The 72,089-nt window shown below is 42.8% G+C and overlaps 1 protein-coding gene across 4 annotated transcripts; it reads right to left on the bottom strand.

The window, feature by feature from the left end:
• Positions 1-13,630: 13,630 nt before the first annotated feature.
• On the bottom strand, positions 13,631-69,109 carry GPR1 (G protein-coupled receptor 1). Of its 4 annotated transcripts, none has more exons than XM_030210458.1 (2): positions 68,877-69,109; positions 13,631-15,470 (listed from the first exon to the last, which is right to left on the bottom strand). In XM_030210458.1, the coding sequence occupies exon 2, from the start codon at positions 15,444-15,446 to the stop codon at positions 14,370-14,372; it is 1,077 nt and encodes a 358-aa protein (XP_030066318.1). In that variant the 5' UTR covers positions 15,447-15,470; positions 68,877-69,109; the 3' UTR covers positions 13,631-14,369. The 4 variants fall into 4 exon arrangements, 3 of the variants coding, with proteins under 3 accessions (XP_030066318.1, XP_030066317.1, XP_030066319.1); XM_030210457.1 differs by lacking the exon at positions 68,877-69,109 and adding an exon at positions 53,168-53,409; XM_030210459.1 differs by lacking the exon at positions 68,877-69,109 and adding an exon at positions 30,121-30,196.
• Between the last annotated feature and the right edge of the window lie 2,980 nt (positions 69,110-72,089).

The raw sequence follows: 72,089 nt of genomic DNA, 5'->3' as shown, positions 1-72,089 counted from the left end.
CAAGCCCAACCTCTTCTCCCACAACAGTCCTCCGTCCTCGCCTTCCTTCCACCCAGAATTTAAAACTCATCTTACCTCGCTTGGTCCCGGCAGCAGTGAAAGGCGAGCAGGCTTGGCTTCAGCTTCCCTTCTCTCTCAGCTCTGGTCCCGCCCTTATTTCCTGTTTCTGCGAGGTAAGATGAGTTTTAAATTCTGGGTGGCAGGAAGGCGAGGACGGAGGACTGTTGTGGGAGAAGAGGTCGGGCTGGTTTTGGGACTGGCACTCGGAGAAGAGGGGGGGCCTGGAATATTGGGGGTGCTCAAGCACCCACAGCACCCACGGAGTCAACGCCTATGGCCCAGAGGACAGATGTTTCCTGCGATTCTGCATGTTGGGCAAGCATTTTCAGTTGAGTCCTGCCCAGACGTTTTCCAAGGTCATGGTGTAAGCAAAGGTAGAAACCTAAGCAAAGGAAGAACACAGACAGAAAACATAGAGTAACAAGAATTAGAAAATAAGGGGACTAATTTAAAGAAAGTTGCATGTGAAGTTAGAAAGGTGCATGAATATCATCTCATCTGTGAATAAGCAAGTCCTGCTACAGTATGTGAAGCCAGTGTTAGTCCTTGTGTGTTTGTGATTGGCAAGTTAATTACTTCTTCCATTAAAGGCTTGTGAGAAGAGCCAAGCGTTCACCTGCATCCTGAAGTAGAGATAGTCTTGCATTAAGCAAAGTCTTCCAGAGTGTGGGAGCTACTCTGGAGAAGGCGCACTGGCAGGTGTCACATCATGTGATGTCCTTTGGAGAGGGTGTGGTTAGGAATGTTCCTTAGGAGGACTTCAGAGACCTTGGCGGTGTGTAGAGGGAGATCCTGTTCTTCAAGTACTCTGACCCATTTCTTTAAACCAGCCATGAGGATCAGTCAAGATTTTAAATTTAGCTCTGTATCTCGTACTAGTAGCCAGTTAAGTTTTTCTAAAAAAGGTGTGATGTGGACATATCACTTGCAGCTTTCTATCTTGCTGCAGCATTCTGTATCAATTGTATAAACCCTTTGTAGTCAGACCAGTATAGAATGCATTGCTGTAATCCAGTGTTGATATTATTATGGTGTGAACTAATGTGACAAGATTTGCCTTCTCAATTGTGTGCAATTTTGGTCACCGCATCTCAGGTCTAAGTGGACTACAGATTTTAAAAATAAATAAATAAAAAGATGTAGTAGAATTAGAAAAGGTACAGAGAAGGGCAACAAAAATGATTAAAGAGGATGGGCGAATTCCCTATGAGGAAAGGCTAAAAAATCTAGGGCTCTTCAGCTTAGAGAAGAGATGACTGAGGGGGGATATGATAGAGGTCTATAAAATACTTAGTGGAGTGGAATGAGTAGACATGAATTGCTTGTTTACTTTTTCCAAAAATACAAGGACTCAGGAGCACACAATGAAACCACTAAGTAGTAAATTTAAATCAAATTGGAGAAAATATTTCTTCACTCAACATGTAATTAAACTCTGGAATAATGTGATAAAGCCAGTTAGCTTAGTAGGGTTTTAAAAAAGGTTTAGATAAATTCCTAAAAGAAAAGCCCATAAGCAATTATTAAAATGAACTTGGGAAAATCCACTGTTTATTTCTGAGTTAAGCAACATAAAATCTGTCTCACTCTTTTGGGATCTTGCCAGGTACTTGTGACCTGTATTTGCCATAATTGGAAACAGGGTACCTGGTCAATATAGCCCTGACAAAAAAGCCCCGACAAAAGGGCCCAAACATAAAATAGAGCAAACACAAAATAATCCCCCCCCCCCAAAAAAAAAAAAAAACGGAGAAAAAAGCCCCTGACAAAATAGCCTCCGGCAAATCAACCCCTGACAAAAGGGCCTGCCTAAAATTTGGCCCCTGAAAAATGAGCCCCTCGACAAAAGGGCCCGCCCTTGAGTATTCTACCTGCTCCTGTTGCAGCAACTGTGTGTCTTTCTGAGTCTCTTTGTCACCCCAGTTTCAGTACTTACTGTCTGAAATGTCTCCCTCTTCCTCCTGCCTGCCCTGCATGATCCGGTATCTCTCTCGCCCTTCCCTCCTTGGTGATCCTTCAACATTTCTATGGGCCGCCAGCAGTATCAACAAGGAAAACAAGCTGCTTCATCTGCCGCCCCCCCCCCCCCCCCCCCCCCCCCCGTTGAGTTCCCTCTGTTGTGTCCTGCCTCTGATGCAAATTCCTATGTTCACATAGGCAGGACACAACAGAGAGAAAGCTCCTGGGGCCAGCCGGAGCAGCTTGTTGATGCTGCCAGTGAACCACAGGGACGTTAGAGGATTTCTGGGGGGGGGGGGGGGGGGCATGGGAGAAGGGCAGGAGAGATACCAGATCATGGAGGGTAGGCATGAGGAAGAGGGAGACACATTGGACTATGTTGGGAGGTCAGAATAGAGGGGGAGAATAGATGCTGGACTCTCAGAGGGAGGGAGACAGTTTTTACTATACTTATTTTTCTGATGAGCTATGGGCTATTTTGATACAGGAGCTATTTTGTCCAGGGATTCCAGGCTATTATGTCAGGGTGCCCTTTGTCGTGCACCCAGATTACAGAAACTACTTGAGATTCCTGTGGTACAGCTCATAGAAAAGAAAATAAGTTGATACCTTTTTTATTGGACTAACAATACATTTTTTGATTAGCTTTTGAAGATAACCCTTCTTCTTCAGCTCAGTGATAAGGAAATATTGACTAATATCAGAATATATAAGTGAAACACAAAAGCATTCCAATGACAGTCTCACAGGAAGAGAGTGGGGTGAGTTAGGTGAGATACAGGGAGAACTGGATGGCTGATAAGAGGGTGACAAAACAGTAAAATTATATGGTTTATGATGGTACAGAAAACCCAGATCTTTAAGTCCTGTCTAGTGGGTGTCAAAATATTTCATCATTTTGACTTCAAAGGTCTTACATTCCTGGATTGTCTTATAGTTTTCTTTTAGTATTCGCACCATAAAATCATTCATGCAGTGTTCTGGTTTAGTACTACTTTGCCAATCTCTAATCAGAGCAGCTCACAGTACTTTGTATAGTACTGCGACCTGCTGGACCACCAGGATACAGGTAGGCCTGGGTGGAGGCCTACCTAGCTGGCTGGGGGGCAGGGGAGTTCTTACTGCGGGCTGGGGGAGGGGGGAAGGGAAAGAGGGCATTGTCGGGGTGGGAGGGGGCTCGGGAACACTTTATTAAAAAAAAAAAAGTTATGTGGGTGCCGGCCCCGATATTCAGTTCCAGCACCCACGTAGCTAAGTGGCCTTATTTAAGGCAGCTTCTGAACTGTCCTAAATTAAGCAGCTTAGCTATGTGGGGTTGGCACTGAATATCAGGCTGGCATCTGAATAACCTCAGGCTCATCCCCAGTGCCACCTCCAGTGTCACCCCTGACTTGCCCACTTTTTAGTTGGGCCGTCTGTGGGGATACTCTACTGTACTCTCTAGTTAAGTGCTGCTGAATATCCCCACTTAGACGGAAGAAAAGATTTAAGTGGGCAAGAGAGGTTCCTGCTCACTTCAATCACTTTGAATGTCAGCTCCATAGTTTATAGACTACTAGCACTTACGTGTATCATTGGCACCAATAATTGACATTTGCATGCATAAGTGCTAGACACTATGCTCTAAAGTATACACCAATTCACATAGCCTGTACCTGCAAGGGGAGAGGGGTGTGTAGAAGAATAAGAAAAGCACTTTATATTCTAATTCTAAAGAGACATGTGATGGAATTTTAGAACACTTGGAAATGGTCTTTATGAGGTTACCAGAAGAGAAGAATCTGTGTACTCCTAGCCCTAACACACTTCGAAAGAAATGAATCAGCAGCAGGGAATATAACATGGATTCTAATTGTTATTTCTGGAATGTTACTGACTTCTCCAGTTAAAGGCCTGGTGTAAAGAATCATGCCAAGCCATATTAATACCTCACCCATAACAGTGTCTCTTTAGAATTAGGCTGAAGAATGCTTTTTAATTCACGGAGACACACACCTAACAACAGAAGTTTGTTATACTGCTTGGGACTAATTCTATTTTTTCTGCAAATAGGACAGCCCTTACTTCTTGGAAACCTAAATTGTTTAAAATATAAAGATGAAAAGCTTTAAAAAGCTGCTGGTTCATGTTTATTTCCTGAAAACCAAAAGGGGCAACATTTTATCTTTCCTTGGTTCATATTTTAACACAGTTCCTACAGCAAAATTCTGAAATGTACTGCTCCATTATGTCATAGGAACACTCCCAAAGTTTGCAGACTAAAATGGCTTAATGTCCCTGCAATGACCTAGCTCTAGAGCAGGAATCAGGCTGGGTTCCTGGGGAGTTGAGGATGGGGTATGGGATGTAATAGGGTTTGGGTGGGTGTAGGTTGGTGGGGGGGTTTCTTTTGTGTGATATACTGTGGGTTTTTTTGCAAAACAAATGGTTTGGTCAATGTACGATGTTGTGTTAGGCATGTCAAATTTTGCATTCCATTTTGTGCTGCTCATTGTGTTACTCTTTTGTGCTCTGATCAATAAACAAGAGTTTTAATAAATACAGAGAGGGGAAAATATACACACACAAACTACAAAACAGAAATTAGTATGATCTGATAAGCCTTTGTATTGAACCAAGGTTTAAAATGTCATGTGGATCCTTATCTATTTCCTTCCTCTTTTCCTGCCCCTGACAATCAGGAACACATATCTTCCATGGGCAGACTGCTGACACAGAGTTAAAACCACAATAGGGTCAGTGGTAACATATTGAAAAGTACACAAACTTTATGCAGAATCACAGAATGATAGGGTGGAAGGGACTTCAGGAGGTCATCAATCCATCTCCCACCTTTAGGGAGAATCCATTTCAAATGAATCTCAAATAAGATATCATAGAACTCAGAAAGGTACAGTGAAGGTTGACTGAAATGATAAAGGGGATGGAACAGTTTCCCTGGGAACAAAGATCTTGCTAATGAGTGCTATCAGAGACACTTAGAGATTCTATTAAAATAATATACTTTTACTTAGCTATGACATCACTAATTGCCATCTAGCCGCCCAGTCTCCCAGTCTCGTAAGGTCCTTCTGTAATTTTTCACAATCCTGTCGCGAGTTAACAACTTTGAATAACTTTGTGTTATCAGCAAATTTAATTACCTCGCTAGTTACTCCCATCTCTAAATCATTTATAAATATATTAAAAAGCAGCGGTCCTAGCACAGACCCCTGAGGAACCCCACTAACTACCCTTCTCCATTGTGAATACTGCCCATTTAACCCCACTCTCTGATTCCTATCCTTCAACCAGTTTTTAATCCACAACAGGACTTTTCCTCCTATCCCATGACCCTCCAATTTCCTCTGTAGCCTTTCATGAGTTACCTTGTCAAACGCCTTTTGAAAATCCAGATACACAATATCAACCGGCTCCCCTTTGTCCATGTTTGTTTACTCCTTCAAAGAATTGAAGTAAATTGGTCAGACAAGATTTCCCCACACAAAAGCCGTGCTGACTCGGTCTCAGTAATCCATGTCCTCGGTTGTGCTCTGTAATTTTGTTTTTAATAATAGCCTCTACCATTTTCCCCGGCACCGACGTCAGACTCACCGGTCTATAATTTCCTGGATCTCCCCTGGAACCTTTTTTAAAAATGGGCGTTACATTGGCCACCCTCCAATCTTCCGATACCACGCTCGATTTTAAGGATAAATTGCATATCACTAGCAGTAGCTCCGCAAGCTCATTTTTCAGTTCTATCAGTACTCTAGGATGAATACCATTCGGCCCAGGAGATTTGCTACTCTTCAGTTTGCTGAACTGCCCCATTACGTCCTCCAGGTTTACCGTGAAGTCAGTAAGTTTCTCCGACTCGTCCGCTTGAAATATCATTTCCGACACCGGTATCCCACCCAAATCTTCCTTGGTGAAGACCGAAGCAAAGAATTCATTCAATCTCTCCGCTACGTCTTTGTCTTCCTTGATTGCCCCTTTTACCCCTCGGTCATCCAGCGGCCCAACTGATTCTTTTGCCGGCTTCCTGCTTTTAATATACTGAATTTTTACTATGTTTTTTTGCCTCTAATGCTATCTTTTTTTCGTAATCCCTCTTGGCCTTCTTTATCTGCGCCTTGCATTTGCTTTGACACTCCTTATGCTGCTTCTTGTTATTTTCAGACGGTTCCTTCTTCCATTTTCTGAAGGCTTTTCTTTTAGCCCTAATAGCTTCCTTCACCTCACTTTTCACCAGGCCAGCTGTCTTTTGGAGTTCTGTCTTTCTTTTCTAATTAGTGGAATATGTTTGGCCTGGGCCTCCAGGATGGTATTTTTGAACAGCGTCCATGCCTGTTGTACAGATTTTACCCTCTCAGTTGTCCCCCTAAGGTTTTTTCCCACCGTTCTTCTCATTTTATCATAGTTTCCTTTTTTAAAGTTAAACACTAACGTATTTGACTTCCTGTGTATAGTTACTTCAAGGTTGATATTAAAACTGATCATATTATGATCACTGTTATCAAGTGGCCCCAGTACCATAACGTCCCTCACCAGATCATGCGCTCCACTAAGGACCAAGGCTAGAATTTTTCCTTCTCTCGTCGGCTCCTGCACCAGCTGCTCCATAAAGCTGTCCTTGATTTCATCAAGGAATTGTACCTCTCTAGCGTGTCCCGATGTTACATTTACCCAGTCTATATTTGGATAATTGAAGTCACCCATTATTATCACATTGCCCATTTTGTTTGCGTCTCTGATTTCTTTTATCATTTCTGCGTCTACCTCAGGGGCGTAGCTACGGGTGGGCCTGGGTGGGCCCAGGCCCACCCAGTTTTGTCTCAGGCCCATCCAGAGTCCCTCGCCGTGTCTCCTCGCCGGCTCACCCTCTCCCACCCCCACCGTAGCGCCACCTCCCACCCCTGCGGCAGCACTTGTAATTTGCTCGGCGCTGTCTGACAGCTACAGTCGCGGCGTGATGTCCTGCTCTGGGGCCTTCCCTCTGCCGTGCTGATTCAACTTCCTGTTTAGCCAGGCTGGAACGCACGCGGCAAAGGGAAGGTCCCAGAGCAGGTCGGAGGAGGCGGGACGATCGAAAACGTCGAATTTGAAGGTAGGAAGACGCGGGAGCACAGCAGGGAATTTGAAAATGAGGGAGAGACGTCGGATTGTGGCGGGGCAGGGAGGGAAAGACGCTGGATTAAGAATGGGGAGATTTGATGGACTGGGGAATGGAAGAGGGATCGCTGATAGACGTGGGAGGGTTCTTGGTCCTTGAATGGCGGGTAAAGGCAGTCAAGTATGTGCAAATTGCAAGCGCTGCCACGGGGGTGGGAGACTATGAGGTGCAGGGGGATGCAGCACCGATAGTGTTGAATACAAGCACTGCGGCGGCGGCGGGTGGAGAGAGTGAGGAAGACAGTGGTCTCTGCTGGCACTGCAAGGGAAGGAAGAGGTTCTGGATGTGTGTTGGGGGGGGGGGGTAAGACAATGGGGAGCTAGCCCTGCAAGGGGAGGGGGCTGAAGGGAAGAGAGAGGTTCTGGATGTGTGTTGGGGGGGGGGGTAAGACAATGGGGAGCTAGCCCTGCAAGGGGAGGGGGCTGAAGGGAAGAGAGAGGTTCTGGATGTGTGTTGGGGGGGTGAGGAAGACAATGGGGTGCTGGCCCTGCAAGGGGAGGGGGCTGAAGGGAAGGCTGCTGGCCCTGCAAGGGGAGTGGGCTGAAGGGAAGGGAGAGGTGCTAGACTTGTGAGGGGCAGGGGGTTGGAGAGAACGGAAGGGAGAGAGGTACTGGACTTGCAGGGGGAAGGTTGGAGGGAAGGGGAGAGGTGCTGGATATGCGGGGGGGGGGGGGGTTGGAGCGTAAGGGGAGATGTGCTGGATATGCTGACAGTTGAAATGAAGGAGAGAGGTGCTGGACATGTAGGGGGGCTGGATGAAAGGGAGAGAGGTGCTGGGCATGTAGGGGGGCTGGAAGAGAGGTGCTGGATATGCAGGGGATGGCTGAAGGGAAAGGAGAGAGATGTGGACTTGCAAGGAGGGTTGGAGCAAAGAGAGAAAGGTGCTAGGCCTATAGGAGGGGTTAGAGAGAAGGGAGAGAGATGCTGGCCAAGGGGATAAAGGAAGAGGGAGTCAAATGCTGAACCCACAATGGGAGAAAGAGCCAGATGCATAAGGGGATGGAAAGAGAGAGAGAAAGAGAAGCTGGTTGGGGTGGGATCAGAGAGGAGAGGAACACATTGGTGTGGAGGAGGGAGAAAGGGGACATAGGGAGGTGTACAGATACAGAAGGGAGATGATGGGCATTAGGTGGGAGTATGGGGAAAGGCACACAAATGTGAGATACTGTATGGGGATGGCAATGGCATATGGGCACAGAGGGGGCAATGTCTGACAAGGGGGGGGATATGGAATAGAATACAATGCTGGACACAGAGAGGGGGGAGAGATACCAGATAAGGGTACACAGATAGGAACACAGAAGGGATATGCTGGGCATGGGGTGCATAGGTGCACAGAGGAATGATGATGGATGAGGGGATATGAACACAGGGGAGATACTGAACAAGGAAATATAGGAAAATGGAGATGGATGCTGGACATGGATAAAGAAGAAATGTCAAATGGACAGGAGACCCTGGCAAATGAGTTAAGAGAAGACAGGGGGAAGCAGAAATCAGACACTGGGACCAATATGATTTGAAAAATAAAATGACCAGACAACAAAAAGGTACAAAGAATTATTTTATTTTTAATGTTGTGAATATAATATGTTGGATTTGCACTGCTACCCTCATTGAAGTTATGGGGAGCACAGTAGGGACAGAGCATGGGTGCATCAGGTTGCTGTTTTTTCTCTTTCAAAAAAGTTGTAGTGCCCACCCATCCAACCTGTTGGCCCACCCAAAAATTGCCTTCTGGCTATGCCACTGGTCTACCTGCTCATCCTGGTGAGGCGGACGGTAGTACACTCCTATCACCATCCTTTTCCCTTTTATACATGGAATTTCAACCCACAATGATTCAAAGGTGTGATTTGTGTCCTGCTGAATTGAGTCAAGGCTCTCATTAATATACAATGCTACCCCTCCACCAGTCCATAAGTACATAAGTACATAAGTAGTGCCATACTGGGAAAGACCAAAGGTCCATCTAGCCCAGCATCCTGTCACCGACAGTGGCCAATCCAGGTCAAGGGCACCTGGCACGCTCCCCAAACGTAAAAACATTCCAGACAAGTTGTACCTAAAAATGAGGAATTTTTCCAGTCCATTTAATAGCGGTCTATGGACTTGTCCTTTAGGAATCTATCTAACCCCTTTTTAAACTCCGTCAAGCTAACCGCCCGTACCACGTTCTCCGGCAATGAATTCCAGAGTCTAATTACACGTTGGGTGAAGAAAAATTTTCTCCGATTCGTTTTAAATTTACCACACTGTAGCTTCAACTCATGCCCTCTAGTCCTAGTATTTTTGGATAGCGTGAACAGTCGCTTCACATCCACCCGATCCATTCCACTCATTATTTTATACACTTCTATCATATCTCCCCTCAGCCGTCTCTTCTCCAAGCTGAAAAGCCCTAGCCTTCTCAGCCTCTCTTCATAGGAAAGTCGTCCCATCCCCACTATCATTTTCGTCGCCCTTCGCTGTACCTTTTCCAATTCTACTATATCTTTTTTGAGATACGGAGACCAGTACTGAACACAATACTCCAGGTGCGGTCGCACCATGGAGCGATACAACGGCATTATAACATCCGCACACCTGGACTCCATACCCTTCTTAATAACACCCAACATTCTATTCGCTTTCCTAGCCGCAGCAGCACACTGAGCAGAAGGTTTCAGCGTATCATCGACGACGACACCCAGATCCCTTTCTTGATCCGTAACTCCTAACGCGGAACCTTGCAAGACGTAGCTATAATTCGGGTTCCTCTTACCCACATGCATCACTTTGCACTTGTCAACATTGAACTTCATCTGCCACTTGCACGCCCATTCTCCCAGTCTCGCAAGGTCCTCCTGTAATCGTTCACATTCCTCCTGCGACTTGACGACCCTGAATAATTTTGTGTCATCGGCGAATTTAATTACCTCACTAGTTATTCCCATCTCTAGGTCATTTATAAATACATTAAAAGCAACGGACCCAGCACAGACCCCTGCGGGACCCCACTAACTACCCTCCTCCACTGAGAATACTGGCCACGCAATCCTACTCTCTGCTTCCTATCTTTCAACCAGTTCTTAATCCATAATAATACCCTACCTCCGATTCCATGACTCTGCAATTTCTTCAGGAGTCTTTCGTGCGGCACTTTGTCAAACGCCTTCTGAAAATCCAGATATACAATATCAACCGGCTCCCCATTGTCCACATGTTTGCTTACCCCCTCAAAAAAATGCATTAGATTGGTGAGGCAAGACTTCCCTTCACTAAATCCGTGCTGACTTTGTCTCATCAGTCCATGTTTTTGTATATGCTCTGCAATTTTATTCTTAATAATAGCCTCCACCATCTTGCCCGGCACCGACGTCAGACTCACCGGTCTATAATTTCCCGGATCTCCTCTGGAACCCTTCTTAAAAATCGGAGTAACATTGGCTACCCTCCAGTCTTCCGGTATTACACTCGATTTTAGGGACAGATTGCATATTTCTAACAGTAGCTCCGCAAGTTCATTTTTTAGTTCTATTAATACTCTGGGATGAATACCATCAGGTCCCGGTGATTTACTACTCTTCAGCTTGCTGAACTGACCCATTACATCCTCCAAGGTTACAGAGAATTTGTTTAGTTTCTCCGATTCCCCCGCTTCAAATATTCTTTCCGGCACCGGTGTCCCCCCCAAATCCTCCTCGGTGAAGACCGAAGCAAAGAATTCGTTTAATTTCTCCGCTACGGCTTTGTCCTCCTTGATCGCCCCTTTAACACCATTTTCGTCCAGCGGCCCAACCGACTCTTTGGCCGGTTTCCTGCTTTTAATGTATCTAAAAAAGTTTTTACTATGTATTTTTGCTTCCAACGCTAATTTCTTCTCAAAGTCCTTTTTTGCCCTCCTTATCTCCGCTTTGCATTTGGCTTGGCATTCCTTATGATCTATCCTGTTACTTTCAGTTGGTTCTCTTCTCCACTTTCTGAAGGATTGTTTTTTGGCTCTAATGATTTCCTTTATCTTACTGTTTAGCCACGCCGGCTGACGTTTAGTCTTTTTTCCCTTTTTTCTAATACGTGGAATATATTTGTCCTGAACCTCCAGGATGGCGTTTTTAAACAGCATCCACGCCTGATGCAAGTTTTTTACTCTGCGAGCTGCTCCTTTCAGTCTTTTTTTCACCATTTTTCTCATTTTGTCGTAATCACCTTTTCTATAGTTAAACGCTAGCGTACTTGATTTCCTAGTTTCACTTCCTTCAATGCCAATATCAAAACCGATCATATTATGATCACTGTTATCAAGCGGCCCTCGTATCGTTACCCCCTGCACTAGATCATGAGCACCACTAAGGACTAAGTCTAGTATTTTTCCTTCTCTTGTCGGCTCCTGAACTAGCTGTTCCATGAAGCTGTCCTTGATTTCATCAAGAAATCTTATGTCCCTTGCGTGTACAGATGTTACATTACCCCAGTCTATATGCGGGTAATTGAAATCCCCCATTATTATTGTGTTGCCCAGTTTGTTTGCGTCCCTGATTTCCTTTAACATTTCCGCATCCGTCTGTTCGTCCTGGCCAGGCGGACGGTAGTACACTCCTATCACTATCCTTTTCCCCTTTGCACATGGAATTTCAATCCACAGTGATTCCAAGGAGTGTTTTGCTTCCTGCAGAATTTTCAATCTATTTGATTCAAGGCTCTCGTTAATATACAATGCTACCCCTCCACCAATCCGATTCACCCTATCACTACGATATAATTTGTACCCCGGTATGACAGTGTCCCACTGGTTATCCTCCTTCCACCAGGTCTCAGAGATGCCTATTATATCTAATTTTTCATTTAGTGCAATATATTCCAACTCTCCCATCTTATTTCTTAGACTCCTAGCATTTACATATAGACATTTCAGAGTATGTTTGTTGTTCCGATTTGCATGATGCTTAGTACTGGACACTACTGATTTGCTATCTTTTGTCTGATCTTTAGTTGTATTTAAGGGCACCTGGCCTACCACGGTCTGTTGTGCAACCTCACTATCCAGAAACCCTATCTTCCCTGTTTGTGAGGTATCTTTGCAAGATACCTTATCCCGAACCATGTGCTTTTGAATGACTGTCGGCCTTCCCCCCGTTTCTAGTTTAAAAACTGCCTATCTCCTTTTTAAATGCCGATGCCAGCAACCTGGTCCCACTCTGGTTAAGGTGGAGCCCATCCTTTCGGAATAGGCTCCCCCTTTCCCAGAATGTTGCCCAGTTCCTAACAAATCTAAAACCCTCCTCCCTGCACCATTGTCTCATCCATGCATTGAGACTCCGGAGCTCTGCCTGTCTCTTTGGCCCTGCACGTGGAACAGGTAGCAATTCAGAAAATGCTACCCTAGAGGATCTGGATTTGAGCTTTCTACCTAAGAGCCTAAATTTGGCTTCCAGAACCTCTCTCCCACATTTTCCTATGTCATTGGTACCCACATGTACCAAGACAGCGGACTCCTCCCCAGCACTATCTAGAATCCTATCTAGGTGACGCGTGAGGTCCGCCACCTTCGCACCAGGCAGGTAAGTCACCAGGCGATCTTCACGTCCACCAGCCACCCAGCTATCTATATGCCTAATGATCGAATCACCAACTGTCCTAACCTTTCCCTCCCAGGCAGCACTTGGAGACATATCCTCGGTGCGAGAGGATAGTACATCCCCTGGTGTACTATTGTAGTTCTACTACTACTACTACTTAACATTTCTAGAGCGCTACTAGGGTTACGCAGCGCTGTACAATTTAACAAAGAGAGACAGTCCCTGCTCAAAGAGCTTACAATCTAATAGACAAGTGAACGGTCGGTCTGATAGGGGCAGTCAAATTGGGTCAGTCTGGATTCAGTGAACGGCAAGGGTTAGGTGCCGAACGCAGCATAGTTCTCCCCCTTGCCCTTCTATCCTGTCTGTCCTCTCTGTACTTCACTTCTCTTCTTTATTTTTACATAGTCTGTAAATCGCCTAGCTGGCATTGCTGATATGCGGGATAGTAAGTCCTCAATTGTCACGGTCGTGCCTCTGTTTCATGCTCTCATTCATCTCGCCACCTGGTGGTCAGACCTGGTGGCTGCGATGGACTGTCTGCTGTTTCCATTTGTGAAGCCTTTTTGACCCTTAAAACTTCCTAAATTTATACCTCACATACATTGCCCATAACTCTCACTCTTTGGAGTGGTCCAGACTTGGCATCTCTGGTTTGTACCAGAGGCAATGAAGAGTGAAAATGACTTGCCCAGCTTCCTTATTTCAGTCCACTGTTCTAACTGCTAGGCCAAGACACTCACAGCATGTATTGGCACAGTCCCCATACTCACTCACAACCTGCTGCTGCTACCGCACTAAAAACTAAGCCCCGCAGTTTCCCCATGCTACTTCTGGAGAGGTGAAGTGTGGCAGCCTGAAGGAAGGCCTTGAATGAAGATCCTTTGGGGGAATGTGAAGGGCAGGGAAAGAATGAATGTGACTCTTGGCAAAGGAGGGGCTGATAACAGACATAAATGGAAGTCTGTTGTAGGGATTTACAAATATATATTTTTGTAGGGTCAAATATGTTAATCTGACCCTTCTAGTGATGAACTGCTTGTGTCTAAAACTTGCTCTTCACTTTCACTTGGCTGGCTAAACATTTTCTCCTTATTATCTTGAGATTTAAATTTGGAAGTAAATTAATTTCCTGGGAATATAAGGTAACAAATGAGTAATTACTGATTTGGTTAATACTTAATTTATTTTAATAGAGATACAGCAATGATATTATAAAACAAGCTTTGGAATATCATTTCACACAAAATACTGCATAGTGATCTATGTACAGGTTACAGAAAGAATCTAAGTCTACTTACATTAGTGTATATACAGTGTCAAACTTTATTTTATATATAGATATATTAATACTATATATAGTACTATGTAATCTGATATCTACAATATGTATATATAGGTATATGCACAGATTTTATTTCTGCAATGAAATGATTTGGACTAATACAGACCCACAGCAGTTGAAATGTGAATAAAGATGCAGAGTTAAATATCTTTGCTAGAAAGGTGCTGGGTACTTATAAAGCACCATAATAACCTCCATGTTCATATTTGTGCACGGCAAAGGACTGCCCAGGTGCCAAATCCTGATATAAGCATTTAAATCAAGTAGTTGGTCATGCTTATTTTCAAGGTCCTTACTGAGGTGTTTCATACTCATACAAGTTTGCATTGTCTTCAGAGTTCCTAAGCTGCTCACTGACTGTTGCTGATTGGCTGATTTCTCGCAGTGTTTGTTTTAATAACTGAGCCATTGAGGCCCTGAATTGAACCCGGAACATTTTGCTGATCAGAACATAGAGGACTGGGTTCAAGCAGCTGTTGAGGAAAGCCAGGCTGGTGGAAAGGGGCATGCCGTAGCGGATCCAATGTTGTAAATATGCATTGTGGTGGACTGCCAGCTCCATGATGTTGAATATGTGGTATGGAGTCCAGCAGATGAAAAAAACTACCACCACAGCAAAGGCAGTCCAGAAAAACTTACTGGATGTCAGGACAGTTCTCTTCTTCACTTTTATGATCAGGAAGGAGTAACACATAACCATAGTAAGCAGGGGAAAGAGGTAACCGCAAAGAAACCTGATCCAGCTGAGAGCATTGTGTGTCAGAATCACAGTGTCACGATCAGTTGGGTGGAAGTTGTTGTAGCAGACAGTAGAGTGGTTGCTTTTTGTAGCTATGTCCCTGTAATATAAGGCAGGTCCAGCAATAATGGCAGCTAAATTCCAGATTACTGCACTAAGGATAGAGCTATTTCTTAGGGTTCGGTGTCTTTGAGAGAAGCTGGGATGGATCAGGTGAATGTATCGGTCCAGACTGATCACAGTCAGGAAGAAGATGCTCGCAAACATATTCAGCATAGCAATAAAGGAATTCACTTTACAAAGCAATTTACCAAAGGGCCAGTGAAAGTCTGATGCCACATAAATAATGTGAAAAGGCAGGAAGAGGACAAAGATGAAGTCTGCAACTGCCAAGTTGAGGAACCAGAGGGTGCTGACTGATTTTTCCCATTTAAATCCTGTAAACCAGATGACTATGGCATTACCTGGTACCCCTAGAACGAAGGCTGTACTGTACACTATGATGGAAACCAGATGTAGAATATGGGGATGGGGTTTATTCTGGGGTAGCTCCTCCAGTTCATAGTACTCATAGTTAGAGTAGTTGTAGAAGTAATCATAAGAGTGATTCATCATTAGGTCATCTTCCATTTTGTTTTATTGATCCAGAAAGCTCTGAAAAACAGAAAGCAACAAAAATTATTTTAAAAATGGTAAAAAGAAATATGAAATACAGGGAATATTTTTGGAATTGAAACTGAGTAAAAGAAGGTAGAAGATATTCCCTAAGACCCTCATAGTGAACACTCTAAGAGGTTAATTCTATATATGGTGTCCCAAAAAATTGGCACTGAACAAAGCCACGCTTAGAACTATTCTATAAACCTTTCCTAAAATTTAGGTGCGGCTATTTACACCAACTAAAACCTGGTGTACATGCCCATGCCTAATTTAGGTGTGGATTTGGCATATTCTATAACAGTGTGCATAATTTTTAGGAATGCCCATAACCTGCCCCCTTTTGAGATCTGCAAGTTAGAATTTACATGCAGCACTTTACAGAATACACTTAGAAAGTTCTGGGCATAAATTCTAATTAGTGGCAATTAGTGCAGATAATTGCTTGTTTGTGGCCAATTACTGGTGCCAATTGGTTTGTTAACCAATTAAATTGTGCATGCAATTTGACTGCACTGCCAAGTTTGCATGGGCAACTTAAGCAATATATATAAAATCTGGGGGGGGGGGGGGGGGGGGGGAAACAGTCACAAAAATCCTTAGTAAATCAAAAATGAAATTCCCAAACGTCTTCAAGAGAGTCATTATTAGTACTGTCCAATTCACAATCCGAATCGATTCACCAATTCATTTTTGGCAAACAGATTCGTTTCTAAATAAAATCGATTTTTTACTCAGTCTCCAGCCTTCACTATAATCTACCTTCTTCTGCCTCCAGCCACCTTCCCGCCTTCCTCTGTAGCTCCCCTCTCCACGTTATCTAGGAAATGTTTAATTTGAATGACAATGCTATAGGACTACTATAATGTTGCAGTTCCAGAAACAGCTCCATACCTAGCTCAAAGGGGGTGAGGATGGTAAGCACAATATAATATATTATTGGCTATAGAAGGCTAAACAGAACCACCCATACAGATGCCCCTATGAAGAGATCAGATGTTCTGCTACTGAGACACAAGTTTAACTTAAAACCTTCTATAAAGTAAAATATTACTTCTCTAGACTGTCTGGGATCAAACGGCATAATACAGAATTAATACTAAAGACCAACGTGCATGGAATAGAACAGGACTTTATATATACATCTTCTGAGTGTGTAATCTCCATAAAGGCAGTTCATAAATCCCAATAAATACATAAAGTGGTCTATAAATCAACCTAAAAAATCAGTGCAGAAAAAGACCTGCTATTCTATAAGCCACGTCTAAAGTTAGGCACGGATTAAAGAATTGTGCTTAAGCACAAGGGTTGCACATAAATTTAAGCACGTCCATTTGCACCAATGAAAACATGAGACAAATGACCCCACCTAATTTTACACATGGAACCCCCTTATTCTATAATTGTACCCTCCCATGCTCTGCCCCAAAATGCCCTTGAACTTTCCATTTTCGTACCCCGTTTTCCGGTATGGGTGTAAAATTTAGATGTGAATCACACACCTAAATTTGTGTACATACATGTTAATTGATTTCAATTAGCACCAATAATTGCTTGTTAGAAAGCCAATTATTGGCACTAATTGGATCATTATTCAATTCAATGGCACGTGCAAATTGGGTGCATGCACAATTTATAGCACCTTTTATAGAATTAGGAGGAAAATGTTAGCATTTAGGAGGGAGTATTAGAAGAGTCAGGCACCATTCACGTGTGAAAAGCTGATCGGCATAAGTACATAAGTATTGCCATACTGGGACAGACCGAAGGTCCATCAAGCCCAGTATCCTGTTTCTAACAGTGGACAATCCAGGTCACAATTACCTGGCAAGATCTCAAAATAGTATATTTTATGCTTCTTATCTTAGAAATAAGAAGTGGATTTTCCCAAGCCCATTTTAATAATGGCTTATGGTCTTTTCTTTTAGGAGGATATGCAAACCTTTTTAAAACCCCGCTAAGCAATTACACGTTGAGTGAAGAAATATTTTCTCTGATTAGTGTTAAATTTACTACTTTGTAGCTTCATTGCGTGCCCCCTAGTCCTAGTGTTTTTGGAAAGAGTAAACAAGCTATTCATGTCTACCCGTTCCACTCCACTCATTATTTTATATATTTTATATCTCTCCATAGCCGTCTTTTCTCCAAGCTGAAAAGTCCTAGCCATTTCAGCCTTTTCTCATAGGGAAGTTGGCTCATCCCCTTTATCATCTTTGTCGCCATTCTCTGTACCTTTTCTAGTTCCACTATATCATTTTTGAGATGCGGTGACCAGTATTCAAGGTGCAGTCGCACCATAGAGAAATACAAAGGCATTATAACATCCTCATTTTTATTTTCTATTTCTTTTCTGATAATACCTAGCATTCTATTTGCTTTCTTTGCTGCTGCAGCACACTGAGCAGAGGGTTTCAAAGTATTGTCAACGATGACTCCTAGATCCTTTTCCTGGTCAGTGACTCCTAATGTGTAACCTTGCATCGTGTAGCTACAGTTTGGGTTCCTGTTTCCCACGTGCATCACTTTGCATTTGCTCACATCAAACATCATTTGCCATTTAACTTGTCACTTGCTCGTAACCTTTATCTTGTCTTCCTCTCTTCAATAGTCCTTTTCCCTATGTGTTCTTCTGTCTGTCTTACCCTTATCCTTATTGGTCCTGTCTGTCTGTCCTGATTTAGATTGTAAGCTCTTTTGAGCAGGGACTGTCTTTTCTTCATGTTCGTTTGTGAAGCGCTGCGTATGACTGGTAGCGCTATATAAATGATTTATAGTAGTAGTAGTAGTAATTTGGATGCCCACTCTCCCAGTCTCATAAGGTTGTCTTGCAATTTTTCACATATAAGTAGTGATTTTAGAAAAGGCACTACTTATACAAGGAAATTTTTAGGAGGGCATGATTTGGGCAGTCCTTCAAAAAATATGTGTATTCTATATTTTATAATAGCAATATGTGTATTCCATGGAAAATATCCAGTTTGGCATTTACATATGCCTCAACTCATGCATAACTGTCAGTTGTTTTTTTTTTTTTTTTTTTGGTTAGGCATGGGCCTTAGAAGACAGCTTGAGGGGGGAAATATGCTTAACTTTCTAAAGTGCAAAACCATCTCAAAGGGCCCAAAATTTAGCTGGCAGTGATCAGCATTCTTGTGACCACTGCTGGTATTATACCTAGAAATTCAATGCTGGGCCACGTCCAGGCCCCAGCATTGAATTTCCGGTTATACAGAGCCATCCAAAATATAGCTGGTTAAATGCAACATTTAGCACGTAACCAGCTGTAAAGAACTGCATAAATATAGGAGTGCCTTTTATGGTGTAAGCCAAGACCTCCAACTTTTTTTTAGGACAGATTATCAATCTCCAAGTTTGCATGATATGTCTAACAATAGGATTGGGTAGATCAATAATCCATCTAGAGGCCCAAGACCCCCAGAGTATTCCTAAGAGTGATATGGTACCCAAATAGGACTGCTCTATTTGTACATAGAACTTTGATGTATTCCCACTTTTCTAATCCCACAGATGTTGGATCTGTGCTGCAAGATTTGAGATCTGGTACCCCCATCCTCCCTATGCATCAGGAATGGGTAAGGCCTGAAACAAATATAGGAGTCTGGGGAGTATATACATCTTCAATATGGATGTTCGTCCCCCATATTCATGGCAGCAGGGTGCATTGTTATGTATAATATGAGTATTATTTGCGTTCAATTGCATTGTCTGTGCATTGTAGCAGAGGCGGGGGTCCTCGATTAGGGAGGGTAAGCTAAGAAGTTCCTCCTCTATAGAATTCCCGGAACACTTAGAAAAGCCAGGTCCAAACAGCAGGCCCCTTAAGTATAATGCTCAAGAGCAGGGAAGGTACACCTACAAATCAGAACCCATAAAGGAAAGTGAGGATTTTTCACCATGGAGGAGAGGTAGGAGGTGCAATCCAGTTTACTCTTGGCCAATAAGAAACCCTGACAGACGGGTCCAATCAGAGAAAGGTAGACTAAGAGGTAGAGCTCTTAAGGGCCATTTTCCCAGGATAAAGGAGGAAGGAAGGAAGCTTCTAGAGGACACTGAGATGGTGTGGGACACTGAGAAAGGAAAAGAACCAAATGGATACTACTGAATGGGCCAGCCAAAAGGACATGGAGATTGAACCTTTTTGAAACTTAAAGTGAGTTTTTCTACTTTTTTTTTCTTTTTCTCTTCCTTTTGAAGGAAGGCCAGATGGGGAGGTAACTGGCTGAGAAAGCAAGTGGATGGTGGCCTTCCTCCATAGGCGCCCCATATAAGAGGCTTGGAGAGGCTAAGCCTCCCCAGCCCAAATGCCAAAAGCTTAACTCTTCAGGCAACTAATTTCATAAAGAAATGAGGGAGCGTCACAAACCTCCAAATTAGTTAGTATACTGCTATTATTAACTCAGCCCACTAATCAGACCTCTACAGCCGCCTCCACTTCCAACTACTTGAAGCTGACACCCGCATCCCTCCCCTCCCCTGTCCTCACCAATCACTCCTATTCCTAAACACGCCCACACCATTCCAACCAGCCACTGACATTAACCTCACAGAGCTCAAGCTTTAAGGTGGTTTTCCCAGCCAATGACATTAACCTCACAGAGCTCAAGCTTTAAGGTGGTTTTCTAGGGTTATTCCCATCCTTTCTTATCAACCAGAAAGCAATTAGACTGACCGGATGAGTTTTAAGGGTTCGCCTATCCGTTTTTGTTATCCTTATCAGTTAGCTCCCTTTCGCTAAGTTATTTACTTTTTTTTAATATGTGTGTTCTGTTTGCTGCTTTCTCTCTTAAAAGCTGTGCCTGGTTATAATTGCTCAGCTGTAACTTTCTCGAGGGGTGAATTCAGGAGTCACGTGCGCATAACTGGATCCAATACTGACAGAAGGATTATTTGTGTGACCGTGTCCGCTTCTCCCGTGCTCGTGACACCACATCAGTCAAAAAGAGAAAGAATGCAAACAACAAAACCACCCCTTGTGGGTTCTCCACAGCCAGGCCATTGGGATAGATCCGAGCATCTGTGGTATACGGGGCTGCTGGAAACCTGAGGGAAGCTGACGCTTAGCGTCTTCGGCGTCACTTCTTCCATGCAGCCGCTGCAGAACTTCTTCTCAGTCCCCAGAGAACTTTCTTGGGACTTAAAATGAACGAAGGCCATTTGCCTTCCCCATCTGAGGAAGAGAAGGAAAGGGAGAAACTGCCGTCCATACAGTCTACAGCAGGGGTACGTCTGTCTGTCTGTCTGTCAGTCTCTGGCAAATGAGAGATAGTTTGTGACTTGTGTAAAGTGTTCATTGAAAGCACTTAACAATCTGCTTCTCTCTTTGCAAATAATGTGTGAATAGTGCACACTTTCAGAAAAGTGCAGACTCTTAACCACATTGTGCCCACAACGGAAAAAAAATGGTTAAAAAAAACCTTCTGAGCAAAATGACTGTAAACGATATGGGGAAAAAAGATGACATGAAAATTTTCAAGCTACGCACCCCTACCTAGTAGTAGACCTGCTGTACTCCATTCTTCCTCCCTGTGTGGCTCCAGTACTTCCCCAGGCCCCCTGAATCCATATTTTCCCGTGCTTTTTCCTCTTGCACAGACTGCCATTTTCTTTTTCACCTACCCTGATAATTTATCTCTCCAGAGCAATCCAGGTACTGGCCTGAGTATGGCAGCAGCTTTTGAGTTCAAGGAGTAAATTGGTGCTCACTCGTAATAGGTACTGTACATAATTTTATCTGAAGCAATGAAGTGTGAAGTGACTTGCCTATCATATCTAATATCTAAATTTAATAAAAGATATTACTTGTTACTATTTTACTTTTACTTATTTTTTTCTCTGTTGTCAGATAATTATGGATGTAAGCCCCACCCCTGGCACCGCCCCTGACCCCGCCCCCTTTAGCCTCCCCAAACAGTTGGGCCACCGACCGCCTATGCCTTCCTCCCTTTTTCCTGCTTGGGCTCCCTGGGCAGGAAAAGTTTTTTGGGAAAAACTTGAACTTTGTGATTTAAATTTTGTCTCCCTTTTGTTTTGAAAGTGACTAGGCTGAAGGAAGATCTGGATGTCTTTTTTGTTTGTTTTTTTGTTTGAATATTAAGGCACCTGGCTGAAAACTGTTTGAGGAGAGACGTTACTGAATGTGCATAAGCTGGGAGAGGGCCTAATTTGCATATTTCTATCATTCTATTGAACTATTCTGAGAAGATGTGTAAGAATTTTGCATTTTTGTTTCCTTTTGGGTATGAACATTAAAGAGAACTATAAGGAATTGCTGTAAGTCATAATAGTTCTTTTCTTTTTCATTTCACCCTGAATGTATGATTAGTCAGGAAGACAGACCTAAAACCCCTGATGAATTATTATAGAAATATTTTCTTTTGCAGGTCCTTAGTGCTTGAATTGCTCTGGGCCTGGGAGGGACAGCATGAGAGTATAGATAGCACTGTGTATTATGGCTGTTATAGTTTGCAATATCCTGTGATTGCAGTATCCTGTAATTAACTCCTAGGGGTACCAGCTCTTTATCTCTCTGGGGGTTCTGTGAGAGAGTCTCAATCTTCCTAGCTTACCTTTTGTGATCAGGACCTGTTCTAGGGGTTGATCCCTCCTTAATCTACAGTGATTCAATAAAAATTCTTCATCAGTTTCCCAAGTCAATATTCCCATACTTTCCCCTTTGAGTATTACAGCTTTTCCTCTCAACTGGGCTGAGATTCTGGCCATCTCCTTGCTTCTGAAGTGGCAGGACATAGACTGTTTTTCAGAAGGCAATAATTCTTTCCAAGGAACTGAACTGTAAGTTTATTTATTTTTATTTTATTTTTATTACAGTTGTACCCCGCGCTTTCCCACTCATAGCAGGCTCAATGCGGCTTACATGGGGCAATGGAGGGTTAAGTGACTTACCCAGAGTCACAAGGAGCTGCCTGTGCCTGAAGTGGGAATAGAACTCAGTTCCCCAGGACCACAGTCCACCACCCTAACCACTAGGCCACTCCTCCACTCAAGTTGATTTTCTTTGCTATGATTGCTACATTAAAGTAGAGTTGGATTAAGAATGGAGAGTCTACTGGTAAAGTTATTACTTGGAAATGGTTTAGCTGGCTGTTGAAGCTTTGTCACCTCACCTAGCCTAGAACAGCACAATGGAAATTCTTCCCAACCATGAGTAGATACCTCTGTTCCATTTCCTGAGATCAGCATGGATTTGTTTCAATAATGGGGTATAATTAACCTGAAATAAATTGTCCAGTTTAGGAGTAACCTTGACCCCTAGATACTTAAAATGATTGGAGACCCATTTGAAGGGAAAATTAGCCTTAGTTTGCTGTAATTTAGAGGGACATAAGGAGATGTTAAGAACCTCAGTCTTTATAAGTTTTGCATCTTTAAACCAAGGATTTACACTTGCACAGAAAAGTGTTTAAGAAAATTATTACTTCTCATAGAAAATCAAGAAACAAAAACATTGTAAACACTCAAGTCCACATTATTGAAATCCAAGATTAATAAAAAAACGAGGAGATATAAACAAATAAGTTTTTCAAAGGCAACGTTATACCTAAGAATTAAGGTTGGCAATTATCTAAACAAGCTTATTTATTCTCCTAATGATCTTTTAGTTGCTATAGAAGCTGATAAATGAGAGGGCTCTGTTAATACATATTTAACTGCATTATATCTAATAATACATTTGCAAGGATATCTTAGGAAGAAAGTTCCCCCTAATTGTAGAAATCCAGGCTTTAATATCTAAAACTGTTTACGTCTTCGTTGGGTTTCCATTGAAACATCAGAAAATAAGTGAATTTTGAAGCCTAAGAATAACTTCTCTCTGTTTTTAAAAAACATACGAAATAACCATTGTTTTTGAGGTGTTAATGCCACTGTCGCTACCAAAGTAGCTGCATTGGCTGAGGTATCCAGTAAAGCAGAAACATCCAAAGAATTTTGCTGTGGTTGTTCCGATACTTTCTTTGGTAAATAATAAGCTTATGTAAAAGGAGGAAATTTATCTTCTGGGATTCTCAATATTTCTTTCAAATAATGTTTCAACATTCCCAGTGGCCTCACCAAAGTGACCCTTGGAAAGTTAATAAAGCGAAGATTATTATTCCTTAAGTAATTTTCAAAAGTTTCAGATTTGTTCCTCAAATTAGACAAATCTTTGACCATTGAAGTCTGTATATTTTGAATGTTTGAGATATTCGTTTCAACTTGTTCCAATCGCTCAGTTACAGATTTAACTTCAGTCTCAGTTTTACCCACTCTCTGTTCAATATAAGAAAATTTCTGTGTGAGAGTAGTAGATTGTGTAAGAAAAGTCTTACCTAATTGAGAAATTAGTACCCATAGATAGGCCTAATCGAACGGGGGCGCCCATCTATAAGGGCGACCATCTCAAATGACGGCCCCGTTAAGCGGTGTACCCGACTGTATTATCGAAACAAGATGGCCGGCCATCTTTCATCTTGATAATACGGTCGAGGCCGGCCAAATCTCAACATTTGGGCCGCTCTTATAGATCGCTGGTGTTAGAGATGGCCGCCATTGGTTTTCGCCAATAATGGAAACTAATGGCGGCCATCTCAAACCCGGCCAAATCCAAGCCATTTGGTCGTGGGAGGAGCCAGCATTTGTAGTGCACTGGTCCCCCTCACATGCCAGGACACCAACCGGGCACCCTAGGGGGCACTGCAGTGGACTTCACAAATTGATCCCAGGTGCATAGCTCCCTTACCTTGGGGCTGAGCCCCCCCAAAAACCCACTGCTCACAACTGTACAACAATACTATAGCCCTCAAAGGGTAATGGGGTGCACCTATATGTGGGTACAGTGGGTTTGGGGTGGGTTTTGGAGGGCTCCCATTTACCACCACAAATGTAACAGGTGGGGGTGGGGGTGAGGGGTGGGCCTGGGTCCGCCTGCCTGAAGTGCACTGCAGTACCCACTAAAAACTGCTCCAGGGACAGGCTTTTAGTGTCTATGCTCCGTTTCGGATAGCATCAGCGTTTTATGCCTTTCTACTCCATGAGAATTTTGAAGGAACATCTGTATAAGTCAATTTGAAGACCCCTGAGGAAGGCCTTTTCAGCCGAAACATGGATCGTGTAGGGTCCCAATAAAACTTTTTTTGGAGCTCTTACCATCTGTGGTTTCAGTCTGAACTTTTTGGGTTTTTTCCGCTTTTCTTGTTATTTTCAGAGTTTGTCTCCATAACTATCTTCCCTTGTATATGCAGTTTTACAAAATCTGACACTTTAACATATAAGCTCTCTTATATATGTTTTTTTGAGCATTTTTCTTTGTAAAATGGCTTCTTCTGATGTATCTGCTGCCTGCTACCCATTTTCTTTTTTTGGGGGGAGGGGGGGATTTTTTTCTCTGTTATTTGTATTTTATAAAAGGATCCACATTTAGCAACCCTTTCAATAAAATACTAACCCCCTGATATTCAACGTTATTTAACTGACCAGGAATGGCTCCTGGCTGGTTTAACACCGTTCAGCCAGCCACGTGCACCTGCTTCAGGAATCAAGTAAATTATTTCAGCCACAGATGACAGAATTCAAATGTGCCAAAGACACTTCATTTGTCAGCACTTCAGATGCTGTATCTTTGAAGGTTTTTGCTCTCACGTTTGAATTTTGTCATCTGTGGCTGAAATAATTTGACTCCTGAAGCAGGTGCACATGACACCGAAACGCAGGATTGCGTCAAGCCATTTTACTTTTCTTCAATAAACCACCTGTTTTGGAACCACACTGGTCTGCCTCCGTCTTCTCATTTTTGTTGATGTAAGTGCCACTGAATATTAGCAGTTAGGCTGGCACAAGCAATTTAACTGGGCAGGAGGCTCTCCTGCCTGGTTAAATCTCTTTGAATGCTGACTGGACAACTTTTAAGCTCCTAAATCTGAAAATTTATGCTCCTAAATTTGACTGAAAATAAGGCTCAAGTTTAGGGGCCTAACTCAGAAGCATAAATTTAGGAGCTCAGAGGGGTTTTGGTTTTGTTTTTTTAAATATCAGGCCCTTAGTCCACCTTCCTGTATCATACTAAGATTTTAGTTCTTTCTTGATTTCTAACTCATCCCAAAGTAATGCTACAAATACGCTGGCAGAATGATGGTTTGTACAATCCTCAGCTGTTTTCTATCTCATCATGGCAACCCATAAATATCATGTTTACTTGGTTTTTAAATGTTTTGCATTTTCCCTTTTTTTTTTCCATCAGTTGAGGATCCAAACTTGAGTCATTTGTTTTTCCTATTGGGTTCTGGATTTCATACAAGGGTACAACCCTTCTGAGTCACTTCCTAGAAAACTAAATTTCTGCAGGAAAATATTAGATTCCCTGAGCAATGCTAGTAAACTGTTTGTGCCACAAAGGCCTTGCACTACAATTGGAGAAGAAACGTCTTAGAGGGTAATTTTCAAAGGGATTTTTCCAGGTTAAATGGTTTTACCCACAGAAACTCTCCTTTGAAAATTGCCAACCTCTTTCTGTGAGTACAAGTAAGCTGAGCTGGGTGAAGGGAGACTTGGAGATGAAGAATTTCAAGTCTGATATTCAAAAGGTTTTAAATGGGCAGAAGCTCCTGCCCCATTTAAATCCCACTAAGTTGGCCATCTGGCAATATTCAGTGGCACTTAAACAGCAGGGCTGCCAAGAAGGGGGGCAAGGGTGCAAGATTCCCCACGGGCCCGGCTTCCAAGGGGCCCAGCGCCAGAAAGGCTTCCAGTGGTAGGCAGGCAAGTACACAGGCAGAAGGTACAGCTCCCTATGTCGGTCTCTGTCCTGCTCCTGTGTACAGGGACTTGGGTTATTACATTAATGCATTAACTATACTCAGTGGCGTAGGAAGGGGGGCAGTGGGGCGGTCCGCCCCGGGTGCACGCCGCTGGGGGGGTGTCGGATCCGCTGGTTCCCTGCTCCCTCTGCCCCGGAACAGGTTACTTCCTGTTCCGGGGCAGAGAGAGCAGGGAACCAGCAGAGCAGACGCAGCTCCCACCGACGTGCACTCGGGGGTGGATCGGCCCTCTTGCTCGCCCCTTGCTTCCTAATTCAAGTAAGAATGCGTTCCGGGGGGGAGGGTGCACTCCGAAGGGGGGGCACCATGCTGCACCCGGGGGGGGGGGGGAGTGCGTAGCGGCGACCCGCCCCGGGTGTCAGCCGCCCTCGCTACGGCACTGACTATACTCTCCCACCACAAGTCCTTCTTCCTGCCTCCTCCTGTGTGAAGTACTTCCTGTTTTTGCATAGGCGGAAGGGGGCGCAGCAGAAAGAAGGACCTGTGGTGGCAGAGCTGCGTTAATGTAATAACCCGGGTCCTGGCACACAGGAGCAGGAGACAGACTAAGGGAGAGAGCAGATGCAGTAAGTGGCTGGGGGGGGGGGGGTGCCCCAGACCCAGCTTTGTCTCGTGGCAGCCCTGCTAAGCAGGTAGTGTTACTGAATATTGCTTGTGCCTGCTCAGGCATTATCTGATTTGTTCTGGGGCAGACCAGGAGTGGAGCTTGGGCACAGCCAGCACTTAACTGGTTAGCAGTGATATTCAGTCTGCTATCTGGTTAAATAAGTGGATAAAGCCAGGACATCAAAAAGGCAGTCCTAATTTTATCTGCCAAATTAACTGGGCATGATTCTAAATATCAGGCATGCCTGGTTAATTTCCAGGTGATCACACATACTTAGATATTCAATGCTGGAGCCTGGCCACGGCTCAGTATTGCATATCTGGGCTCATTTCAGCCCACAGCAATAAGCGGCTTAAAAATCACTGACTGTCAAAGGCTAAATAGTACCCCTTTCATTTTCAAAGCCCTGAATTAATTTCCAGTAGTTATATTCGCAAGCGTTTCAGAGAAAGTGTAAATATATACATGCCAAAATGGAAGCTCCATTCCTGTGGTCCACAATATTTTCAGTGGGAAAGCCCATTTGGTGTTTCCCACTGGAGCAAGCTATAAACCCCAAAGAGATGCATTAGTTCACTTAAAGCTTGCAATAGTGGAATTTGGTGGCAGCAACAGTACGATCTTCAGAAAAAAAATTTTTTTTAAACAAACAAAATTTTATATGATTTTTATTATAGTAATGAAATGATTGAAAATAGTTTAGAAAAAGCAAAGTTACTCACTTGTAGCAAGTTCTCCGAGGACAGCGTCCCACCGCGCATGCACTGGTTCCTTTCCCACCCGATGCACAAGTGCGGGTCCTTCTGATTAGCTAAAGAAGACAACTCAAAGGGGAGGTGGGTCGGTATGTGAGAATACTTGGCCTGCTGTCCTCAGAGAACACCTGCTATAGGTGAGTAACTTTTGCTTTCTCTGAGAACAAGCAGACCATTGCAATTTCACAGCTGGAAATCCCTAGCTACCAGGCTCACCAAAAACAACAATGCTAGCACAATAGGGACTTGAATGTTGAGGCCTATTAATCAACCTGAAACAATTTGTTTACTAGTTGTGGAGGTGCAGCCTGGTACAGAAGAAAACTAGACGGGGGTGGGGGAGTGGGGTGGGGGTGGAGTTGGATTCTACACACCAAACAAAATTCTGCAGGACTGCTTGCCTGAACTGGCTGTCTCGTCGGGTACCCTGCTCAAGGCAGTAACGAGATGTGAATATGTAGACAGATGACCATGTTACAACGTTGCAAATCTCCTCATAAGTAAAAGAGATGCAATCTACTAGCCAAGTGGAAATTGTGCATTTGCTGATGGCTACCCCCATCCTGTTTGGGTCAAAAGAAAGAAAAAGCTGGGTGGACTGACTATGGTCTTTAGTCTGTTCCAGATGAAAGGCTAAGGCTTGCTTGCAGTCCAAAGTATGCAGCACACTCTCGCTAGGGATAGACATGAAGTTTTTGTTGGCAGAACAATTGCTGATTAAGATTAGACTCTGACACTACCTTAGGAAGGAACTTAGGTTGCATATGAAAAACTACTCTATTGTGGTGAAACTTTGTGTAAGGTGGGTCAGCTACTAGGGCCTGAAGCTCACTAACCCTGTGAGCTGAAGTGACCACCCCCAGAAACACAGCTTTCCAGGTCAAATACTTCAGATGACAGGAATCAAGAGGCTCAAAAAGAGCTTCCATTAGCTGGGTGAGGACAACATTGTGATCCCATGATACAGTTGGAGGTTTGATAGGGGGTTTTGTTAATAACAAACCTCACACAAAGTGAACAACTAGAGGCTGTACAGAGATGGGCTTACCTCCCACATGGTGATGATAAGCACTAATTGCACTGAGACAAACCCCTACAGAGCTGGTTTTCAAACCAGACTCAGAGTGGTGCAAGAGGCATTCAAGTAGTTTTTGTGTAGGATAAGTGAAGCCCATCTACATGAGCTCCCCATCCTAGGTTGGATGGATCCATTGTTAGCACCTGAGGTGGAATTTGTAGTGGTAGCTCCACAGTTAAATTCGTCCAAACTAGAGTTGCATGGGGACAGAAATCAAACCCATCCCCGCCTGTCCCTGCCGGAATATAACCAGTCCCCATCCGTCCCCGTGGGGAATCTAGCCAGTTCCCCATCCATCCCCACCGTAAGTAATCTCCTCCATTCCAGCACCCAGCCCACCAAACCCTTGCCGTGCCTCAGTCACGTTGACACCCCCCCCCCCCCCACAAGAAAGCCAGATTCTATAAGCAGTAGACAGCAGATGTACAGATCAGCACAGGACCCAAAGCAGTCCAAATTCCAAAACAAGTAAAGTCAGAAACAACACAGTTTATACCTAACTGTTCAATCATCCTTAGGATTCACCTTTGGGATTAAAAAGCAAAACCACGTGCATGTAAGGACTGGATAAGGACTGGAAAAATGAATTAAAACAAAGTTTAAAGCAAGTGCCCTTAATATGTAATACTTGGTAGCAATAATGAAACAGTGATGGAATATTCACATAGCAAGCAGCCTGAGGCAACAGATTTATTTTCTACTGAACAATTAACTTTGTCTGAACTTGGTGACTAATAGTGGCACATTTAGCTGGTGCTGGACAAAACTTCTGCATGAAGTAAAGTCTTCCCTAATTACTCAGTACCTTTCTGTGAAAAAGGCAAGTGCATTTTTATAATATACCACTTCAATTTACAAAACAAAAGGAGCAAGTTCCCACATGCCATCTTTTTCTTTTGATGTAGGCACAAGAAAAAAACAAAGATTTTAAATGCTCTCGGGTTTCAACCTAATTCATGTTTAATGTGGGATATAAATGTCATAAATAAGTAAATAGTTAGAAACTCTGAATGTTCAGCACTTGATTCTCATAACACGTCTGTTTTAGTGGCCCTTTACCAGGAGAAAAAACATGTCTGCATGAAAATAACAGTGCTAGGGTGTCCCTATAACCAGCCCCTCCAAATGACAGACTGATTACGATTTATAACAAATTACTACTCTACCTATGAAAAGTTATAACGTCATTATACTTCCTCTGTGTACATCCATATGTTGCAGAAGCTGGCATGTTTGAAAATATAAGGGAAATTAAATAAAAATGCCACCAACAATAAAGAACAACAATGTGAATGTAGCAGCTTATAGGTCTGCTCGCTTTATTTTGAGTGTACAGCAATGATGGCAGCGCAAGGAAAGAGAAACAGAGACTCACCCTTTTTGCCATCCTGATTTCTGAATTCCGATTCCATCTATCCATCTCCCCTCCGACCCTGGGTGCCCTCTCCCGCACATAGCTCGAGGCACCCTGGTAGTCTAGTGGCTTCTTCGGGGCAGGAAAGATCCCCACTCTTTCCTGCCCTCTGCTGATCCTCTCCTCTTCTCTGCTTTTTAAAAAATGGCTGACGAGATTTACAGCGGCATCCTCACAAGACTTCTGTGTTGAAATTGAGTTTTGGGCTCTGGTCTAAAAGGGCCCAGCAATATGTGAAAAATAAAAAAAACTTTAAGGGCCGAAAAAAGCAAAAGAAATTAAAGGGAAACTAAAGAAAAAGGAAAAATTATCCTAATGGACTGGAAAAAAAACTTGCATGGGAAGGCACTATTAGAAAGTACGAAATGCACTGTGAGGAAAAACAAAGACTGAAGGACACGCATTCGCACGTTGGACAGGAAGACACCAGCGAATGTGCAGTGTGACACTACTGGAAAGTTCTTGATCTTGCTAGACAGAATCCCCACCGGGCTCCATCAGATGATATCATCCAGTTGTAAGAAAACGATGGTCTGCTTGTCCTTGAAGAATATAAATCATATTTGTGTGACCTATGTGCAGTGGTGGAAGAAATCAGGGGGGGGGGGGGAAACTTTCACATCTCTGTGAATGCACAGGAGGAATGTCTCTTTCAACTGTGAGAAAGCTTTCTGGACTGAGAGGGCATAGGATGAAGGTGAAAGGGGATAGATTCACAAGTAATCTAAGGAAATACTTCTTTACAGAAAAATTGGTGAATGTGTAGAATGGCCTCATGGTGGAGGTGGTAGAGATGATGACTGTATCTGACTTCAAAAAAGCCTGAGACAAGCACATAGGGAGAGCAAGGGATAGAAGATGGTATGGATGGCCAGACTAGATAGACCATATGGTCTTTAGTGGAGGAGTAGCCTAGTGGTTAGTGCAGCGGACTCTGATCCTGGGGAACTGGGTTCCAGGGGTGTAGCCACGGGCGGGCCTGGGTGGGCCCGGGCCCAGCCACTTTCTCTCCAGGCCCGCCCACCCAACGTCCCTCGGTGCTGGTGCTGCTGCAATGATGGTTCCGTTCCAGTGTCCTGTCCCTCCAACTAGTGCGATGTATTGCTCTCCCTCCTCGCTCCACCTTTAAACTTACAGACCTCCAGCAGCGTGCATCAGCAACATGAGCACTGCCTTTGGCCAGCCCCGGAAGCCTCCTCTGTACAACGTCCCGACTACGCGGGAAGCTGTACAGAGAAAGCTTCCGGGGCAGGCTAAAGGCAGCTCTTACATCGCTGATGCTGCATGCCAGTGGGGCTGGAAAGCTTGGAGGTTTCAGAGCGGGGTAGCAGTGGAGAGAGCTGAGGTGGAAGAGCATTGCGATGTCAGCCAGACCACAGGGAAAGGGAAAAGGGGGTGGAGAGAGGAGGAAGATCACACAATGCCAGTCTGAAGGGGAAGAAGGGGTGGAGAGAGGAGGGAGAACAAAGACAGACCTCAAGGGAAGGGAAAAGGAGGGTGGACAGAGGAGGAAAAGCAATGCTAGACTGAAGGGGAAGAGGGGGTGGAGAGGCACAGACTGATGCCAGACCTCAGAGGAAGGGGGAAGAAGGATGGAAAGAGATACCAGGCCACAGGGGAAGGAGAAAAGTAAAATATACAGGAGATACTGAAAAGCAGAAGATGGATGGGGAGAGAAGAATAAAGATGGAGCGAGGGGGAGATGTTGGAATGCATTATGTAAAAATGACAGAAGGGGCACATGCTGGATGGAAGGGGCAGAGAAAGCGGGCAGACACCAGTGGAAAGGGGGAGAGGGCAGACAGAATGGAAGAGAGTTCAACAGTGGATGGAAGGGGCAGAGAAAGCAGGCAAACGCTGCATGGAAGGGAGAGAGAAAGGGCAGATGCTGAATGGAAGGGAGAGAGTGAAGAGAAGATGAGGAAAGCAGAAACCAGAGATTGTAGTTGTGGTGATAAATAGAACATGAAAATAAGGTGATCTTTCTATTAGACTAATTTTAATACATGTTTGACTAACTTTCAGAGACCAAAACCCCATCCTCAGGTCAAGACAGGATACCGTAACATACTGACCTGAGGAAGGAGGTATTGGCCTCTGAAAGCTAATTGAAAAATGTATTAGTCCAATAAAATGTATCATCTTATTTTCCATTTTTTTGTTTTATTTCTGTTTGTTAATTTGTAAAGTGGTGATTGGTATTTGTCAGTTTTTTCAAATTTACATCTGTTGTCTTTATATTGCACAGAACTAGGGGACATGCATCACTGTTTCTGTGGTGTTGCATTGTATGCAGAATCTGACTTATTGGGGGTTCAGTTTAACTTTTGTCTACATATTTCTGTTTTTAGTTTGTGGTTACTTATTCTATACTTGGTGAGGATGTATCTGTGTTCTATGTGAAAAAGACATGGTTTTGTGTTGGCAGGATCATTTTTACTAATGTCTTGTGTAGTTTTACAATTGGTGTATTGATGTTCTAGTGCTCACTGCAATGTTTAAGATGCTGCCTTTTCCTAGGTGTTCTTCTGTATTTTGGTTGTTTTCCTAGGTACACCCTTGTTGTGTGAGTCGTGGATTATTATTAAAAATATTTTTTTCATATAGAGGCGGGGGGTGTTAAAAAATGATCGGCCCCAGGTGTCAAATACACTAGGTAAGCCACTGCTGCAGATTTCTTCTTTTCGCCTGTCGCCGGCAGCGCTCTGACTGCTGCCATTCACACAGGCAGCTCTGCTCCCCCCACCGTGTCCATCTGGCCCTACGTAAACAGGAAGTGCACAGAGAGGGCCGGCTAGATGCGGCAAAGGGGAGCGGAGTGCCTGTGTGAATCGCAGTGCTGCCGAGGAACGAAAGCAGCAAACCTTTCTACAAGTAAAAGTTGGTTTGTTTTAGTTTTGCTGGTGGTGGGGGTTTGTGTTTTTTATTTGTTTTATACTTTCTGCATCCAAGATGGCAACTCTGACCCAGTATGGTTACCTTTATGTTTTTGCTGAAAACAGCTGCAAAGGAAAAGTGACTTGTTACTGGAGAATAATGAGGCAGCATTGTATTTTAGTATGGTGACTTATTTTGGCTTATCGTGTGTTGTGTGGGTGTGGGTGTTTTTTTTTTCTCTGCTGGGGCTTTAGCTACTTTTTTTTTTTTTTTAATTCTTTATCATTTTTAAATTACAAGCCTTCATCACGCTTGAAAAGGAAATTCAGATTTAAATAAAACAGAATTACAGAAAATGTTTTAGTTAAAGAAACATAATTATGCATCCTATATTAGACCACAAATTAGAGGGGACAAGAGCCGTTTTCACACGGGAGATCTATATGCAACAAAAACTAAAGAAATGCTTAACAGTTTTATCCACTTATAATTATTCCATTTCACTATAAGGTCAATACTGCTACTATCCAACAGGCTTCATGACAATTTTTTTCAAATCTATAAATTGCTTCAAATGAACAGGATGGCTTTAGCTACTTTTAAGAGAGCCTGAAAACTGTGCCTATTTGAATTAGTTATTCACTCATGGATTTGTAAGTTATTGGGAGTGGGGTAGGTGTGCGGTAGGAGTAGGGGCGTGGGCAGGGCATATCAGGTGCCCATCCATCCAACCTGTTGGCCCACCCAAAAATTGCCTTCTGGCTACGCCACTGCTGGGTTCAATTCCCACTGTAGCTCCTTGTGACTCTGGGCAAGTCTCTTAACCCTCCATTGCCCCAGATACGAATAAGTACCTGTATATACTATGTAAACCACTTTGAATGTAGTTACAAAAACCACAGAAAGGCGGTATATCAAGCCCCATTCCCTTTATCTACCATCATTTCCTATGATTTTGTTTCTCTGTTTAATTATGGATTTCAAAGTTTAAAGACTGCTCTAATACTCATTTATAAATAAAATTCATCTCCAGAATTCAGCTGTCCATCGCATGAGACACAGGAAATTTCCCTTCAAACTGGCAGTGAGATACTACAGCAGTTTTGGTTGCTCACATCAAGTTTGGTGATGTTAGTGAGCTGATTAACATAGGGCTGGTACTGGTAAGTGTGTTTTAAAATTTACTCTTACTTTATTTGATGTTGAGAAGTAAGACACCTTTAAAAAACAATTTTAGATAATTGATATTAAAATAGTTAGATAAATGATATTATATGCTATACAACCTGTATTTGTTATCAACCGACTGGGCAAACGCCTTTGACGGTATTATGTAAGCTACATTGAGCCTGCAAATAGGTGGGAAAATGTGGGGTACAAATGCAACAAATAAAAATATTAAATTAGATGTTCATTTACTGGTTGATATTCAAGATGATTTAACCAGCCACTGACCTGTTAAATCGCTTGTTCAGGGCTATCTGCTAATTTTCAGTGGCACTTAATCGGTTATTTCACTGAAAATTAGCAGTTAGCACCTAAGTGAAAACCAAATATTTTGGGGGCACTCTGGGGGCAGAGTCAGCAGTTGGCCGGATAAGTGGCAATATTAACACTTACAGTAACTGGCCAGAGTAACTGTATAAATCAGTGCTATTTTCATATGTCAGTGGTTCTCCACTCAGTCCTCGGGACACACCAAGTCAGTCGGTCAGGTTTTCAGGATGCCCACAATGAATATGCATATGAGATATCTGCATACAATGGAGGCAGTGCATGAAAATTTATCTCATGTATAGTCATTGTGGAAATCCTGAAAACCTGATCGGCTGGGTGTGCTCCAAAGTCTGGGCTGAGAGCTCCTGTTATATGTTAAACCCCTAGCCGCTTAAGTTCTGAATATCAACGTAACCAGCTATGCGTTAGCTGGCTCCATATAAACCAGATATTCAATGCCAAAGCCTGGATATGGCCTGGTATTGAATATCCAGGAACAACAACGGTAGCATTTAAAGATTTATTTAAAGGTGTTTAAAGTAGAAATAATTTATGCTGTCACTGCCAACTGATTTTTGCCTGGGGTGAATTCCTAGTTGTTAGTGATAGCAAAAAGAGGTCCCCCCTCCACCCAAAACAAAAAAGAAAAGAAAAGAAACGCAGTCTTATTTTTGTGTTTGAACCCAAACTATACTAATAGGAGATACTCATTGCTTCTGAGCTGTGGTTAGGTTGCTTATGTTCAAACCATGGGCTCCGACACTTGCTCACAATACCACATTCACATAAAGAAGGGTGAATAAGCCAAATTTATTTATTTGAAAACATTTTGGTATATCACACTTCAGAGTAAATAGAGCAGTTTACAATCTATAACAAGCTGATTGAAAGTCAATATAACAATAAAAATATATTTAAAAAATGCAACAATGAGGTATGGAAAAGTGCATCTCCAGCATAGATGAATTCCTCAATGACCTTGCGCCCCCGCATGAACATTGTCCAGCTGACCGCTATTGGACTGCCTTTGACCCGGTCTCAACTGAGAAGGTCTCCCTCGCCATTTGCAAGTCTTCAAAAACACACTGCAAACTGGACAGCTGTCCCAACTACCTACTGCAATCGGCACCAGAGTGTTTTATCTCTGACTTCACCTCCTATCTGAACTTCATGCTGCAGCAAGGGCACTTCCCCATTAACCATGGTAGCATTCTCCTTACACCAATCCCTAAGGACCCGAAGTCCAAACCCAGCATAGTATCTAACTACCGCCCTGTCGCAACAATTCCACTACTAAAGTCTATGGAAAGCATGGTCAACTATCAACTCACTGATTATTTGGATAAATATTCTATACTTCATGCCTCCCAATCCGGGTTCTGGACTCACCACAGTACCGAGATAGTACTGGTCACTCTCCTTTCATACTTTAGAAAGGAAATTTCTCTTGGGAGAAACATCTTACTTCTACAATTTGATTTGTCCAGCGCATTCGACATGGTGGACCATGACCTCCTTCTTACTCTACTATCTGAATTCAGCATTGGAGGTTATGTCTTACAGTGGTTCAGAGAATTTCTCTCTTATCGATCCTATCAGGTCAAAGTCCATTCCTCTACCTCGCCACCTTGGAGTCCTCACTGTGGAGTCCCTCAGGGCTCCCCCCTGTCACCAACCCTATTTAATATTATGGTGTCTCCACTTGCTACGGCCCTATCCAACCACGGCCTGAACCCGTACATATATGCAGATGACGTAACTTTCTACATTCCCTTCCGATCTTCCTTAACTGAAGTCTCAGATGCAATACAGAATAGTTTTGCCGTCATGACAAGCTGGGCGAACGCCTTCAAATTCAAACTTAATAAGGAAAAAACCCAATGCATCGTTCTCTCCTCCCCATTCAATAAAGCCTCCCAGGCATGGTTCCTGCGCCAGACTACTCCATCACCATTGCAGATCATTTGAAGCTACTTGGGGTCATTCTGGATTCCCACCTGTCCCTCGACCTTCAAGTCTCATCTATCACAAAAAGAATGTTCCTCTCCATACGGTCACTGAAACCTGTCAAACAGTTCCTTCCATTTGACCTATTCTGGACTCTAATCCACTCTCTAGTATTGAGCCATTTTGACTACTGCAATGGGATTTACACTGGATGCAAAGAACATACCATACGGAAACTCCAGACGGCGCAAAACACGGCGGCAAGATTGCTCTTTGGCAAATCTCAGTTTGAGTCAGCTAAACCCTTAAGAGAGAAGCTCCACTGGCTCCCAACAAAGGAATGTATTGAATTCAAAATTTGTGCACTAACCCACAAGATCGTATACGGGGATGCTCCGGGTTATATGTTCAGCTTGATTGACCTCCCTCCCAGAAACTCCAAAAAACCGCCACATACTTATCTTAATCTCCACTATCCTAACTGCAAGAATCTAAGATATATATTGCTCTTCACCTCCTCTTTCTGCTTCATGAGTCCTTACTGGAATGCTCTGCCTCCAGCGTTAAAAGAGACTACCGACCACATTCAATTCAAGAAATTTCTCAAAACTTATCTATGTGAAAAAACCTACTCCTCTGCTACTTAATTCCCTGCTGTCCCGCATCTGTCCTCCCTGTTGTCTCCCCCCCTAAATGTTCCTTGCTCTCTATTCCGCCATTGTATTATTATGTTGTTCCTTCCATAAATGTTGTTAGCCACATAGAGCCTGCTATGTTGGGAATATGTGGGATACAAATGTTCTTAAATAAATAAATAGTGCAAGACTAGGGGTGCCAGCTCTGGAAAGCTAAGGGAAGGGAAGCTCAGGTTCCACATTCTTCATATATTTTCTGAAACCTCCACCCCCACCCTGCAATTGCCGCATCATCTCCAAAAGCCATTGAGAAAGAAAGAGGTTTGGTCATCATTGTCAAAGAGATAGGAGAAAAGAGACCTATTAAGTCCAATGCCTTTTTTTTGGGGGGGGGGGGTGGTCAGGTAAGAGGCAGAGAGAGCTTAGGGAAAAGAGAGAAGGGGTGGGGCAATGGACACAAAGAGGTGAGTGTGGGGTGGGGTGGGGTCTTGGAATGGTAAGAGAAAGAATGGGGCAAAGTGTACGTGGGCTACTACTACTACTACTACTACTACTAATCATTTCTATAGTGCTACTAGACATATGCAGCACTGTACACATCATATGCAGGTACTTTCTCTGTCCCCAGAGGGCTCACAATCTAAGTTTTTGTACCTGGGACAATGGAGGGTTAAGTGACTTCTCCAAGTTCACAAGGAGCTGCAGTGGGAATTTAACCCAGGTCACCAGGCTCACAGCCCACTGCACTAATCATTAGGTTACTCCTCCATCTCCATCTCAGGCTAGGGGTTAGGGCTACAGAGGGAAGAGTTTGAGGTGGCAAAAGGGAAAAAGAGATCACAGGGCAGGATGGAAAGAAAGAAGGGAGTGAGGAGTAAAAGGAGGGGAAGAAGGTGTGATGGACATATTGCAGGAAGTTCAGGGAACTGAAGGAAGAAGTGAAGGGATAGGGTCAGAGAGGGGAGTATACAATAAGGTCAGAATAGGAAGCAAGGGGATATGGCAACAGGAGGAAAAGAAGGTAGTGGGAGTGAGAGGATGGGGGAAGAGGAAGGAGGTAAGTGGACAGCAGGATAAGGGAGTGTCAATGAAAGAATGGGAGACAAGAGTGAGGAGAAGGGATAAGACAGAAAAGGAATGAAAACATCTGTTGGGTAGAGATTACAGTGGGAAACAGGATTGGGAAGAAATACAAGTGGTGTTTTTGTAGGGATATTTTGTTGGAGTCACCCAGTCCCACTATCTCCACTGGGGGAGTGAATTATTATGTCGGGGCTGCCAAGTCCCTCTGGTTATTTTTCATTGCAGTAGGAGTGTTAAGTTGGACTCATCAAGCCCTTCTTAGTGTTCTTGCAAAAGTAGGATATATAGAGGCATATTTTCAAAGCACTTAGCCTTCCAAAGTTCCATAGGTTTCTATGGAACTTTGGAAGGCTAAGTGCTTTGAAAATATGCCTCATAGTAACATAGTAACATAGTAACATAGTAGATGATGGCAGAAAAAGACCTGCACGGTCCATCCAGTCTGCCCAACAAGACAACTCATGTGTGCTACTTTTTGTGTATACCCTACTTTGATTTGTACCTATGCTCTTCAGGGCACAGACCGTATAAGTCTGCCCAGCACTATCCCCGCCTCCCAACCACCGGCTCTGGCACAGACCGTATAAGTCTGCCCAGCACTATCCCCGCCTCCCACCACCGGCTCTGGCACAGACCGTATAAGTCTGCCCAGCACTATCCCTGCTTCCCAACCTCCAGTCCCGCCTCCCACCACTGGCTCTGGCACAGACCATACAAGTCTGCCCCACACTATCTCCGCCTCCCAACCTCCAGCCCCGCCTCCCACTACTGGCTCTGCTATCCAATCTCGGTTAAGCTCCTGAGGATCCATTCCTTCTGAACAGGATTCCTTTATGTTTATCCCATGCATGTTTGAATTCCGTTACCATTTTCATCTCCACCACCTCCCGCGGGAGGGCATTCCAAGCATCCACCACTCTCTCCGTGAAGAAATACTTCCTGACATTCTTCTTGAGTCTGCCCCCCTTCAATCTCATTTCATGTCCTCTCGTTCTACCGCCTTCGTATCTCCGGAAAAGGTTCGTTTGCGGATTAATACCTTTCAAATATTTGAACGTCTGTATCATATCACCCCTGTTTCTCCTTTCCTCCAGGGTATACATGTTCAGGTCAGCAAGTCTCTCCTCATACGTCTTGTTACGCAAATCCCATGTATGGTGTTGGGGGGCTGCCAAGCACCTCTTGTTATTTTTGAGAGGGTGGAAATACTGTGTAGAAGTTGCCAAGCTCTACTTGTTGTTTTGTGGAGGTTGGAGGTGCTTTGTTGGTGCCGTGAGCCCCTCTTGATGTTTTGCCCATTTACTGAATCCCCTGTTGTAAAGGTCACTGCATGCTACTGCTGCTACCACAAATATATCCTTAAAAAAAATGGAAGCAAGCAAGCATGATTTTCAGAGATTTGCTTTCACAACCTACAGTAAAACTATAACTGCTGAGACTAGAATAGTTTGTACTCTTCCACTCTGTACACATGTCAACCACGTAAAACAAATTATTTTGCATCATTGCCATATTGTGCAATTACATGATGAAGTTGAGAGGTGTGGTAGCCGTGTTAGTCCACTCTTAAAGGTTATCAATAGAAATCAAACAAAATAAAACATGGAAAAGAAAATAAGATACCTTTTTTATTGGACATAACTTAATACATTTCTTGATTAGCTTTCGAAGGTTGGAAGTTGGAAGTTGGAAATGCTGTGTTATTTTGTTTTGCTAGAGGAAGAAATGTATGACATTGTTTAGGCCACTCAGCAATTATCTCCTCTTAAGTCAAATCTGAATAAGATTCTGTCTCTAAACTATTTGGTCACCGTGGTAATACTCTGTATGTTGAAAATCCAATGAGTGCTTCATCTACGTTGAAGCCCCGGGATACATGACAGACCCGATTGACTTACCAACTAGAAATACATCCGAATCAACATGAACATATCTAAATCTGCACTACCCAAGCTGCAAAGGACTTAAGTACAAATCATCTTACGCATCCAGTTTTTCCTACATAAGCACACAACTGTGGAACGCATTACCAAAAGCCTTGAACGCAACGTCGACCACCTAAACTTCCGGAAAACACTAAAAACCAACCTATTCAAAAAGGCATACCCTACCGATCCAACTTAAATGTCTGATCTCTGCAACACAACAAAACTAAAGTACGTAATGGACATAACACAACCCTTCCGCTGTACAATTCCTTAATGTGGCTGTGCCACATGAACTTTATCTTACCACAATATCACTTTGTATTTGTTCACACCGGAGTCTGCTAATGCCTCTCCAGTACTATGTAAGCCACATTGAGCCTACAAATAGGTGGGAAAATGTGGGATACAACAAATAAATAAAATTAAATAAATAAAACAGTGCTACACCAGATGAAGTTATTGTCACATTGAAACAATCTTCAAACCTTAATACATCATAGGGATAATTTTCAATAGATCACCTAAAGTTAGATGCCGGGATGATGTGCACTAAGTGCAGATTCTATAGCGCAAGCCCACATTTACATGAGCATGAGCACTTATGCTAGCTCAAGGGCTGGCATAAATGTTCACACCTAAATGGAGGCAGTTAGGTGCATAAACGCTAGTATTCTGTAACATGTGCTTGTAAGTGCTAGGAATGCCCCTGACCCACCCATGCTCTTCCCAGGTCCATGCCCACTTGCAGTTGTGTGCTAAGGATTTTGAATGCACAATATACAGAATCCTGACTAAGGGTAGTAGTTATGTGCATAATTACTAATTAGTATCAATTAGCGCCAATTAACATTACTTATAGCAATAATTGGTTGTTAATGCCAATCAGCAGCTAATTATTGCATAGTAACATTGTAGATGATGGCAGATAAAGACTCATACAGTCCATCCAGTCTGCCCAACAAGATACCTTATGGTATAAGTTTATGATGTGACATTACATATGCATACTCGATCTTGATTTGTCCGGGCACAGACAGGGCATTTTCAGTACACAGACCATAGATATTTGCCCGGCACTTGCCTTGTTCTCCAACTACTAAAGCTGAATCTGTCAAGCCACGATCAGGGCCCAGACCATAGAAGTCTGCCCAGGACTGGCTTTGCTTCTCAATTACTGGTATTGCCATGCTAAGCTTGTTTAGTTCTATGCCCTCCATACAAGATTCCTTTGTGTTTATCCCACATTTTTTAATTCCATTACTGTTTTCATCTCCACCACTTCAAGTGGGAGGGCATTCCAGGCATCTACCACCCTCTCCATGAAAAAGTACTTCCTGTTATTATTCCTTAGTTGGCCCCTGCAATCTAAATTCATGTCCTCTAGTTCTACCACCTTCCCATTTCTGGAAAAGGTTTGTATATTAATACTTCTCAAATATTTGAATATCTGTATCATATCACCCCTGTCTTTCCTTTCCTCCAAGATATACATCTTCAGGTCATCAAGTCTCTCCTCATATGTCTTGTGGCACAGACCCCATACTATTTTTGTCACTTTTCTCTGAACTGTTTCATGTCTTTTTACATCCTTAGCAAGATACAGCCTCCAAAAATGAACACAATACTCCTAGAGGGGCCTCACCAACATCTTGTATAGGGGCATCAACACCTCTGCCCCAGCACTGACCCCTGAGGCACTCTGCTACTCACCTTCCTTTCCTCAGAGCCAATTCCATTTACCACCACCTTCTGCAGCCTGTTGGTCAACTAGTTTCCAATCCAGTTCACCACTTTGGGTCCTATGTTCAGCCACGTAAACATTCAAATATGGCTCTATCATGTTGTACATTGAATGTAAAAGAGTTTCCAAAAATGTTTTATCCAATGTTGCCAAGTTTAAACCAGACCTTTTATTCCTACAAGAAACACATTTAAATTGCATTGAATCTACTAAATTATGCACTAACTGATTGCTACCTGTACTTTATTTGCCAGCTTGTGGTTAAAAAAAATGGTGCTCATAAAGAAAACACCTAATCTTAAATTATCTCATACTGTTGACTCATGGGAGATGGGTTAAAGCAAAACTTGATACAGCGGGTCAAACCATAATAGCCATGAATATCTATGGTCCTAATACAGATGATCCAAAGTGTTTTTTGTTTTTTACAGAAGTGGCTGATACCGTTACAAACGATGGCTCTTTCCCATCTAGGTGGTGACTTCAATTTAAACCTTAATCCTGAAATAGACAGGAAATCAACAGTTCCTTATAAGAAAACCAAAGCATAGCATAGCTTGCAAGAAATTATTCTTCACATGAAACTGATTGGCCCTTGGAAACTATTGCATCACAACGATCAGGATTTTACCTTTTATTCTAATCCTCACTCTTCGTACTCACATTTGGATTTTTTCCTCATCAGTCACTCCTTGGTTCAATTCATCATGGAATCTAAGATTCATAAATTACAATATCGCAGTGACACTAAATTTTAAACCAATATTCACTCAGCCTAAGACTAAATCATGGAAATGTACTAGTGCCTTGATCAATGACCCTGACTTTTGCCAATTAATAAGCAACTGCATACCTGTATTCTTTACTCTTAGTATAAAATAAGACACTAATCCACCCAGTTACTAAACTGCCCTAGCGGCTGCCGCAGGGCAATGCTGACAGCCCATTCCTAATGGACCTGCCACACCCAACCATCTCTGCACAGAATATTATTCTATCATGCAGAATAATGTTGCAAGAAGTCAAGCAAGCAGTATGTACAATGGTGGCTAAAAACTCTCATGTCCAATCAGTGGAGTTATACTGTACATTTAAGGATAGCCTTGTACCTAACTTACTCTTATTTTGAACACTTAATAGACTCTGGAGAGACACCTGGTATTATAACAGAAGCTACCATAATTCTCTTACTTAAACCCAATAAAGACCCTTTGCATGTCTTAAACTACAGAGCCCCTATCACTGATTAATGTTAATGCAAAGATTTTCACGATGCTCATTACCTCCAGACTGCAAAGAGTTTTGCCAAAAATTATACATCTGGACCAATCAGGTTTTATGCCATGAAGGTTGTCCAGTGACAATACTAGGCTGTAGCACACCAACGATATCACACAACCAACAGTTGCCCTGGGACTGAATGCCAAAAACACATTTGATTGAGTTTAATGGTCATTTGTCTTTTGATGATACAGGGGATGGGACGACTTCCCTATGAGGAAAGGCTGAAGAGGTTGGGGCTCTTCAGCTTGGAGAAGAGGTGGCTGAGGGGAGATATGATAGAGGTCTATAAGATAATGAGTGGAATGGAATGGGTCAATGTGGAGCGTCTGTTTATGCTTTCCAAAAATACTAGGACAAGAGGCCATGCGATCAAGCTGCAGTGTGGTTAATTTAAAATGAATCGGAGGAAATCTTTCTTCACTCAACACATAGTTAAACTCTGGAGTTCGCTGCCAGAAAAAGTGATTAAGGCGGTTAACTTAGCAGACTTCAAAAAAAGGTTGGACGGCTTCCTGGAGGAAAAGGCCATAGAATGTTATTGAATGAACGAGTCTAAAGAGAATCCACGAGCGTGGAGAACTCAATAGATCCCACGAAGCGTCAAATGTAAACAAAAAGGTGGGAATATGAGCCAGGCAATCCAATAACTGGACCCAAAATGTAGTTTAAAATAAACAATATTTATTAATTTTCAAGCAAATGATAATAAAACAATTTCCACATTAAAAATGACTCGACACAACGTTGTGTTTCGGCCAGATGTATAAAGTATGTTAAGCCATACTTTATACATAACTATAATTGATGATGTTTTTGAAGATAACACAAGTGGTTTTATAGATGTCATATTTTACAATTTGTATTTAGTTATAACTTGCATTATAGTCACTAATATTACTATTGGTAATTATCCTCGTGTTGTCATCCTACAATTTATTTTTTATGTAAGTGTTACCTTTTTTTATGCATCTACTTACATCTACATGGCAATTATCTTTTTAATTTACGGTTTGTTATTTTATATTTGTCCTCCGGTATTTATATTATTTATATTATCTACATTTGCATGGTAATGTTTTTGACATTCTAAAAATATGATTTTGCCACTTAAAAATATATATTTTTCTACTACTTAAAAATATGTCTTTTAGTATTTTTCAAAATATTCCTTTTAGTATTTATATTAACATGGCAATTATCTTTGTTTTCAATATCTGTCCTTCAGCATCTATATCAACATGGTCATGTTTTGATATTCTATAATTTATATGTTCCTCTTTACTGGACGATACATCACTGTATATCTTGTTTATGTTCTTATTGTTATTGTTTTTGGTTTTTAGACTCCTGATGTAGGCCATCTGGCTGAAACACAACGTTGTGTCGAGTCATTTTTAATGTGGAAATTGTTTTATTATCATTTGCTTGAAAATTAATAAATATTGTTTATTTTAAACTACATTTTGGGTCCAGTTATTGGATTGCCTGGCTCATATTCCCACCTTTTCTTTTTTACATTGAATGGACGAGGGAATAATTCACTATTTCTAGGAAGGGCGGGACAAATTGCTTGTTCTTTTGGCCGCTGTCAGTGACAGGGTGCTGGGCTCGATGGACCCTTGGTCTCTCCCAGCATGGTGATGCTTATGTACTTATGATTACTGAAATGGTTTGGGTTTCATCAATCCTTTATAAACATGATACAATTACTTTATACAGCTCCTACCACTAGAGTCCAAATTAATAATTTGTTATCAGCACCTTTTCATCTAACACGTGGTACAAGGCAAGGATGTCCACTGTCTCCTTTGTTATTCAGTATAGCTTTGGAACCCTTTGGAACACTCAACTGATGTAAAAAGAGTACACTGTGGATCTGTAATTGCTAAGGTCTCAGCATATGCAGATGATATTCTTCTGTATACCACCTCTGACTCTATATCACATACTTTAGACATTATCAATAAATATGCTATGATATCAGGTTACAAGCTAAACATTACAAAAACTGAAACAATGCCTCTAAAATGCATGCAAATACTATTTTCAATAGTCACCAAAAAAATTTAAATATTTAGGGATATATTTTGGCCCATCCCATTCTGGGAGAGACCAAAGGTTCTTCAAGCCCAGCATCCTGTTACCAGCAGTGGCCAACCCAGGTTACAAGTACCTGGCAAGATTTCAAAACAGTTAAACAGATTGGAAGTCGTCCCACCCCATTTATCATTTTTGTTACCCTTCTCTGTACCTTTTCTAATTCTGCTATATCTTTTTTGAGATGCAGTGATGATACAATATTCTAGGTGTGGTTGATGGGGCAGGCGTGTCACTGATCCTGCTCTCACTATGGAAACCACCATTAAGAGCTGATGGGAGCAAATGGTGATTTTGGAGGGGTCTGGGAGGTTGGGGGTTAATTTTGTTCTGCTGGAGAGAAAGGGGGGGATCTGGGGCATTTAAGGATGGGTGTCAGGTAGGTGCACTGATGATTATTTTGCACCTGTCTCATTCTTTAGACCCCAGATCTAAACAGGTAGTTAGCACTTGCATGTGCTTTGGGGTAAGTGCAAAAGCCGATATGGAAATTGTTTTAAGAGACATGCATTCTATTGTAAAACAGGTAATACATATCTATTTGTGACTATGGCCAAACAACTCCGCTGCCATGCCTCCTTACAACCTCTACATGTAGGGATGTACATGTACAAAGAACAACTTATTAAACATTGTTATTTGCACAAGTATATGATCTAGATATACAAATGATGCTATTTATACATGTAGATGCTTTTATAATGACTTTTAGATCATTTTTAACAAGTATTTTTAAATGTTTTTTATTTACTAGAATATTGGGTGAATCCTCCACAGTTTTTCTCTGTTTCATTGAACGAGGTTTGTTTATGAAACGACCCACAAAGCGAGAATGAGGAAATGAGGGTTATTATCAGGTTTTCAAGCTTATGATTATTTCTATCTCTACACTGTGTCACATGGATGTTTTTGTCCTTACCACTGGAAAGAAGGTAGCCATTGTTTCAAAATGTATCATGAGTAATTAGACTGTTCTAAAAGATCACTTGTTATAGATACACCTGATTGAATGTTATTGTGTTGATATACATTTCTAATGTTGTTCGTGTCTGTTTTCAAAACTATTATAAAATGCATATCATAAGAGGGCAATTTTACAACAGGGTGCATATGCAGCGAAGGCATATAGGAACGTGTTGTGACTAATTTACAAAGACGAAAAAGGAGAAGCAGGACAAACCCTCCACAGAACATTAAAGAAAAAGCCACACAAGAGCAGAGGGTGACAAACTGACTGGGAGAGAATGTTCAAAGCTCCTGCATGGCTTTAATTTACAAAGGCAGCATTTGTGCTATGTGGTAGCAAAGTGCACAGGGAAAACATTTTTGGTATGTTTTCAGAAGTCTGGCCTTTTCCTAGGGTTTTCAGAGATTTTTATTTTCAATTTTCACAAATTTGTGTTAGTGAAAAAACATTTTAATACACGTTAGAACTTTTTAAGTGCATGCACTATCTACATGTGCATTAATTCAAATGTTAATGGACATTAAATCAATTAAGTCATTTAAGTGTGCTAATGAATCAAAAGCATGCTAAAGAATTCACATCCTTGCTATATGCTTTTATTACAAAGTTCTGGCAGGTAGCTTTGTGCTTGTATGAGCTACTAGGAATTGATGCATATGCACATTTTATAAAATATCCTCAAATTCTATAAATGGCACCTTAATGTGTGCATGCTAATTTAGCCGCTGGCCACATTGCGCTCACAAATTAATTAACAAGCCAATCAGTGCCGATAACTGGTAATTAACTGATTACTGGCACTTATTGGCTTTAATTAGAATTTATATGCACAACTTTCTAGGTGTAAATTCTAATGTATGCAACTGAAAAGGGGGCATGGCCATGGGTGCTTCAAAAAACTATGCGCATTATTTCAGAATACACCCGATCTGCACCAAGGTTAGGTGCAGGTATTTAGGACTGGTTTTAGGTGTTCTAAATGGGTGCACCTAACTTTTATTGAACAAACATTAAGAGGGATCATTACGATCATAGCAGGCTGTTTAAACTGCTAAATGGGCCGGGTCTCTCCCTCTCCCTCCCCCTCTCTATTTTTTACACATGTCCGACACATCCAGCAGAAAATATTTTTTATTTTCTACCACATGGTGCTAACTGGGCGGTAATCTGCAGTGTACGTACACTGGCAGTTACCCTCCAGTTATATACGTACGACTGGTAGCACTATAGAAATGATTTATAGTAGTTATAATAGTTAACGCATGTGGGTGGCAGTAAGATCTCAGGCCAAAAATGGACATGCGCCAATTTTATTTTGCCGCACATCCATTTTCAGCCCCCCCCCCCCAAAAGGCATTTTTTCCAGGCGCGCTGAAAATGGACTTTGTGCGCCCAATACACGCGCCTACAACAGCGCAGGACATTTTTCAGAGCCCCTTAGTAAAAGGACCCTTAATTTCATAAAAAGGAAAGGAACTACAAAATTGACCTCCTCCCCCTTTTACAAGGCCATGCTAGCGGCTGCTGGTGTGGTGAATCCGACACAGCCCATTCACATTTGTCTTTTCCTAATCCAAACTCAAAATGAGTTACAAATATAGGGCTTCAAGGTCATAGCTACTGTTGAGACATCAAGTATACACCTAATTTAAAGGCACAATCCCCCAGATTCTATATAGTGCAACTTAAGTTGCGCACACAAATCCAGTCATATTCTGGAAATGTATGTGCAACTTATTACCTAACAAGTCAATCAGCGTCAATAATTGCCATTTAACAAGCAAGTATTGATACTAATTTGCATTAATTAGAATTTACTTGCAGAACTTTCTAAGCATATTCTATAATGTGGTGTGCATAAATTCTAAGTCACATAGTTGAAAAGGGGGCATGCCCATCAGTGTGGAATGGGCAGATTGTGGGCGTTTCTAAAATCTATGCATGTTGTTATAGAATACACCTGGTCTGTGCGTAATTTAGGCATCAGCATTTACACCAAGTTTTACCTGGCGTAATTGCCTGTGAGTAAATTTAGTCACATGGAAGAGTGGTCAACGTATTCTATAAACTGCACGGAAATTTAAGCTTATGCTATAAAGTATGCCTAACGTACTTTATAGAATACAACTAGGCGTATTTTGTTTCCTTGACAATTTTTTAGGTGTGATATATATACAATCTAGTCCAATACACCTGTGTGTCTTTATAAAACCTACTGAAATTGTAGATATAATGAAACCACGTGTATTTACAACAGCTCAAGAGTAGGTGTAAATATATGTTGCTGAAGAATGCATGTACTGTAATTGTGCATTTTATAGCCTACGCATGTACTTTATAACTTCACCCATGCTCCACCCAAACACACCTACATACGGATCAAATACAATTACTGTATGTCTACTTGTCAAAGCACATCCTTGTGTGAGAGTGGGGGGTTTCATTTGATGTGCATATCCTGTCTTATACCCAAGAAAAAATCTTTTATAAAATTATCTTCTTGCAGTCTAAGTTGCACATAACTCAATGGAAGGTGAAGTGACTTGCCCAAGGTCACAAGGAGTATTAGCAGGATTTGAACTTTGCTTTCTTGGTCCTTTCCTCCACTGTGTTAACCACTAGTAGCAGTCTAGGGACAGATTCAATAAATGACACTCACAGATAGGCACTGGGATGATCACGCTAAGACAGTATTCTGTAAAGGGTGCTCTGTGTAGAATGACCTTTACAGAATGCTAGCTTGGTATATATTTTCTCCTGGATTCTATATAGTGCGCCTAGAGTTTCATGCCAAAATCCAAACGGATTCTAAAACAACGCACATAACTTAATTGGCTTAACAAGCCAATCAGTATTGTTAACAGCACTTAACAAGCAATAAGGAGCACTAATCTACTATAATAAAACTCACCCTCAACGTTCTGAAGACAACGTTCTGAAGTCACTCAGTCACTCACTGAAGGGTTCATGGATTCATGGTGGTGAAGCCACAACACTGACCATGTCTCTCTGCCCCGCCCTCGCATGACGGACCAATCAGAAAAAACACACTCAACGTTCTGAAACACAAAGGACCATCACAACACCGTTCCCAGGCAACACTAGGCAACGTAAGACGGACCAATCAGAGGAAACTACGTGGCAATAAGGGAGGAGCATTCCCCAGCAGAATGGCTCATTATCTGGGCAGCACGGAGAGCACAAAACCACCGCTGGAACGAGAGAAGAATATTCCTGCTGTGGGTATGTGCAAAAATAGACCGGGGGGGGGGGGGGGGGGGGGAAGAAATTTTTAAATGCCTAATGCCAGTACTGAAGAGTGCCAGAGGGCCTATAGCACAGACTATATTTGGGATCGCTTGACATGGAGTCAGAGGAGCCGGAAAACAACGTGCCCGTCACCATCTGGGACGTGGGCAAACAGGACAAGCTGCGGCCCAGCTGGAAGGATTACCCGCGACCCAGCCAGCAGCAAACAGCGACCAAGGAAGGGGGAGGAGTACTCCTTCCCTGCCTAGGAATCACTGGAGACTGGCTGCCAAACTAATGAAACAACCGCACACCGACGCACCACCTCCATCATTCGAAAGGCATCCACTCTTTCTTCAACAGAAATGCAAACTAATAATACAAAACAAACAAAGAATACATGGTTTCTCAGGCGGCTGCAGGTAACTCCCCACCCCCTTCCCCCTTTTGCCGAAGCGGCCAAGGACGTGCCCAACCATCCCCAGCCTCAGGCAAGCTGTCTCCCACCTCAGGGATTCCCCAAGCACCCGGAAAAAGATGGCGTTGATTCCTGCAGCGCATAAATGTTCCAGCATTCCCCTGTAGCCGTCAACAACCTGCACACACACCACACTCTCACACACTCACACACACACATACAAAATAACTCTGTGACACATACACACACACACAAAAAAACCCGCATGCTAGCGCCCATTTCATTGGTTTTGGAAACGGGCTTTTTTTACTAGTTGGTAATAATTAGAATTTATGCACACAAATCCCTAAGCATATTTTGTAATGCTCTATGCCTAAATTTTAATGCACACAGGTAAAAAGGGGCATGGTTATAGGCGGGGAAATGGGCATTTTGTGGGCGTTCCAAAATTTAGGCGCAGTTATAGAATATGGTCCAGTGCATGTAAATCTACGTATAGGGATTTACACCATGTTTTCATTGGTATAAATGGATGCACGTAGTTTTAGGCACTGCAATTTCTGCCTAAGCATGTGCCGCTTACAGAATACGCCTGGGTGGAAATGTTTACCGTGTGGATTTTTTAGGCACCTTGTATAGAATCTGGCCCTTTATAGCTAACTATACAGGTTGAAGCAGCCATAGTGTTATTCAGGGGCTTAATTATAAATGTGGGCTACAGTTAAGATGTGTATTTTACCACTAACTCGTGCTATTTTAGCCGAGGTCCCATGTAATGCAATGAGACCTAGTTACTAATTACTGGGGTTAACAGTATAATAACACATCTTAACAGTAGCCATTGTTGATAAGTTCCCCCTGTAACTTGCTATGAAAAGAAGGAACAGAAATGCAACAAACACAAAAAGATTAAATTATTGATAACTTCTAAAATATTTTGTACCAGAAAGCAAGACATTGCTTATATATTAACACAGTAAATGACAGCAGATAAAATCCTGTGTGGTCCATCCAGTCTGACCAACAAGACAGCCTGAGTTGTACCTACCAATTTGTGCAGGTTACACCCCTGGTTGTGCAAAGCATTAGAGTGAACTACATACAGGCACTGAATGGTGCATAAGGTCTGAGTAAAACGATGCCAGGAGTATGATGTGCTGGACAATTTTATAAGCTCCTACTTGAGCTTAACTCATGCAAGCCCCTGTTCCTATCTGAAATTTGCGGACCCAAGGGTCACTTTAGATCTCTACTAACAGAGTGTATCTCTACAGAAGGGATAAACTAAGCAGAGTATGTGTCATCATGTGCTTACCGCACCTCCTTGGGGAATGCTGGCATGGTATCTTACTAATTCGACATGAGCAGGAGACACCTAGTAACTAGCTGTGTGAATTATTTGGAAGTGGAAGGAACATGGTTTTCCCCCTCTAGCCCTTGAATATGCTATTCCCCTTCTTAAAATATAATTTGGGGAGGATATAGAAAGAGCAGTGCAAGTTCTTATAGCATTATAGTGGAAAAGTTTCCCAGCGTTATAATTTTTGGTGTTATGGAAAGTGAGGTTTTATACGACCCCTGCATTCCTGAGGGGAAAGAAAGAGGAGAGGTACAAACAGGCTTCCTCACTGAGAAATTTATATCAAGAACAAGAAGAGAAGAGAAGAGAAGAGATTACTGGCTGCCTAAGTGGTACATGCCAGAGAAGAGACAAAGATATAGAATTGCCCTGGAGTTTACCCAGAGGAGAATGTTGTAGAGGCATCCAAAAGGAGGATGAAGATTAGGAGATGCATGAGACGAGTTTAGAGAGACAAGCCAAGAAACCCTAGTATGACAGAAATGATACCAGGAGTAGGAGGGTGTCTTTTTGTCTTTCTATGAAGCCCAAGGAGAATGTTACTAATTAGAGAGCTGCACAGGAATGGGGTTAGAGTGAATCCTACAGGGATGGACACAGGTTCGGAGGGGTTCCCGCAGAATTTGTTTTCTCTGTCCTTTGGATATTGTAATTCCTTTTCTGTTTCACTGTATAAGTGTAGGCAAGTTGAGCCTTCCCTTCCCTCCCCCAAGCCTCAGGATATCCTCCCCGAACACACCTCAATACACCCTGCCTGTTTGGGGCAGGAAAGATCCCCTCTTTCCTGTCCACTGTCCCTGATACTCTCGCTGCCACTGTTTTTTTAAAATAGCTGCCAAGACTTCAAGCAGCCACCTCGCAAGACTTCTGACGTTGCTACTCGAAGTCTCGGCAGCCATTTTAAAGAAACAGTGGCAGTAAGAGAATCAGCGGCAGCAGGCAGGAAAGAGTAGGGATCTTTCCTGCCCCTAAGAGGCCACTAGACCACCAGGATGTATTGAAGTACATTTGGGGATGGCAGCCAGGGCTGGAGGGGAGGGAAGGTGGATGGATGGAGTTGTGCATGGGTGGGAGGGAGCAAGGAGGCTGTAAAAAGGGTGGAGGGAGGGAGGGGGCTTGAAAAAAATTTGGTATGGGGGACATACATGGAGAGGGTGAAGGAAAAAGGGGAATAGAGCACATGGAATAGAAGGAGATGGCGAGGAGAGGAGGACATGCTGCTCATGGATGGGAAGGAAAGGAAAGGAAACAGGGACATGCTGCTCATGGATGTTTGCTTTTTTGGAAGTGTGCATCTTTTTAAATTTTTTATTTAGTAGAGTATGGAAGAAAATGCATTTATATTACTTTTACCAGTATTTTCACTGCTTATAGAATCTGGCTTTCTTGGGGGGTGTCAAGGTGACTGTGCGGCAAGGTGCAGTGCGGCAGGGGCAGGGCTAGGTGGACCAGGGGTGGGGATGGACAGGCTAGATTTCTGTCCCTGTACAACTCTCTATTACTACCTCCCTTGGACATTGTGACTCAGAAAACATAAAATAAGGAATCACAGACACAGATTTTTAGTTAAGTTCTGTAAATGAGAATGTAGTCAGGATAAAATTGGCACTGTGCACCTTTGAATCAGTTAAATTATGCTGGAACACCACTCAGGTCTCAGGCTCATTATTACATCTGTAACTTTAAGGGTACAAAGTCTACACCTGGGTCCTGGAGAAAGAACTAATAAGGACTGGTTAGCATACTTGTTATCATTAGCAGAAAAAAAAATCAGGAGATAACAATTCTTAATAAAATAGCTTGCTTTCATAATACTCCTATTTATACAAAAAAATGATGCAGAAAGGGGAGTATTAAAATCAACAGGAAAAAAGTACTGACATATCTCAGTTGAATTATAAAATAAGAGAGAGAAAAATATTTACCCAGGAGCAGCCTCTGTGACATGAGTTAAGCAAGAAGTCCAGAGAAGAGTAAACACACACAGCAGTGTCTTCACAAGAGATCCCGGGTTTCTGTCTAAAATCCAGGATGAGGATATTTATAGCTCTAAATGCCTTTAATCTCTCTGACTGCTACCAATTTCAGGCAGACTTCACTTCCTCCGTTCTTCCATTCCCCACCTACTGCTGAAAAGTGGGTGGAAATGACTTCTCACCAGTCACTGAAAGTAGAAGTGACTTCATCCCATAGACTAATCCAATTCAGCTCAAATAGTCTTTTGAAAGCAGCTGGTTTTGGAGACAGCTGCTCTCCATCAACACAAGCCTCTGGATTTAATCCAGCCACAGTTGCTGATTGGGCTTTAAAAAGGGAAAAGGTGTGTACAGCTGCTTGAAACAGCACATCCTTCTCTTGTGAGCTGGAGGGACACAAGTGCGTTTACATTTCTCTCTGCTAGCACTGCAGCAAAGAACTAGAGTGTGAACACACTGAGCCCTGATAACTTTTGCCAGATCTTCATAGACCCATCACAGCACTGTCCCCTTGCTTAGCACCAGCTGCAGGGTGCCTCACATATTTCTGTTTCTTACAGCTGCAAAGATCAAAGACGGATCTATTTGTTTTGTATTCTTAGGAGGCTTGTAGAAAATCACAAATAGTAAAATTACAATATATATATATATATATATATATATATATATATATCTCAAAGGTGATGTGCTACAATCAAATATATATAAACAGCAATTGAAAAGGTGAAACACCCAAGGGAGGTGTTTTCAAGAGAAAACAGTTGTTAAAATGAATTTCCATTAATTATAGACAAGTAGTATATCATTAGATTATGTGATCTTTTCTACTACCCTCTCTTCAAGAACATCATAGAAAGGTTGGGTTTGTGTGAAAATATTTAGCACCATAAATATGAGTACATATATTTATTTATTTATTTAGATTTGCTCACACCATATGTCAGGGCAGGCTTGTCCAAACTATTTCTATCAGGGGGCCACATTTTATATTTTGTAACATTCAGAGGGTTACAACACATGTGCACTCAGACCAGTGGCGTAGCCAGACAACAGATTTTGGGTGGGCCTAGGGAAGAAGTGGGTGGGCACCAAGTGTTCTCCACCGCACCAAAAAAATATCTCAACTGGTGGAAAAATGCTTCTCTCCACCTTGGCAGTCTGCAGCAGATATGCGTGGAAAACTAAGCATGCGTAGGTGCCAGTATCGTGGAGAGCAGCATTTTCGTTACCATCAGGGGGAAGTCTTTGGCTGGCAGAGATTGGGATCTCCACCAGCTACCGCTAAATGTATACTACTGTTGGGTGGGCCTGAGCCCTATGTGGGTGGGCCCTGGCCCATCCAGGCCCACCTGTGGCTACGCCACTGACTCAGACTCTCAGAATCATACACTCATGCTTTCTTTGAGAACACCCAGAACAAAATTTGAATTACATATTATTTGTGAAGCCCCCCCCCCCCCCCCCCCGGAAAATTCCTACTTGGAGTAGTGGGAGGGAGGATTTTCAGGGCAGTCACTAAACCGAGGGCTGGTAATGCCAGCCTAGTGGGTGGATTTGGGAAAGGGCCAGTCCATGGGGGCAGGGCCAAGAGGTAATGAAAGGGATTTGTGAAGGAACAGTGTTTTTTAAGCCTGCAAAATGTATTGGATAGTTTTCTGTTTTAATTATATCTGAAGTGTATTTCTCCTATTTGGCCAGTAGATGGTGCATATTTATACTTAAAGCTGTTAAAGAAAACTGAGTGTTTTTTCTTTAGTTTGACACAAACAGGAAGCAAGAAGCAGTATATATCTGAAAACTTGTTGACTGGGCTTTGATTGGCCCACTCACTCATTTGGACTTTACTGGTTTTGAGTTCAGTCTTAGCTTGGAAGAAAGAGAGATAGATCTCTTTGCTGAGGCTCGGTGAATTATATGTCCTGATCTTCCCAGGTACTGTTTAGCCAGTATGTAAATGTTTAGTTAGTTTTCTAATTGATCCATTTTACAGTTACTGTTTGCTATTTGCACATTTTTGTCCACTGTTCCAAGTTCTGAGAATAAACATAATTGTTTGTTCATTCTGCCTGTCTGGACTGATAAAGAATCCTGGTGGTTTCTGTGCTTGGTCTGTGAGTGCTTTCTGGGAACTGTGGGACAACTGAGAGTGTGGCCCCAGTAACCTAGAAATCACTGGGGATAATTTGGGAGTGAGAGATTTGCCCAGAGGTGGTTGTGACCCAGTCAGTGGGAGGAGAGTGCTAGTATAGAGCACAAGCAGCAGGTGTAGGCAGACCTGAGCTGTGCTGGGGATAGACCCTCTAAGTGGTCACGGGGTAACCCCAGGTGGGTGGCTAGGTGTTTTGTTACAGGATTGTATGGAGAAAATTCTGGTCTTTGGTTGCCAACCCCTGCCGAGACCCTGAGTACCAAGGGGGAAGTTCTGGGAACCAAAGCAGGAGGACTTTACAGTGGGTAATGATTGAAGCCTTTGTCACAGGGCAGTGGGTGTCTGCAGAGTATTCCCAACTAGGGGACAAGTAGGAGTGCTTTGGGGAAAAGACACCCCAAGTAGAAGTGAGAGCAGGAGTGCCTCATTTCTGCCAGGACTTTCATTGCGCATGTGAATGACCCCTGTTCCAGGATGGGAGAGAGAGAACTGGTTAATCATGTGGAGATGACTGTGAAACTGTAAGAAGTCTACAAGGAGATTACCAAGTACTATGTTCTGGTTGCAAATAGGGGAGATTTGAGACTGAACTGAACTGTGATTTGAATGCCCTGATATCATTTAGATATTATGTTTGACGCTGTACTGAGCATCTGAAAAGCCCAGACAGCAAAAAAAGAAGCACAAAAGGAACATTCAAGACTGGAACAATGGAGAAATCTTTAATGTAAAAGACCCAACATGGGCTGTGTTTCAGCACAAAATGGTGCCTGCCTTAGGGGTCAATCTAGTATTCTCTTTGATAGAAAATAAAATCCAAAACAGTCCTTCTAACAACATGTCAGGGTAGGCAGTGGTTTGTTGAAAGCTCAATAATGGCTTTCAACAATCCGCCAGAAAGCTTGGACATGTCTGTAATAATCTGCTACCTACCTTGACATGTTGTTAGAAGGACTGTTTTGGATTTTATTTTCTATCAAAGAGAATACTGGTTTGACCCCTGAGGCAGGAGCCATTCTGCACCGAATCACAGCCCATGTCGGGTCTTTTACATTAAAGATTTCGCCATTGGTCCAATCTTGAAGGCTTTTGTGCTTTCTTTACTGACGGTTTGTGTACTTTTGAACCTCCTCTCTTGCCATCTGAAAAGCCCTGACAAGAACAGACCAAGTTGACAAGTTTATGAACTGTTTTTCAAGTTACTGTTAGTAAAAACATCCTCCTTCTCCAATTCGACATGTCTAGTGCATTCTACATGGTAAAACATAATATATTAATAAGATTACTAAATAAGTTCGGGATTGGTGGAAACATACTTAGCTGGATCAAGGGTTTCCTATCCACAAGAACATATCAAGTAAAATCAAACTCAAACATATCACCGTGGAAAGCAGACTGCGGAGTACCACAAGGATCACCGCTATCACCGATCCTCTTCAACCTAATGATGACCCCACTAGCCAAGTCCTTATCCAACCAAAGCCTTAACCCTTTCATCTATGCAGACAATGTCACAATATTCATTCCTTACAAATCTAAATTGACAGAAATCGCCAGCGAAATCAAGATCAGCTTGAACATCATGGACTCTTGGGCAAATGCATTTCAACTAAAACTAACTAAAGAAAAAACACACTGTCTCATCCTCTCATCCCTACACAGCGCGAATAACCCCACAATTATCAACACCCCAGATTACACCCTCCCTATCTCAGACAACCTAAAAATCCTCGGCGTTACAATGGACCGCAACTTAACACTAGAGAGCCAAGTGACATCCACAACAAAGAAAATGTTCCACTCAATGTGGAAACTCAAACGCGTGAAACAATTCTTCCTGAGGGGAACATTTCACAACCTGAAACAATCAATGGTACTAAGCCATGTAGACTACTGCAATGGAATTTATGCGGGATGCAAAGAACAAACCTTAAAGAAACTTCAGACCGCTCAAAACACAGCAGCTAGGCTTATCTTCGGAATAACGCGATTTGAAAGTGCAAAAACCTCTTCGCGAAAAACTACACTGGCTCCCAACCAAAGAACATATTGCTTTCAAAATCTGCACTCTGGTTCACAAAATTATCTACGGTGAAGCTCCGGGATACATGACAGACTTGATCAACCTACCAACTAGAAACACATCCGAATCAACATGAACATACCTAAATCTGCATTACCCAAGCTGCAAAGGACTCAAATACAAATCAATTTACTCGTCCAGTTTTTTCTACATAAGCACACAGCTGTGGAACGCATTACCAAAAGCCTTGAAAACTACGAACGACCACCTAAACTTCCAGAAAACACTAAAAACGAACCTTTTTAAAAAGGCATACCCTACCGATCCAACATAAATGCCTGATCTCTGCAACACAACAAAACTAAAGAACGTAATGGACATAACACAACTCTTCCGTTGTACGATTCCCTAGTGTGGCTGTGCCACATGAACTTTATCTTACCACAACATCACTTTGTATTTGTTTACACCGGAGTCTAACACCTCTCCGGTACTATGTAAGCCACATTGAGCCTACAAATAGGTGGGAAAATGTGGGATATAAATGTAGCAAAGAAAGAAAGAAAGTTGAAGTTGAAACACAGAGACTGCTGCCAATTTTTTTGTGAGAGTGACTTGAAGTGTGTCCAATACACAGATTACTCTATGGTCTACCAGGATAAAGCCCAGCCCCAGCTTACGCCCAGCTCAACATATTGAACTCTGTTTGTATATCCTTGTCCCAGGGTGCCTGACCTGAAGAGCTTAGCCAATGCCTGTGAACTGAGTGGGACCAGGGTTATATTTACTTATAAAAATTTATAACAAAGTACAATAAAATTGAAAGAAATACATAAACAGTCCTAATATTCAACTCTTAGGAAATAAATAACATTTATGTATTTCCAAAAACAAGAACAGATAGTTTCCTGATCTCATATGGCAGCTTATTCCATTCCATCCCATTCTCTCTCTCAGTTTAGTAAAAATACCCCTTTATTATATTTATGATCTGCATAACACTGTTGTGACCCACCTTGAGTCCTCATTTGTATTTTTCTTCTATCATTGGCATTTAAAAAAAATTCAGAGTAATAAAATTCTAAATTTGCAGAGACACCAAAAATATGCATTCTTCAGAAAACAATGTTAAACTGCCTGCAGGATCAAAATGTGGGCAGGTTAGCTTCTATACAAGAAATAAGCACACCTGCCCCATTCCAGGGGGTAAAGGCTGCAAATGGAATTTCAGCTCCCTTCCAAACAAAACCACACATTTGGAAGCATCATTCTTTCCCTCCTTGTGCTACCACACACCATAAAAGGAAAAAAAATTATATTTTAGTGGAAATGTTTTGTTCCAAACACTCACTATACATGTGTAACAAAATTTGTAATTAACCTCAGAGATCTGCATTCTCCCAAATATAAGATTTTATTGTTACAGATCCATTTTTTTTGTTCTTTTTAATCTGTTGTTGTTGACTTAAATATCAATAAAGAACTATTTGGGTCATCTGAGCAGCACAGTGCCTGACAATATGCTTTGAATGCATTTCAAAGTTAGTGCTTCAGAAACATGCAGATCATTTTAAGGTCTCCATTTGGCTTAAAATTCCTCGAGCAGGATTCCCTCCGTGACTTGAAGCCACAAGACTCGAAGTTTCGGTGCCGTGCCGCTCAAACTCACGGTCAGCCAGAGTCGTGGTGAGGAAACAGGGATCTCGCCAGAGGAATTATCTATTTTCACCAAGGTTCTGTGAGCCAGAAAAATGAGGATGGCAGGCCAGCTTTTGGCCCACGGGCTGCACAAGCCTGTGTTAGGGTGTCATAGTATCAATATACTACCCAGAGCCAGGATCAGAGGAGCCCAGGAGGTGGGGGCAGAGGAGAGTGTTTGGCAATTCCCATGTTAAATGGTTTTATGAAATCAAAGGGTGTGTCTCAGAATGGAGCAGTATTGGCATGACCCCTTTGGTAAGAAGTTGTCAGCATATCATTGACCAGGAGATCACCCCGCCACCTTACTGGAAGCCCTAAGGCATCCTATTTTAATTATCATTAATGGATTGATTGTTCATCTGGGTTAAGAAAATAAATCAGAACAGGCAGGGCCGTGCCTAGGGTCTCTGGCGCCCCCCTGCAGACCATCAGTTGGCGGACCCCCCCCCAGATCTGCCTGGCTCCAAGGCACGTGAAGAGTGGCCTAGTGGTTAGGGTGGTGGACTTTGGTCCTGGGGAACTGAGGAACTGAGTTCAGTTCCCACTTCAAGCACAGGCAGCTCCTTGTGACTCTGGGCAAGTCACTTAACCCTCCATTGCCCAATGTAAGCCGCATTGAGCCTGCCATGAGTTGGAAAGCGCAGGGTACAAATGTAACAAAAATAAAATAGATACTATTGGAGATTCTACATGGAATGTTGCTATTCCACTAGCAACATTCCATGTAGAAGGCTGTGCAGGACGTCAGACTCACAGAAGCAGAAGCCTGCGCAGCCACATTGGTGATCTGCAAGGGCCGACTTCTACATGGAATGTTGCTAGTGGAGGAGTAGCCTAATGGTTAGTGCAGTGGACTTTGATCCTGGGGAACTGAGTTCAATTCCCACTGCAGCTCCTTGTGACTCTGGGCAAGTCACTTAACCCTTCATTGCCCCATGTAAGCTGCATTGAGCCTGCCATGAGTGGGAAAGCACGGGGTAGAAATGTAACAAAAAAAAAAAAAAGAGCTGGGCGGTGCCAAAGAGCTGAGCGCTGCTCCCCCAAGCTGCAGTCTGGGGCGCGATGGAGGAAATGGCTGGGTTTGGCATGAGCCTCCTCCGCTCCATCCCCGATTCCCCAGCGCTTTAAATTTACCTCTCTCCACCTCCGACTCTGATGTCTGCGCAGCGTCAGTGAAAGCGCTGCCTGTCTGACGTCTCTCCACCAGCATTCCCTTCGCTCGTTCGTTCCCTCTGTGTCCCGCCTTCTTCTGACGTCATTTCCTTGAGGGCCGGACACAGAGGGAACGAATGAGCGAAGGGAAGGCTGGTGGAGAGACATCAGACAGGCAGCGCTTTCACTGATGCTGCACAGACGTTGGAGGCGGAGGGAGGTAAATTTAAAGCGCCGGGGAATCGGGGATGGAGCGGAGGAGTAAGGTTTTTTTTTTTTTTTAATACAGCTCGACGGCGCAGCGCCCTTGAAGGCAGGCGCCCCCCTGCGGCACTTACCGTGCTTACTGTGTTGGCCCGCCCTCCTCTGATGTAAGTTACCCATGTCAGAGGAGGGCGGGCCCAGGAGGAACAGAGGGACGTCGGAGAAGGCAGCACTGATCGCCGATCAGCTGTTCTTGCCCATGCAGCGCCTTCACACAGAGGTGAGAGGTGCTGCGTGGGCCGGTAAAGTGGAGGGGGGTCCGGTAGAGGGGGGAGGCGACGAGCTCAGGGGGGGCGGGGCACGAGGGCGGAGGATGGCGGGAGGCGGAGCTGTGGGAGAAGGAGAAAAACAGAGAGAGAAAGGGAGGGGGACCGGGGCTGCTAAACTTTGGTTTTTTGTTTTTATTTTTTATTTAATAAATGCGGAAGCGGGGAACAGCAGCGACCTCGAAGGGGGGGGGGGCAAGGGCGTCCATACAGGACGCTCCTGACGAGCGCCTTAGCCCCTTTTAATTTCAACGTGTTTTTTTTTTGTTTTGGGTTTTGACGTTTGTGGCATGTGCAGAGCAGCCAGCATAACGCTTGGCTGCTCTGCGCATGATTTACGGGCAGATTAATGACGGGGATTACACTCCTGTAATGCATTTGACTTTCAAATACTGAACCGAACATGTGGGACTTCTGTTTTTAGTGCATTCTTCGTTTTTTCAACTTCGGTAAGGACTTTTACGTTTTTGATTTTTTAACGTATGGTTGATGCATCTGGGCCTCAGTAAATTTGTGGGATGTAGCAAAGCAGTCCTCATGTAGGGTGGGAATCTGAAACTCCTACAGAGAGCATCAAAAGGCCAAACAAAGAGTCTGCTTGAGCCATAACATCCAAATGATAATGCTTGGAAAAAGGATGCAATGAAGACCAAGTAGTTGTTTCAATATGCCTTTGAGGGGGAAAAAAACCTTGTGATTCCGCCCCCAAGAAGTCACTAAAGCACTAGCAGAAGGTGCTCAAAGAGAAGCCCGCAGCCACTTGCCATAAAGAAGGTACGCAGAGGCAATAGCCTCCTTAATCCAGAAAGAAATGGTTGCCTTAGATGCTGCATGACCCTGATTCAGGCCTGAAAATGAACATTGAACCGCCTGAGAACATTGATAGCTTGCAAATATTGGAGAAGCACTCAACAAACATCAAGGCAATGGAGCAAGTGAAAATCCGCCTTGCAATCTCCTTCCATAAAAGAGGCTGGCTAAGATGAAAAGCCAAAACCACCCTGGGCAACCAAGAAGGAAGGTACAAATAGTCACTCCTGAATCCGAGAAAGGAAGGAATGGATCTTTGCCCGACCACGCCCGTAACTCAAATTCCACGAGCCAACAACTACTAGAAGGAGAGATTTGAGAGGAAAATATTTCAAAGTTGCCTGCTTCAGAGGTTCAAATGGAGCCTTTTATTTTTTTAGAGCCCACAGAACCATGTTAAGGTTTCACTTGGGACAAAGACAACGAAGAGGACCTGGGAGCAGCCATTAGGCCCGACCACGCTGTTTGGCCATGGCCAGCAAAGTGGAGAGCTAGGTCAGGGACAGAAGCAGGTCAAGAAGACTCCAATGTCCCATCCTGCATATCCTTTAAGGCCATTCCACCCTCCCCTGACAGGGTGTGTTTTTTTTTTTTTTGTGCCTGCAGCCACTAAAGAATCAAGCTTGTCCTGAGCAATAGAAGAAAGGTGAATCGTGGCCCAGGCCACCCTGAGACTGGAATCTGGGGTGGTCCATTGAGCAGAAATGAGAATGAGAATAGCCTCATGTACAGGGAACACTTTAGGCAGCTTCCAGTGTGCTAGCCATCCTAGGAGTAGAGACTGAGGGGTTTTGTGACTCCTAGCTATTAACATTCAGAGCCTCCAGAGCCTTAGCCATAAAAGAAGTTAAGTCTTCCTTGGGGAAAAAAATGTTATCAGTTGTAGGAATGGCCTCCTCTATCAGCCTGAATCTCACCCTTCTCAACTCCCACAGAAAAACAGAAGGTAGTGAAGCTGCTGCCAAGCCTGATGCACACTGAGGGGAAGATGGAGGAGCCCAAGAATCTGCCTCAGAGACAGCTTCAAAACATCTTCCTTCACTCACAGAATCCAATTGCAGAGGCTAAGAAGCTTGCAAGGACCCAGAAACCTTCAACTGCTACTGAGAGAGATAGGCAGAAGACCGAGTATGCTGAGGAGACCTTTGCAGAATATAGGCTTGAACAAACATTGGGAAAAAAGAAACCAGACAGACGCCCAGGAGTTACACTACAGTCAGACACCTTACCAGTGCATGTATACAGTCCAAAAATATGCCCAGCTTGCAGACGCAACATGGATCCCGCAGCCACGGGTGCCAATCGTGCCAAATTAAAATGGCTACAGGATCCTGAATAACTGCATCAGAGAATGTCAGCTGAGAAGAGAGATGCCGTGATTGCACACTGCGGGAAGACAACAGTTCACCCATCAAAGAGGCTGCTCCACTGAAATGACCTCAGAACATCCCGCCAACATTTGCCCGAGGCTGATCTCTGCTTAGCATAGTGAGAGCAGCGCTGACAAGGCTCTGCAGCAATTGCAAGAAAAAATGAAACCACGAGTAAGCTCGAAGAGAGAGAAAAATGTAAAGGAACACTCACCAAATCTCCAGGAACCAGTTCTGACTCACTACTCTGGCCCAGGGTAAACTGGTAGCAGCAGAGGGAACCCCATCCAGCATCCAAGTAGCCATATAATCATTTTTTCTCCTTTTTTTTTTTAAAACTCTGTGAGGAAGTGGGAAGGAGAATGTGGCTGGATAGGAGTAGGGTGGGGGAAGAGCCTGGTACCAACAGGTGTACCCCCTACAGCTGTCACTGCTTAGCCTAAGCACCCCCAGGCTCTACTGAACCAGGAAACCCAGAACAGGAGCCACAACAGAGATGAAACCAGGAGCTTGCTTCACCTTCACCGTCAAGTGGCGTTCCTTCGTTGGCTGCCACCTGGGGCAGACTGCTGCTGTGCACTCCCCCCCCCCCCCAGGTACAGCGCATACCTCCCCCCAGTGCATCATCTCCAATACCCTCCCCCCCAGGTGCATTGCTGTTACCTCCTGGGGGTGCTGGGAGCAGAGACGTAGCTGTTGGCTCTGCCGGTTCCTTGCCTCGGAACAGGAAGTAACATCAGATGGAGCAGGGAACCAGCAGAGCCACAGCCACGTGGCTGCTCCCTGCACCCCCCTGCAGCATGCACCCGGGGCAGTACGCCACTGCCACTGCCTGCTGGAGATAGAGATACACTGACTAACCAAGGAGCATACTGTCCTATAAGAGTTCAGTGCTCTCTATCTCTACCTGCTGGTAGATGATCACAACCCACGTCTCTGGATTCATCTGCTGAAGGTGCTAAGGAAATGCTCATTTACAAAACTTGAATTTGCTCCCTTCCATCCCACCCTCCCTAACCCACCCTTCTAAAGAGAAAATGCATGTATAAGCAAGTTGTGTGCTTGCCATCTGCCCATACAAAATATACATCAATTTGAAAGAAAACATTAGAGTAGGCTCAAACACGTAAAAAAAAAAACACTAAAAAATTACCTCATACTTTTAAGTTTTTTTCTCAGGTTAGCCTCAACCCATTTGTTCTGTAATCACATCAAACAAGTCTCTGTAATATCTGTGTGAGCTTCTCATGATAAGCACTGCAGCCCCTGATTTATTTACATTCTGAATGGACCAAAGTTTAGTAAGGGGGTCTTGTCAGATCCTTTCAGCATTGACATCCACTCAGGAATGAAAGAAAAGATCTGAATTATAGTGGAGGATGTTACTCAGTTTGCTTCTGTTTCGCCTTCTGCTAAATTATCTGAAATTAATACTTGTACTGCAACTTTAAAGCTGTGCCTTTTTATCATTAGCTCTTTATCACCCCCCCACCCCCACCCCACTCCCAAAATAAATTTCCTAGTTGTCACAGTTCATGTCATAACCAGAACGTGGACTCTACAGGGCAAAGGGTGCTTCCTGTCAGTGCTGGCATTGCGGTGGTTTTAATCTGCAGGAATGGTAAGAGTGGTAATGGTTATCTTCCCTAATGGCAACCTTTTCTCTATTTTCCTGTTGCAAATTCTTCTACAAATAGATTATAGATTATAGATTCCATAGCAACTAGCCTTCTTTGTATAAAATACAGTGAAAAGGGAGAAAATGTTGGCCTAATATTCTGCCTACATATCAGAAGCCATGTTTACTCTTCACTGTTCAGTGTCTCTCTGTCAACTAAACTGTAAGCTCCACAGATCAGGGACTCTTCTATTGGTCTGTAGAGTCCTGCGTACACCACATAGCACTGTATAAATGTTCAATAGTAGTAGCTTAAATAATCTTTAGTTCCGGTTTGTGTAGTTTCTTCTTTACCCCAACCATAGAACATCACTTGAGAAAGAGACCTCACAACCTCAAAGGCTGTATCTATATCTATTCACTAGCTCCACAAAGGTGTTAATTGCTGTTTTGTCAGGTTAACATAAAACTCCTACTTTCAGTTTATCATTTCACCAGAGACAGGAACAGCAAATTTTGCTGTTACAACAGACACTGGAATTCCTGTGCGAGAAAAGAAATCCCCGAATTCAGGAATGGGGTGGATTTTGGAGACGCAATATATAAGCGCACATAAAGAAAGAAAGAAAACTCCCTTTGAACACCAGCTGCTCATCATTTTTGGAGACAGGATCTTCATTTGACCCCATTTGGCAAGTTTCTTACTTAGCCACCATCACAATTTTATGTAAGAAATTCCATGCAGGACTCTATGTTCTGTCTCAGAGTATTGTGAAATTGTTCCCTTTTCCAGGGTATTTTGATATCATATCTTATTATGTCCCATATATTTGTTCTTTTCTTAGTGGGGTGCATGCAGAAATTAGACCGTTAAGGTCAGATTTAAAGAACAAGTAAAGTCAGGGCTAAATAAAAGTAAACATCCCTAAAGTCAGTTTGCTTGCACAGTTTGGGAATAGCATGTTTTGCTCAAGTTGCTGTCAATTCTCAAAGGGTAACAAATCAAGAGATACTAGTGCGGAGATTGCTGGGAAACTTCATTGGGCAATTTTTCTGCATTTTGTGCTGAAATATTTCTGTGTAATTTTCTCCCCTTCCAAAAGCTGCAACTACAGCCTGGAGCAAAAAAAGAGCATCATTTCATAACTTCCTAGGCAAACAAAATTGCAGAGGTTCTTTTCCTTCCCTCTCTTGGCTGATTTTATAACCTCACAATTAATTTACAAGAGGAGGAAGCAGCCTGGCATTATACCAGAGAGTCCTAAATAAATACAATGTGATTTCAGGAGCTGCACTAACCCATGCATTTTTCCTTTTTTAAGAAAGTAGCTGGCTTGTACGTATTGCAGAATCAATGAAACGGGGAAAAATATGGCTCATTACTGTGCACATATTGATTTAATTTCTTTTTTTAGCTGTTTTTCATCATCCTTCCCACAAAGATCAGCAGACTATTTTCAAGAGTTTTGCTGTGATAAGTAGATGCCAGCACTGTGGGTGCTTGAACACCTCCAGTATTGAGCAAAATGCCTTCACTTTGTCCAAGGAGGTATAACCTGATGAGTTTAAGCACCCTCAATCATTCTGAAAAGTTAGCTCCTATGCTTTAACAGACTGGAAGAAACTAATCTGAAAATATAAATCTATAAGTTTGAAATATATTATTATTATTATTATTATTATTATTAAGCTCACGCCTTACTCACTCTCAGAATCATGCTTCATAGTTCATGATCACGGGTACACTGAAATCCCGTTACAATTAATTTCCTGCCAGTTAGATCTAACTTCCCCCAATATATAATTTCTTTCCAGAAAAAAAAGAGATTAAGGACTCCTTTTACCAAGCTGTGGTAAACGGGGCCCTGTGGTAGTGTCTGCATGTGCATTCGCCGTATGCTGAGGTCCCCTTTTACTGCAGCGGGTAAAAAGCTTTTTTTTTTTAAATGGCCCTGTGGTAAGTGAACCACTTACTGCATGGCCATTTCCCAGGGGAGGCCTTACCACCACCCATTTAGGAAGCTTTAAGGACTCCTACGCTACCTCGGTGATAACCAGGCAGTGTGTGACGCTGCTCAGTTACCGCTGGGTAAGCCCCTGGCGCTAGAAAATAAAAATGTATTTTCTAGTGCCGGAGTTGGCATGGCAGAGACCGGGACTACTACCAGGCTCCTGCGGTAGACCTGATTTGCCGCATGCCAATGCAGCGGTAGCCCTACCTCCCTTTGGTAAATGAGCAGAATGAAAACACTAATAAGGAATTAGCAAAGTTGTGCTAATTCTTTTTACCAGTATTACTCCTTCCTTTATTCAATTCCATTTCCCATTTGTTTTTTTCACTTAAGCCTTTATTTACCCTCTCTCTCTCATCTTCACTTACTAGGGGTCAATGCTCAAAAGCTATCAGTAATAGCTGCACACATTTATAGCCACGGCTGAACTTACCGAATGAGAAATAGCAATTGATGCTCAAAGGAAATTGCATGCAAATGAAATATGCAGAAAGGCTGCTTGCAGTTTGGTAGGGAAAGCAACTGGCACATGCACAGAAGTTTTCCGTGGTAATCATCAATATTCTCCACATGCTAAGGCTTGAAAAATGGCAACAACTGCTCTTTGGACCCTGCCATAAAGGTGTGTGTCATAAGCATACATTAGAGGCATCTACAGTAGTCTGGGAACCTCACAAGAGAACCCACGGTGAAGCGAATTATTACCATGCATGCGTCATAGATGGATGTCATATGTGCATGTTCACAGACTATTCTTGATGGTTACCTTTTTGTTGTCTTTTTTGATTGTTGTATTTTCTGTATGGCAACCAGAACACTTTTCTTTTTTATTTTTCAGGTTGCACTACTGTTCCGGGCACACACACGCATATGATACACGCTGCACATGAAGAGTGCTGCAGTTCACTCCGCCGAGAAACTGTCCTTTCACATGCCTCACCACTTCGGATCTGCTGGAAAATTTTAAACGTTACAAATAGGCACTCCCTTCTGTGCATTGCACAGAAATGTCTGTGCATCACATGGAATGCTCATTTTAATATTAACAAGCTCATTTTTAATACATTTGCATCTAGTTTTCAGCCACTGCTTTCATGAATGGTAAAAGCAGAGCCAAAACCCTTTGAGCATTAGGTGCGTAATAATGTACTCACAAAACCGGCTAAAACCAGAATATTACAAGCCCAGTAAGCTTTAAGCATCTTGCCCTAGGTGGCTTCATCATCTCTCCCTTTATTCTCACTTTTTATTTACTGATCAGTTCTCTTTTAAAAAAATAATCTTTTTCTTCCATGCCCTCTGTTTCTACTAGAAATTATTGCATTTCCTCCCTTCTAGTCCTCCTCCACAAGGATGGAAGATGGACCAGCTACTGGATAAGTTAAAAGCTTTTGTCCAGGGGAATCTGTGTGTTCCTCTGCTTGGAAAGACTTGCACTGTTTTTTTTTTGTTTGTTTGTTTTTAAAGTCTAAGGGGAAAAGCGTCATTTTGTTGAGACTGAAGAATATTTCTGTCAACCAATCTTTTGGCATCCAGTACCAGTGCCAAGACTAATACAGTTCACTGATCCAGATTTTCCTGAGATCTTCGCAGACAAGCACTTATCTGCTATTGCATAGACTGATGCATTCACCCACCTATTGTATCTCTGCATCACACTTTATGTCAATTACAAGGAGCTATCTACCCTCTACTAGGTCTCCTCTCTAATCTTGTACTTATAAGCATCCTTGATCTATATTTGTATAGCTACTTGATTTTATGTAAGCCACATAGAACTGAGTGCTCAACTCAGGTAATTGTGGGCTATAAATCCAAATAAAGTAAAGTTTATCATCCTTCTATTTTTGTTACCTGACAACATTTTAACTGCTTTGAACAGAACTTACCAACACAGTTAATACAGTTATGGGCATTCTAGTACTCACTTTTTCCAAGTGATGAAAGAGTTAAAGGCAGAATCACGGTCAATGAATCAATATTTTGCCTTTTACACTTTCCCTCCCCAGCAGTGAATAGAGGCAAAAGAAAAGTAAAACAGATGGCTACTGAAAAAAAAAAAACACAGTTCCAGCACAATGACAAGAATGAACAACAGGTCTGAGATAGTTTATGGACATGCCCCTTGTCTTACTGGTTAGGAAGCTGCCTAGCTCGCTTTGCTTTCAGTAACTTTGTCAGATTCTGTGCCTTCTGGTCAGAAGCTGAGCTGAAAAATGATATTTTGGAATTTAGGTTGAAGATATAATTTCTCTGATACAATAAACTATACAGAATAAAATTGAACACCCACCTCTTTGACTGTGCCAGCGTGAGATGTTTATGTGGACACGTTCCTCTGCTGTGCTGTTGAAGCAGCTTCAGTGCTGGGTCTCTTGTATACCCCCTCTGGCAATAAATAATAAACCTCTGACATAGATTGGATGGTTTCGTCAGGGAAACGAATGAGTTCCTCTTCCTACAGCAGCGTAACAACTATGTCTGCTCTGCACATTGCCTTACATTTTGTGTCTTCAAAAGACATTGACTCAGTCTTTGGATGATGATGTGCTTAACATGTGAATCTGCTGATTCAGATGTTGCTGGTGCTGAAGCAGCAGTGCTCTAGGGTAACTGTAATTACCTCTAAAAATACTTCTAGAACAAGCCCAATATGTAGTCTACAATTTAAAAATAAAAAAACAAATCCATCCTTCCTAATTAATGTTGTGAGATACTAGGCAAACATAGTAACATAGTAGATGACGGCAGAAAAAGACCTGCACGGTCCATCCAGTCTGCCCAACAAGATATACTCTTATGTGCTACTTTTTGTGTATACCCTACCTTGATTTGTACCTGTCCTCTTCAGGGCACAGACCATATAAGTCTGCCCAGCACTATCCCCGCCTCCCAACAGTGAAATACGAATACATTACAATTCATTATCCTTCACAAACGAGGCTCAGTTCTGTTCCCTTCTAATTAAATTAATATGTGTATAAAAAGACCTATTTATTGAAACAGTGCACATCTCTGTACTCAACTGGGAAGACTTGCCATCCTGGGAAAACAGATTCCCAGTGGTTTCTCTTATCTGTAGCAGAGGAGTGGGAAAAAAATTGTCAGAAAGAAAGTGTCCACCAACCAGACCAAACCAGGAAGGGGCTCAGGTCGTATTTACATCTTAAGTTTTAAAATTATTTTTGTATCTTGCAAAGTATATTTTATTCTTTCTGTCCTTTACTGCAGCTCAGTTTTTAAAAATGCTGGAAATGCTTAGCATGAATGAATATTTCTGTTGATTCATGAAACTAGACCTTAATATTTTCAGAAATTTAGGGATGGATTGTCCCAAATGGCTCCTTTTACTAAGCAGCGGTAAGCCCAACTGATGGGCTTACCGCTCACTATACAGGAAGTACCACTGGGCTACCATAGCAGCCCAGTGGTACTTCCCACCCCTAGCGCCGTCATTTCCGGCACTACAACAATTTATTTCTTTTTGTAGCACCGGAGTGTACCCAGTGGTAATCAGGCATTGCCGCGTGCTGCCCAGTTACTGCTGGGTTAGTGCGGGAGCCCTTACCACCACCTCAATGGGTGGTGGTAAGGGCTCTCCTCTGAAATGGCTGTGCAGCAAGTACTTTATTTGCCACGTGGCCATTTCCTGTAGGAAAGAGAGACTTCTCTTTTACCAGCTGCGGTAAAAGGGGGTGTCGGCACATGTGAAAAACACACGCTGACGCCAGCACAGACCCCCTTTTTCTGCAGCTTGGTAAAAGGGGCCCTTAGGTCTTAAAACTTTTCTGCAAAAAGTTCATGGCTGCTCCTCAGCTATGGAACATGAGGCCATCAGAGCTTAGACATGCACTCGATCAGTGCTTCTCAACCCTCTCTTGGAGGTGCATCTAGCCATTTGGGTTTTCAGAATTACTACAGTGAATAGCATGGAATAGATTTGCCCACAGTGGGTCTTCAATGTATGCAAATTTATCTCATGCATATTTTTGTGGTAATCCTAAAAACCTGAGTGGCTCTAGAGTGCCACCAGGAGAGGGATGAAAAACACTGCATTAGATTATGGAAAGTTTTACAAATTTTTCCATAAGTATGATTCTGTAACAAGAAGGTATTGGTTAAATCATAAAATTTCTGGCCAGTTAGCATTGAAAGGGATTTGGATGCTAGGAATAAAGGATGATGTTAGATTTTTTAAAATAATAATCAGGTTGAAGTGAGTGAGGATTGGGTTTGCATTGAATTTACATTTTGCGGCAGATTCAAGAAAGGGCACCGAATACTAGCTGCTAAAAAATTCAGCGCTAAGCAAGTATCCTATAACAGCATAGTTGGATGCAGAAACCATTACAAAATACTAGTGTGAGTCAGTATTTGAGCACCTACGCCATGTGAAAGGCTGGTGCAAATGCTGGCACCTAAATAGTCACAAAATGAGCCTAAGCAAACAGGGAAAACAAAAAGTTTTCCAAAAGAACTAGTTTTCTTGTGTATATTTCACTGTGTATCGAGACAATTTAACGACAAACTCCTTATAAACAAATAATTGTAAGTGCAAGAAATTATTAAAGGGTCCTTTTATTTATTTATTTACTGCATTTGTATCCCACATTTTCCCACCTATTTGCAGGCTCAATGTGGCTTACATTGTTCCGTCATGGCGATCGCCATTCCAGAGTGAGAAATATAAGAGCTGTTACATAAAGATCATGAATAACAAAGTAGATTAAGCAATCAGGTATAAAGAGTTCATGTTCGGAATAAGAGGTAGAGTGGTATTCCAATAAGAGTTCATAGGATGGATCGTTGGAGCATGCCTTGATGAGGACATAGTAGATTCAAATTCGGAATGGGATCAGGATCAGGATCAGGCGACCCTCAGGGGGAGGAATGCTGGCTTCGGCCTAACCCCTGGTAAGCCTTTCCTCAGCTGAGAGGTGCCCAGCTCTACCACCGGCTGCCTTTCAGGTGCTGTGGAGGACTTGCAGCTCATCTGCGGTGACACCCAGGTCCACTCCGATCCACTCAGGGCCTCCGCTCTAGGTGCCGCGTGCCAGGCATTTTTCTCTTTACATCTAATCTTCTTCCCAGTTGCTAAAGTACCTCAGTCATTTATGGCCCCTATTCACATTCTCTTCCTAGCCCTGTCCCTTCCTAATCTTTTCCCTCACCCCCTACCTCTCTACGCTACAGGAACTCACTGCCCATCCATCGACTTCATCACCTCACCTTCTCTCCTACCCTCTTCCTCCCTCTTGGCTTTTAATCTCCGCCTCTTTCTTCCGTCCATTTTGCCTTCCCCATTCCACCTAAATACCTCTCACCTTCGACGCCTTCGTGGCCACACCTCTCCTACTCTCCTCCGCTCTCTTTTACTCCTTCTCTTACTCTCAGCCGGTGATATAAATCCCAATCCTGGCCCCCCTCACCAACTATTATCCCAACTCTACAGATCTCACCGCAACCTCTCTAACCTCATCTCTATTTCTCTACTCCCCTCCTCTTC

Source organism: Microcaecilia unicolor, chromosome 7, assembly GCF_901765095.1.
Source record: "Microcaecilia unicolor chromosome 7, aMicUni1.1, whole genome shotgun sequence".
Classification (NCBI taxonomy): Eukaryota; Metazoa; Chordata; class Amphibia; order Gymnophiona; family Siphonopidae; genus Microcaecilia; species Microcaecilia unicolor.
This window is presented reverse-complemented; position numbering and strand designations above follow the sequence as displayed.

Coding starts and splice junctions, on each gene's coding strand:
- GPR1 (XM_030210458.1), bottom strand. CDS start 15,446: ATGGAAGATGACCTAATGATGAATCACTCTTATGATTACTTCTACAAC.